Raw genomic sequence first — 72,089 nt, 5'->3', positions numbered from 1 at the left:
GAGAGGTAGAATAAAAACAAGACAGGCATCTTGGGGTCAAGACAAGGGAATTATATGGGAATACGGGCAGCGATTTGGGGCTGTACTGGGGTGCGGACTTAAGCATCAGCGGTGCCGGGAAGCTAAGTGGGTAAGGATGCTGTACCTATGTCAGAAGGTTGTTGGTACAAGTCCCGGGGTCGGCAGAGTAATTTTGCCTTTGGGCCCTTGAGGAAGGCCCCTTAAATCCCCAATTATTCCAGGGTGTTCTACGTTCACAAAAAAATGCACAGCGCTTTGGATAAATGTGTTAAGTTCAGGGCCGTAGAGAAAAAAACAGGAAACTCTAATTTGTGTACATAATCATCAGGAACCAGCAAACCTCTCAAGCCAGTCAGACAGGAAAAGGCTAACAGTTCATTTCAGCAGAGGGGAGCAATTCAGGTCCAGAGAATAAAAGTCCAGGCCGAAATTTCTTTCCCACCAACCAGTGGAGCATATAGAGTCACAGTCACAGAGTACTCAGCTGGTTGGTTGAAACAAAATCTTGGTCCGGACTTTTACTCTCTGGACCTGAACTCTCCACCTCTGCATATCAGCATCTCGGAGTCTCATGGTCCCCTATCTCCTAGCTGCAGGAGTGAAGAGAGCATGTCCTCTCTCTCTCCACTCGCCGTCCGTCCACAGTAACAGTCCCCTCCATCCTCTCCTCTTCTGCTTTGCACCCTTAACCGAAAATGAGCCAGAATGCCACCTGTCCTAATGCAGGTCACCCTTGTAAATCCCGGTAACGCTGCCACGATGACAGAGAGACGGACATACCCGAAACTCAGCGTTCCTGCTCAGAAGGCCCAAGTTTTAGTGCCACCTCAGTGAGGTCTGCTTCTGGTCCCTAGTCTGCGTCAAGGTCACCTAGATGAAGGAGCAACTGTCGGCTACAACGCTGACTCTACTCTGTGGGGCACAGCTGCAGGCTAGAAACGGGGAAATAAGTACAGAGTGAAACACAGAAGCTCATCTCCAGTAGTGATGTGTCGGTCACGAACGAAACGGCTCTCGGAGCCGGCTCTTTGAAGTGAGCGATCGGAGCCGGCTCCCGCCTGTGAGCCGGAGTCAGAGCCGCTTTTTTATTTCTCTATTTTTTTTTCAAGCCGCACGGATTGGTCAACCACATGATGCGCGTCTGCTCTGAGCAGGACGGGGAGGGGCGGTGACACAGGGTGCATTCGACTTGGGCTTTAAGTCTTAAGTCGTCTTGCTCTCCTGAGGTTTTTCTAACATGTGACATGGTTACGGGTGGTGAAGTTGTGCAGCGCCGGCTGAAGTCGGACAAAAAAAATCTAACCGTGATGCATAGTGTTGGGACCAGAATGCATTGCTTTAAGCCAGCGCTGGAAACGGCTGCGTGAAGTCGAACGCACCCATATGCAAATACAGGAAACGCAGTAAAATTTGGATACATTTCAATTACATTGATAATACAAAGGCAGAGTGTAGAGCGTGCAGGGGTTAAAATCTCATATCGAACAGGCTCTACAAATAACCTGCATCGGCACATAAGAACTGTACATCCATCAGTGCAGTGGGAAGAAAAAAGGCAAGCAAATGAACCTGCTACTAATGAAAGAGACAGTTTGTCTACTGCATCTGTTGAAAGTGCCAGTTTGTCAGTGTCTACACCGTCATCCAGTACAGCACCACAACCACCTAGACCTACAACCTAGAGCTCTATGAGACAGTCAATGTCTACACCGTCATCCAGTACAGCACCACAACCACCTAGACCTACAACCTAGAGCTCTATGAGACAGTCAATGTCTACACCGTCATCCAGTACAGCACCATAACCACCTAGACCTACAACCTAGAGCTCTATGAGACAGTCAATGTCTATACCGTCATCCAGTACAGCACCATAACCACCTAGACCTACAACCTAGAGCTCTATGAGACAGTCAATGTCTACACCGTCATCCAGTACAGCACCACAACCACCTAGACCTACAACCTAGAGCTCTATGAGACAGTCAATGTCTACACCGTCATCCAGTACAGCACCACAACCACCTAGACCTACAACCTAGAGCTCTATGAGACCGTTTGTGCAAAAAGCTGTGACTCCAGTAAAACAGAAAACAACTGATGAGGAATTGGATAAAATGATTGCACGTGATTTCCAACCATAGTAATTCATTTCACTAACAATTTTACATTATTTTTGGTAATAAATTCATTTAAGCACCAAAAAAATCTGAAGAGCCACTTGAGAGTCGAAAGAGCCAGAATTCCCATCACTAACCTCCATTGTGCCTGCGTCCCTATTCAGTCCGGCGACACCCGTCACACTCAGAGTGGCTGTCCTCACATCCCTTTGCGAGAGGTGACATTAGCAATCCTAAGTATAAATAATTGCAAACTCCTGAAAACCAAAATAAACACGCATGACAACTGGGCCACAGCCCACAATGCTGCTTAATTCAGTCTGATTACCCACAATGCATTTTAACAACATCTGAGACTCATCCCAGCTGACAGACATCAATGGCCACAGAGCCAGATGTGTGTTTAGGGTAAGGCAGAGCTGAGCGTGAACATGGTAAGAAAGGGCAGCTGGGAAGACAGGAAATGGGATTTAATAACAATGGGATTCAAACCTCCAACCCTGGAGGTGTGAGGCTAGGGTGCTGACCAAGGCGCAGTGCATAGTGATGTTACCTCAATGAATATCCTTTCCGGGTTACAAATGAGAGCTTGAAAACGGAAATCACGGAAAAGCAGGCAGAAGATTATCCGGCTGCAATTACAAAGACCTGACCGCAGAGGGCACTGTGAGACCATAAAGAGGGCTGACTATTTGACTAGAACATTGGCCAAAGGATGTACGTGCTGCCTGCAATGTGGTGTCAGTAAGGCTTGGGAGATTACGGGGATGTGGATCCCGTGCAGAAGGTATGAATCTGATGTATCAGTGTCCGCATCAGCACAGACATGGCCGTGTTAAGCGCTCCCAGTCCCTGTCCAGTACTCTCAGGGTTAAAAATTACTGGGGCACCACAACCAGCAGTGTGACTATAATTTCTTAGCGCTATAAAGTTCATACACCTCCTAAAGCTGACATCCTACAGCCAGGTATGTTTTATGTGCTCACTTGTGTGTAAACATGTGCGCGTATCAGTTTGCATCTCTCCCTTATGAACACTGATCCCAGTAGTAATAAGGTCCTCTGGAGTATTTTCAAGCTTTTAAATGATTGGTCCAGGCTTCTACTCCCAGAGTTTGATTGGCTGGAGACGCAGATGGAGTCACATGACTGTGAAAATGAGAGAGTGAAGGCTTGGGTTCGGATATGGCCTGATTCCTTCCTTTTGGCCAGAATCTGTTTTGTAACTAAGGCAGAGTAAGACCGACAAAATCAGACCTAAAGACGGCATGCGTGGCTCTGCTGAGGTTGCTTGTTTTGGCAGATGGGTCCATGTTTGTGCTTGGAGGCTTCTCTTTCATGGAAAGACAAACACTGTAACTAGGCTTGGTTTTTCCCCTCAGAAACAGTAGAGTGAGCATTATAAAGTGTCTCTACATGACTGACTTGGGGAATATGTCCAAGAGATGCTTACCTGCTGCGGCACAGCGTTACATCACCAAGTTCCTCAGTGACAGCGACATTTCCCGTAAGATCAGTGAGCACTTCTTTGGGTCGATGGCAGCAGTAATCTGGTAGCAGAATGGTCAGACTGTGTGTGATGCTCTAGCAGATCAATGGCTCTTGTGGGGCTCTTGGCATAAATGTTCTTTCTTATGGGGGGGGGGGGGGGGGTGGGGCTTATGGGATTGGGGTCCTTGGCCACCCAGTCATCCATAATTTCCACACAGCAAGAACAATTCCAGTCTTTGCGAAGGAAAAAGTGCACTGCTGTCTATTTATTAACTGCACATATACCGCCTCTCGTTGGAAGTCTCCTGATCGTGCCATTCCTTCTGTCTGGAAGTCCACCTTTCTTGATCTGCTTCTGCTGGAACTCTCTGCAGCCCGGATTAACAACTCGTCTGGTTCTACAATCCAGAGCTGGGTCCATGACGTGCAGCTGGTCAAAGATTGGTTGCAGGTCATGTCCTGAGGCCATATTCCTTGTTTTTTGTTTTGATTTTACTTTCCTAATTCTAACATTTTTCAGTGGTATAAGTGTGTTATTTCTTTTATCCTCAATTTTTATCTGTGCTCTCCGTGGCTGAGTGTGCCGGTGACCTTTATTGGTTTTTTGTTTCTTTATATTTGAACTGCTGTCTCAGGGTGTATTGGGGGTGGGGTGGGGGTGGAGTATGTTCTGTTTTGTTCCATTTTGTTCTTTGTTATAAAAATCTCTAATAAAAATTTGGTCACAAAAAAAAAAACTGCACATATACCATTTGCTAATGTTATAATATATAATATCATAATATTCTGTTTTTCCAGATTCTGCTTGTCCACTGTGCACTTTTTAATTACTTTGCACTACATTTACCCATTTGCACCACGTGTACCATCCTTGCCTGTTTCGTATTACATGGATACTCCTCTGTACTCTGCATTCAGCGATGCTGCACTTGCAAGAATGTTATTTTGCGATCGGTGAAGGTCATCTAATCTGCTCTTATCGAAATCTCCATTTGGACTATCCATGTGCCCTAAACCGTGGTGTGTGAGTAAGGTCAGCCACTGTGACTCGACATTAAACGCCTTAAGCTGAGCACACTGGGAATGGCGCTATATAAAAATAAATTGAATTTTCCATCTTTCCCCTCTTCCCAGAAGGTGGAAGCATCTTCACCGAGGCAGCAGGATACGTAGGATGTGTGGCCAAAGGTCCCCTTGGTTCACACCCTTTGCCCAGCAAATGTAAAGGCAGCAGGTCATGTGTAAGGAGGTCAAAGGTCACCGGTCCGGCCTAATAGCCTGTTTTCCGGCAATTGCTGTCCTCACTCTGCTGTAGCTCACCTGCTTCCTCGCTGGGCATGTTTGTATCAAGGTGACAGCCCACTAACCTCCCTGAATGGGCAGCAGATGGGCTGCGAATGTCTGGAACCAGTCTGGAGAGGCCAAGTCACGCGCCGAGGGCCTGGGCCGTGAGTGGTTACTGGGCTGCGGGTGAGGGCCCCGGCCGGGAACCTCCGAGAATGGGGGGCAGGGGGGAGGGGCTTTGCTGTCTCGTGAGACCTTAATGGGGTTAATGAAGGAGGAGAGAAGTGACTCCATTTTAGCCCCCACACACAGGCACAGAAACACACACAGACACACACAAGGAGGCATTCCCTGTTACATCCACACTCCCCAACACACACACACACACACACACACACACACACACGCACCCAGTCGTCCTCACCCCCGATGTCCTGCACGTTTGAAAAGGCACACTTATGTGTGTGCCTGCTCGTGCCAAACGTTGCGACATCCTGCTTAATTAACAGCAGCATCTGCCACGTCTCAGTACAGTGGCAGCACACGGAGAGGGTGAGCATCTGGATTCCGACTGCAGGAGTAACTGTCCTAAGGGGTGAGTCACACGCACACACAGACACGCGCGTGTGTACAGAGATGAGTCTATTTCTGGCTGTGTGTCAGCAAACCGGCCCAAACTGCCCAGTGCTAGTTATCACGCATCGCCACGGTCCAGAACAGACACTCTGTCCTGCCCCCCCCCCCCCCCACCCCCCACAGCTGACCCAGTCCACTTTCCGGGAGAGCCATCACAGGAGAATGACCCTGCGATTTTCATGGACACTTTTCATTGACCTCCTTCCAAATCTGGACTCTAACTCTACCCCAACAAACCTTGAAAACAGATAGAACTTGGTAAGTAAGGAACAATTCTGCCCTATTCAGCACTTACAGCTCTCTAGCAATGGAGAAAGCTTGGGGAAAGGATCTACACACGTGTATGGGATGGATTTTCCTGTAGGTCTGACAAAAGCCTGATCAAACTTAATAATGCCTGAATATGGAGCATCTTCATGACTACTTACTTCAGAAGTCAATGTCCTCACAGGGAAGAGGCGCCTGCCAAAAGCTGTCCTCAGAGAGAAGACTGAAGACTCTAAACCATGGCCGGCAGCCAATGAGTGCTCAGCAGGTCTGTGTCCAGTGTCCAGGACACTACATGATTGGCCATCCCTGCTCTGTACATACACCACTACACAGTGTCCACAGAGAGTCTTAGGAGGCAGCTGAATTCTGTAACGAAGTTGCTAATTTACTGGTTTCATAACAAAAGCCCATTAAAAAGCAATGTGTAACATATTTGAAAAGATCGTTCACACAGACATTTTCATCATTTTTGTGACTGTCTCACAAGTCATTGGCTCCCAAAGTGATCCTAAACACAAATGCTTGGTGTTTAATGTCACTGCAAAGGTGTTTCTAATTAAAAAGCACCCAATTAGACCACTTGGCGATGACCTTTTAAACTTAGAGCAGTTCTTTCACAACTATAATTTGGGTTTCAGTTAATACTATTTGAAATTAATGTTTTACTTAAAACTTCTGGTTTCTAATGTGATATATTTTTTGCAAACAAATGAATAAAGAATTCATTTTTTTGTTATAAAACCAATAAATTTGCAATATTTTTACTGAATTTAGCAGGCTTGCTAAGACTTTCTGTGAGGACTATACATGCTCACAGTGGAACCTGTCAGTTATGATACTTTCCAGCTAGAAGGAGGCCATGTTTAAACACAATAACCAACTCAACAAATAATGGTCAATTCCCCCAGTGACCGACAACTTTGAAAATAATAGCAAACTCTACAAATGATAGCCAACTCTACAAATGATAGCCAACTCTACAAATGCTACACATCTCCTCAAATGACAGTGAACTCTACACATGCTACACATCACCTCAATAGGTGGCCAACTCTACAAACGCTACACATTTCCTCAAATGGTATCCGGCTCTACAAATGCTACACATCTCCTGAAATGGTAGCCAGCTCTACAAACGCTACACATCTCCTCAAATGGTATCCGGCTCTACAAATGCTACACATCTCCTCAAGTGGTATTCGGCGCTACAAATGCTACACATTTCCTCAAATGGTATTCGGCTCTACAAACGCTATACATCTCCTCAAATGGTATCCGGCCCTACAAATACTACACTTCTCCTCAAGTGGTATTCGGCGCTACAAATGCTACACATCTACTCAAATGGTAGCCAGCTCTACAAATGCTACACATCTCCTCAAATGGTATCCGGCTCTACAAATGCTACACATCTCCTCAAATGGTAGCCAGCTCCACAAATGATTAACAACAACTCATAAGTCGGCTTCAAAAAAACTAGCTAACTCTACAAATGCCAGCTAGCACCTCCATTGCCCTTTGGAGTTGTGCAGTCTTGTCTCCTACATTTGAGAGAATTACCACGAGCTCCAGATCCAGTCCATGTGGACACTGAAAACCCTGAGGCTGATCTTAACCTGGGTGGCCATAGTGACTATGAGGTGTGCTGAGTTGTCACATGTCAGGTTGTCTTGGCCTGACATCCTGTGAAGCCCCATCAGACCTTCTATACGATACCATTGCCTCCAGGCCTCTGGCCATCAGCTGCTGGAAGAGCATCTGGGCTATTAGCCATCAAGAGGCTATTTAACAACCTCCAGAAATATGGTCGATTATGGAGAAATACACCTTTGATAAACAGCCCCATCACTAGAAATGACTGCAGCATCTACTGACCTCAGAATATCAATTGTTAGTTTAGTCTCGGGGACAAAACACCGCTAATTCATATTTTATAGCGTTATGACTCAGTTTTATCTTGTGACAAAATATCTTTCTTTAAAAGAAAACTGTATCACATATGGGTGGATGGTCTTTTTCTCAGTGTCAGTCTCAGTGTTCTGCAGTGTACACGTTTCTGATTTTGCACAGGAGGGGTTTTCAGTGCATGCACTGTACAGTGCCAGTCAAGGGTTTGCGCACACCTATCCATAGAAAGGTTTATTTGAACAATTCTGTGGGTTGGGATTCAGAATGTTGCTAGTTCAAGTCCCGTGGTGGGGAGAATTATCCCACCATTGGACCATTGAGTAAGGATTTTAACCCCAACTGCCCTGGGGACTGGCTGACCCCACTGTCTCCTCTACGCCAGGTTCATGAAGTGGCCTCCTGGGATGTTTTTCCTGCTGTCCGGAAGGAGGTCCCACAGACACGCTGAGCCCTCATTGGCTGCTTTGCCTTCACTCTCTGCTCAAACAACTCTAGAAGTATTTCTGCTGAGTTTAGGTCAGGTGGCCAGGTCATGTGATGCGACACTATCCATCTCCTTTGCAGGCTGCTTGGTGTGTCCAAACTTTTCGCTGGTGCTGTAGATAACTGTGGTTTAACATATACTTTTATGCCAAATAGTTTTTAATCAGTGATTCGGCAAGATGTAGAGTATACTGGAGTAATACTGCAGGGTTTCTACAGCCTGCAGGTTACCCCCCTTGACCTTAATTACCATGGCACCCGGTAAACATACATATGAATGCGGTGTGAATACACGGCCATGTCTATGGTATGTATTTATAGATGTGCATGCGTATATGTGTGTGACCCCAGTAAATGGCTTCCGTAGCGAGGTCTTTGGGTCCGTGTCCGACAGCTCTGAGGCTCTTCGCCTAACCAAACTCGATAACCTCTGCTGCACGGCAGGCAGTCTGTCATGTGCACCGGGGACAGCGGGGTCAGGTTAACCCCAAGAGACCGATACGGCGTAACCCTTGGAAACAGACAGACGATGGGTTCCCAGAACCCTTACAGGGGGCCATACTTTGTAGAGGGGAGTCATCTGTGAGCTGGAGGTAATGTGCAACGTTAAAAGAAGCTCGAAAATTATCCTAAAATCAGGTACTATTATTATTATCTGGAAAACAAGTCTAGGTTCTTAGATAAAATATTCTGATGCAGAAAAGAAAACTCCGCGCATGATTTTTATGTGTTTCGGAACGTCGGCATCACTTCAGAAGTACTTAACTGGACGATAAAGGCCTCAGGATAATGATTTTACTTCCAAAGATTTAAGCTGTGTGAGAGATGAAAGGAATCCACACTCCGCCCCCCAGCAGTGTAACTAAGTCCACTGTAAGAAACAGCGGGTGTGGGAGCAGGTCTCCGGGTCTCTGCTGTCTGCTGGCCCCGATCTCCTGGTCGTCCGCTGCAGGATCCATCGACAATGACGATCAGACATCCAATCTCGCCGTCTGCCTGGGAAAATCTATACCATCAAGGCGGGCTGGAGGTCTCCTCCACCAAGTTTGCTATAAGTTACGCTTCGCCCCTCTTGCAGATTCATCAGTCATGCGCCTCGTGCTTTCAGACTCTTACACTCACGCAAGAAATCTATATTATTCGGTTATAAACCTAAAATTTGCTATATCAAAAGCTTTGGGGTAGCTTTTGACAAAACGTAGGTTTGCGAAACGTACAGAGTATTTACAAGGTAACGAAACTGCTGCATACAAGTAAATGCGTGTGCAGGCTGGTCTTGAACGAGTTCAGATGGTCCCAGCAAGCCATAAGCATATATCTCAGTATTTCTTACTTTTTTGACTCCTTTTCACAACCTTGGAAGCTCTGGATCGACAGGCGCTGCCGGGAACATGGAGACCACCAGCCTGGAAACATATCTGACTGCAGAGGGAATCGACATGACGCTTCACACTGGGGAGACTGAGTGACAAAAATAACTCAGTGACAGACAGGTTTTGGGTGCCGAGGCCAGCAAAGACACCGGGAGCCTCGGAGCGGATCTTGCATTGAGATGATACACGGGGTTCAGCTTTCGGGTTGTTGTTTTATAAAACATATTTTTAAAACCGTTCTTGTAATTCCTTAAACGCATTTTTAAAGTTCTTAGTAGTCGATTAGTAGGGTGGAGGGGTTGTTGGAGACGTGTGAGGTGAACAGGATGAACAGGTGAACATGATCATGCATGAGAAATAGGTTAGAACTAATATTTAAGTAGAATTCCACACTCGAGAATAAAAATTGACCCAGCGGTACGCTCTGCTCTGTAATTCCTAATCGCTCTGCTCTGTAATTCTTAATCGCTCCGCTCTGTGATTCCTAATCGCTCCGCTCTGTGATTCCTAATTGCTCTGCTCTGTAATTCCTAATCGCTCTGCTCTGTAATTCTTAATCGCTCTGCTCAGTGATTCCTAATCGCTCCGCTCTGTGATTCCTAATCGCTCCGCTCTGTGATTCCTAATTGCTCTGCTCTGTGATTCCTAATCGCTCCGCTCAGTGATTCCTAATCGCTCTGCTCTGTGATTCCCCAAATTTTTTAGTTGTAGTTTTGTTGCAACCTCATTGAATGAAATAATTTGATTTGATATTTTGCATGTGTGTGCGCGCGTGCATGCGTGTGTGTGTGTTTGTATGTGTGCGCGCGCGTGCATGTATGTGAGCATACGTGTGAATGCGCGTGCGTGCGCTTGGGTTGATTACATAACCATTAGACTTTTTGATGTTCGTTCCCCAGTGATGCCCAACAGCCATGTCCTCTTCTCTTCTGTATCCTGGCCACTCTGTTTACTGCTCTACCCTGTTTTACTCTCTTTCGTCTTTGGTTGTTACACAGGTTGCAGGCCACCAACAGTATGCTTCCTTATTGAAACAGAGCACTACAGCTCTGATCCTGTATGTACATTTAAGTGCTATCTCTTAAAGCATAGAAGGTCTATTTTTAGGGAGTATTGTTAGTTATTGCTTATTGTTAGTGATGAACCTGCTTATACAGTATTTTCCTATCCCATTTAATTGAATTCTGTAGCATAAGATAGTGAAGTAACTGTCATGCATGTATATCATTGTAGGAATAGGGAATAGCGTCCCTGTGCTACATGTGATCTACAGGACAGTACAGGCCCACAGCCAGAAATAAAACTCAGAGTGAGTCTGGTAAACCTCTTGATGGGTCCCTCTCAGTGAAATTTGCCAGTGGGCTCCACCTTGGTAGATTTTCTGGTAACACTTTACTTGAGGCCATGTTTTTAATAATTTATAAATGCATTCATAAAGCATTATAAACATTTATAAAAAGACGTAACACATTATAACCTGTTTATTATGCATTATAAATGCTTTATGAACCTCTCATCTATAATACACTATAAGGGGGGTGGGTGGGGGGCAGGGCGGAAATCTTAGGGTAGGGTAATGCTCCCTTTAGCCTTGCATAGCCCAGCCTAGCCTAGCATAGCCCAGCCAAGCCTAGCATAGTCCAGCCTAGCCTAGTAGCCTAACTTAGCCCAGCCTAGCCTAGCCTAGCATAGCTCAGCCTAACCTAGCCTAGCATAGCCCAGCCTAGCCTAGTAACCTAGCATAGCCCAGCCAAGCCTAGCATAGCCCAGCCTAGCCTAGCATAGCTCAGCCTAACCTAGCATAGCCCAGTCTAACCTAGCCAAGCCTAGCATAGCCCAGCCTAGCCTAGCATAGCCCAGCCTAGCCTAGTAGCCTAACATAGCCCAGCCTAGCCTAGCCTAGCATAGCTCGGCCTAACCTAGCCTAACCTAGCATAGCCCAGTCTAACCTAGCCTAGCCTAGCATAGCCTAGCCTAACCCAGTAGCCTAACCCAGCCCAGTCAGAAGGGCTCGACTCTTGAGCCTACACAACATTCCATGTATTCCTGAAGGCTTCATGCACCAAGTGAGGGTCCCAAAGCCCCATCGTCCGGGTGAATGACACAGCGGCTTGATGGACGCCATGCACTCAGCTGAGCGGCTTTGGGTCCCCTCATCATGCATAGCCCCCCCCCATCCCCAAAAGCGGATGCAGATGGCTTCAGGACGCTGGAGCCTCAGTTAGTTGACGAGCCCGCAAGCTGAGCTCCTGAGCCCCTTTCCAAACGGCGGCAGTGGGAGAGGAAGAGTGGATTGGCCATTACATAACTGGCAAGTCAGCATTACATAACTAATGGCTCACGTAAGACAAAAGTGCGGGGAGCAGCAATGAGGACCAGGAGAGGGTGGGAGAGCCAAGCGGCCGAGGCTGGGGTGACGTAGCTGGCGTGGAGAGAGGGAAGAGAAAAGCAGGAAAATTCACTTCCAGGATAACAGTAACTACTGCATGCAACCCGGGGTTACTGCCTATGTGAGGTCGCCGAACATGATGGGGCTATTATCCATGAAAAAGGAGAAACAGTCTAACCCCAGCCCCGGCAGCAGAGCATGATGGGAAAGCATGATTCCTCAGCTCCCTGGTGTGTCATGGATGGCGGTCCATCTGCTGTTATTTCCCCCTGAGCCTCACATTAATGGCATCGATACCAGCCAAACTTTCACACATATCCCAGCACACACACCCTTACTTGCACATTTCCACTGACCTCCATCATTAAATGCACATCTGTCTTCAACCATATTTTCACCCAAAACTCCATTTTCTCCTAACTCACCATCTTCTAATGTATGCCTACGAACATTAGATGGATGGATGGATGGATGGATAGGTAGAGCGCACCTGTTTATCTCCATGTTGCATCCCCTTTCCCTATATGATCTAGATCTTTCCTTATTCCCTCAGTGGCACCTCAAGGGTTAACGCTCCACCCAAAGTGGTAATCAGGCCAAAAGCCGACCATACTCACCTTCCACTCTTTTGTGCACCCCACCGATGGCAAAACAGCACACTCCAATTTCAGTCGCGGTGTTTGTGTCGCTTCCAAATGGGGGAATTAGATATTTAATCAAATTATTCATGAAGAAAAGGTCTATGTGCTGAACTGCCTGTTTTAATCTATCAAATGCATTTGTTCCTGTTAAAATACTATTTCCATCCCTATACAGACTCAGATGAAACACAAAATATACAAAAAAATCTTCCTTTTTACCACAACCCTTAACCTTCTGGTCACTTTCCCTCCCCATCCACTGAACCGCTGTGTTAAATTACACAAAAATGACGGAAGCATTTCTTTTGACATTTCTGCTCTTGCTGCCTTTCCAGCCGTACAATTTCCACACATTCTGATACCGTCTGCTTCGAATACCATCTGCAGAGCTTAATTTCGTGAAATTACACTGTAATGATAATGTCTGAGTTTTTGCCTTCTTGGTCTGTATTCCAATCTAAGTATACTTTCAAAGAATTTAAGACTAAATAAAATTAGCAGCAAAATGAAAGGAGACAACGCCCAGAGGCAGACTTAATGATTCAAGGAGAGCAAGGTCTACATCCATGGGCATGCAAGATGTGGATTCTGGGAAGTCTTGAGATGTCAATTAAAAATAAAGGCTTGAATAGAGGAAAGAGAGGCGGGCAAAAGATGTGTCCTTTTTTTAGACAGCAGACATCAAAGGTGTAAATCACTCAGGGAAGCCATTTTTTGATGAACGTTTCCCAGAAATTCTGATTGCAGAAGATGTAGTTTAGTTGCCACAGGAAATGATGTCATCAGAAAAACACGACGTGAAAAGGCAAGATATTCTATCACTGACGGGCAGGTTAGGCGAGGCAGTGCGAGGTGGGACATTAATGGGTGGGAGCGGCAGAGTTAGGGTAGGTGGGGGGGCAGCACTGGTTTCAAAAGGCCAGGTCTTAAAATTCTTTTTAAATATGGGCTGATACATTAACCCACCATCTAAGAGGCTGAATCAATAAATCTATCGGGCTCTTTAGCTCATCAGCAAATTAGTGACTGTTTGGCCCTCCTGTTAAGAGTAAAAAGCCCCCGTGTTTGAGCCTAAAGTAAACACTGAAAAATGTAGTCCGAACATCATAGGCAACACCAAGGGAAAAAAATAAAACCCTGGACCGATGATGCATTTTCGGTACGTAATAATTCAAAGTATCATCTCTCCTAGAAAACGATGACGACCGTAAGTGTAACAAGGCCTTTGAGAGGCAACGGGGACGTAAGAGTCAGCCAAAAAATATATGAATTAATGAATCTAATGAATTATGAAGGGGTGTGCTGGCTGTTTGTCAGTCTGCGGTGCAGCCCGCTGGTGAGGACAGCAGTCCGTGCTCTTCTGCATGAACCTGTTACATGTGTAGCATCCCATAGGTGACCTGAGAAACTCCATGGATGCACGCAGTGTGTGGGGGCACTGGGGTTGAGTGTGGGGGGCGGGGGGGGGGAGGGGGAATTCATGAATAAAAGCAGTGGAACCATGCAGGTTTCAACACGCAGACATTTAGGGATAGATTTCCTGTCGCAGAGAATGGCCTTTGCCAATGAGCTGAGCCTATCGATGTCGCAATCGCTCCAATAGCAATGCCCCTGTGCTTAGTATAATGGATAATGCTGTGTGCTCATGACCTAAACACTGCTGGCTTAAGGGCGGCTGTCTGCTGCAGTTAAATATTCAGTCGTCTCAATGGGTGCAAATATAGGCTGCCCAGGGTAAATGTAAAGCCGGCCACCAGGTCCCATGATCATTGTGAGTCCATAGGGATAAGACTGCAGATTGAAATCCCGGGCTGTGGTTTAAACAAAAGAAAAGCCAGGTCAGTAAAAGTTAATCACAAACTGCCCACAAAATCCCCGCTGAATTTAACACAAAAGGAGCCCTACGTGGAACGACATGTGTACGGGGTTGTGAGCCACCCAGGGGCCACAGGGGTACGGCTGTGACTCCGAGGGGAACTCGAGGCTCAAATGGCGCACATCTGTTTTAGGAAAGTCCCAGGCTGTCAGGCCCGGAGGCCAACTCTGCGGTAGCCGGGAGCCTGGGGTGCAAATTGGCAGCCAACCATGGTGAGCAGCAGCTCCAGCCGACCCCAGGATCCTCTGGGGGGGGGGGGTGTTTGGGTGTTAAACGTTCAAAAGCTTTGTTTTAAAAAACGACTTGCCTTCTCTTGTTTACAGTAATTAAAACGAAAATAATCTGCGATTGGTTGGCATTTGCCCAAGATCTCTGCTGAGAGGATACTGGACTGGTCTGCATATGTTGCCAGGTGTTAATAGTGCCTTGGAGGGTGCAGGTGGACTGCTCTCATCCCCCCCCCCCTCCAGCTCATTTCAGCTTGTGCATCACTGCTACTGAGTGCTAATCTAAAGATCAGTGAGTTCATTATGCTGATTCCCAGGCCAGATTGCCAGTCCATCCATTTAGCAAGATTTTCCAGACCAGTCCCCTCAAAATTAAGGAAGGTATCATCAGGTCACTGCCCCACATTAGCACCATTATGGAAAAAATACCGTCTTTAACATCTTTGATATAGTTGGAGAGGAGAGGGGGGGATCTCAGGACACGTCTGGCAACCGTGAAGCTCAGCACTGTGTCAGAGGGAGGGGGAATCTCATAACATTTCTGGCAGCCCTGCGGTTTAGCACTGTGTCAGAGGGATCTTTAAGTTGATACAATTGAACTAAACGATTGTTGCTGTGGGACTCTCCTTATTTCTAAATATTGCATCATACTCTGCCATCAACCTGCCTCTCTACTGATTCAACAGAGGAGGGAAGCAAACATAGAAATCATATAGAACTACAATGGCCATCTTAATAGCCATTAACAGGCAAATCTTCTGTACTAGAACTGTCACCCTCTAAATACTCAAGGAAAGTTTATAGAGGAAGGCCAGCACAATTACAAAACTGTGAATCCCAGATTTTGTTGAGATCACATTTATCATGTCTTACTTTGCTCAGAAGATTGTGATTGGCTGATTGAACTGTTGCCCAGAAACGTAATTAATGTGTCCCACCCCCCTGGGGGCCATGGGTCGCAAACGGAGCGGCACCCAGCTGAGTCATTTGAAAGGCTGGATATTATACAGTTTTGTGACCTGTGACTTGTTTCCTTAATTGCTTATTTCCTCGGCACGCACTGCAGAGACCTGCACGCGGTCTGCCGTGTGTAGCCAGGATGGCGTATGTTCTACCTCGGGTCAGGAAATGATAAATGACTGAAAGTGTCACCTGTTTGAACCCCAAATGTCAGTCAGAAGGTTTACAGCAGAGGACGGTTATAGCAACTCCACAACCTTGCAGTTATAGGCATATATATCCACAGAAACTCTAAGTCTACTTTCCTCCAACCATAGATGCTGTACATATCCATTATTCATAGCACACCATGTACGCCATGTATACTATTGTATAGATGTACATTTTCAATTTGTCTCGCAAATACAGCACTCACAGAAAGTCTTGGGTTGCTTGCTTAATTCAGTAATAATGTTGCAAATCTATTGGCTTTATAGCAAAATCATAGCTTTATTCTTTTATTTACAAAAAAATATACATCACAATAGAAGAGCTATTCTTAGTCAAAAAGGTCACTGACAAGCAATCTCATTGGGTGGCTTTTAATTAGTAACACCTTTGCAATAACATAAAACACCAAACATTTGTGTTTAGTTTCCCTTTGGGAGCCAGTGACTACAACTGCGATAAACAGCGAAATGGCAAGAGCAGAACTGAATGAGTCAGTCAAAAAATATAACACTTAATAAAAGAAAATGTTTGTGTGAGAGTTATATACAGATACATTAAACGTTGCTTGTCAATGGACTGTTGTTATGAAATCAATAAATTTCTGACGCTACAGAACTACGCGAGCATCCCAAGACTTTCTTAGAGCGCTTTTGCGCTATTTTGCGCTTTCGGATTAGATGCCAAACTGCATTTTGCTGTCTGGGTACTTATACTTTGTGTAATGACAATAAAGTTGAATTTAATCTAGCTAATCTAATTACAGACACAGCTGCGGACCTCAAGTGCTGGAACAGAGATGCATCACAAAATGTCTCAGAGAGGGGTGCCATGGCTGCTGTTGGGTTCACGGTCGTAACCCTAACCCTAACCCTAACCCTAACCCCCACGGACTGCTGGGCCTTCTGGAAGGCTGAGAAATAGCTCCATTGTGGACGGTTCCAGCTCTGATGGACAAAGCATACCTGAGACAGGCCCTGACCCCAAAAGCGTCACTCACAGGCTGGTCTACGTAATAACACACCGCAGGGTGACAGAAGTGGATAGAGCGAGTGGCTCCAACAGCAGATCTGATCAGCAGGGTGTGTTTTCACTTCTCCCATCTGAGCTCCGTCCCCTGGTGTGTCAACACACAGGCCTGGGATTATGTAGCATTGACCAAGCCCCTCGTAGCTGATTAAATTAACCTTTACTGCTACAAACTGGGGGACAGAACACTGATCCAGCTGTTATTTGGAGCCGCATAATATGAAAGTGATCGGTTAAATTTCATTTAGGATTATTAAACTGTTTTCCATTTTGCAAGAGACAAGTATGAACCAGCAGTGATGGTCAGTAGATCCACTAGCCGTCTTGCATGGGATACTCACCCATTTACAAGCAGTGTATTTATCTGCAAATCAAAGATATGAATACATGGACTGTATGACTATTGTTAGAGAAAGCGCCAAAGCTTTACACTCCAACTCTGCACACACTATTACGAGACAACACACTCTGAAGTTTTACTTGCGCTAGGGTAACCACACTCTCTGCAGGATGCGCTACAAAGGAATGTGTTACAAAGGGTGGTTCCCCCTGGCACCTTTATTTATAGTCAATGGGGGGCAGGGGTCTTGGAGTGAGAACAAAGAAAGGACTGTGAGAGTAAGAAGAAGTTCTGGTTTTCCTCAGGTGGACAACTATTTAAACACGTGCTCAGGATACGTGTAAACTAATATAATCTAAAGTATGAAGGTAAAGTAAAACAAAATAATGTATATACATATTTACACTCATTGCTGATTATATAGAAATGATAACAAATGATTACTAACAGTTTCTTCAACCTAACTACTACGATCGATCAAAGATGAGGTACTCCCAGTATTCCGAAGCCGTTGTGTCCTGAGTCACATGCCCTGTATCAGACGCCCTCTAATGTTAGAGCTCACATTAGACAAAAAAGAAGCTGAAACTGCATTCAAGCCTCTTCTTAGAAAACCTTCGGTAAAAAAACTTAAAACTGTTTTTCAAAGTGTCTTCTTTTATAAATTAACACTCTGCAGAACTGCACTTTTAAGCATTGCATGTTTACTGCTTGAATCTCAATGATTTTATCAATTATTTAATTAGGGTTAGTAACCCTAAACCTAACCCTAACCCTAACTCATTCTTTAGTATTTGATATTACCCACATATTCCCTAATAAATGTATCCAGTGCAGGGTCTTGATGAGCCAGGCAGCACAGGGCACCATGCAGACATACACCCTGGATGGGATGCCTGTCCATCACAGAGCATTCTCTCCTATACAATCACTCAGCCTCTAAACTGTGCATAGTGTTGAACTTTATATTAATTGATACTATCAATACCAGTGGATGTAGATTTTCATATTAATGTGGCTGAAAAATGTAGAGTTCATTCTCCTTCTGAAAAACTTCATAAATTGTGAGTGCATAAGAATGGCTGGGGGGGGGGTGTATGTTTTGTGTTTTGGTTGGTCACGCGGACACCATAAGAGGGTCAGTTTGCTCTCTGATTCACTTAAACTGGCAGATGTTGTGGGGCAGTGTGACTAAACACGGAGCGCCATGCTGAATGTTCATCTGCCCCCAAAAAATGATTTATTGGCAGAAAATAGACAAAGAGGCTCTTATACAGTGCTCGTTGGAGCAGGATGACATGAGGAGATAAGAGGGGAGCAGCTGAGAGCTGCAGACGTCGGGGCCAGGTGCGAGGGTAGCCAAGCGAGCAAACTCGGCGCTCGGGACATGGCGGACCACCTCCCACACGCTGCCACCGGCCCCGCAAGCTGCCAGGCTCATTCTCCGAAAAAAATCCACAAACATTCATGACATATTTCCCCCCTTCACAGGGCATCCGAATACCCCCTGTCCTACACACCCCCTTATCATGTGACACCCATGAGGAGTTCGCTTTCTACACCATTCCCTGCCTTAGGGGCCTGTGTGTGAAGGGTGGGGTTCAGGGGGTGGGAATAACAACATCATTACACGTGTTGCTCATATCTGTAGTGTCTCTCTCTGGGGGGCTGGAGTGCTTTCCAAGACAGACAGGTGGGAGGCACGCTATGGGTATTAGCAAACACACAGGGCTTTTTCTGCTTCCTTCCGCGCAACTGGCTTTTTTGTCAGTGTTTCAGGAGGCCCTGTGTTTTCATACATCCAGCGTGATTCCCCCCCCCCCCCTTCACACCCCCCTTGTTATTCTCCCTGGCCCCTTGCTGTTGTTGTCTTCCAGCGGCATGGAACAAACATCATCCTGAACTCTGTGTCTGACCAGCAGGGTTAGACTGAGATTAATAATCAGCCCAGGAGCAGACTGGAACATCTCAAAAGCTACTTTGTTTTATGTTGTTTTGTGAAGGTGCCTCGTTGTGGGATGAAATAGCTTCTGCCGAAATGCTTTAGATGTCAAATGTAATTCTCCTACTCCACACTCCCACGCCAGTGTTAGCATTTCCTGGAGCATAACAATGGTTTAGAAGTTCTAAGATTTCGCCACAATCCTATAGGAACGATGCATTAAACCTACCATGCTATATGAGCTATTTCCATGGTAGCGCTTCCGCTACATCGCAATGCTATTGATATCTGACTCGTGAACGAATCATACTTTTGAGCCGGTTATTTTCAGTGAATCGTTGAAATCGGTTTCCAAATCTAAAAGTGCCGATCCCAGCAGCGTTTGTTGTGGCTTTGGTGTTCTTGTTTTTTTTAAACGTTGAATTAAAGCATTGCAAATTCCTGAAGGTATCAAGATTTTATCAAGCTTTTGAAGGCTGACTGTAGTTTTTATTTAAACGCTAAAGCCTGACTACGTGACTGTTTTTCATCTGAATTAGACCCGAGGCGATCAATATACCTTCACAAGACTCAGAGATGATCAGTGTTTTAATGAAAATAATATTTTAATAAACATGAAGGTTTATTAAAAGTAGAGTGTTGAGCCGAATACAAGACGGGTCTTTTTTCTCAGAATACATCTGAAAAAGTGGTGTGTTTTTATATTTGGGGTCTAGAGGGGGAAAAGGGAATAGATGGCGACAAATAGGAGTGTTTTGACTTACAGTAATATAGATTTGGCCCAGAGAGTCTGAAAGTGTGAGTGTCGTGCCAGATGTGTGAGAGCTGGCAGCCCTGGTAACGCGTGGCTCCACTGTCCGTGCCGCTGCTAGTATTAAACCCATTCATCCATCTATCCATCCATCCATCCATCCATCCATCCATTTTCCAAACCGCTTATCCTACTGGGTCGCGGGCGGTCCAGAGCCTATCCCAGAAGCAATGGGCACGAGGCAGGGAACAACCCAGGATGGGGGGCCAGCCCATCGCAGGGCACACTCACACACCATTCACTCTCACATGCACACCTATTGGCAATTTAGCAACTCCAATTAGCCTCAGCATGTTTTTGGACTGTGGGGAGAAACCGGAGTTAGTATTAAACCGATAGTGGCAATTAATGAAGACAGTAACTTAGATTAGATTAGATAGAACACTGTGATCCCACAGTGGGGAAATTTGTGTGTTATCACAGCTCCAGACAGATAGCAAGAAGAGTTTCAAGAGTAGAGAATATAAAAAATACAGAAAAGAGTACAAAGTAAAAATAATATCAAATAAGATAAGACACTAATACAATAGTAGTGCCTATGTACACCCATACATAGTATGAAATATGGATAGTGGATTGTGGAAGAGTGCAAGTAATAATAAATATCAGCTACTATAGCTACAATTTACTATTCAGATAGTGCTGAGTAATTGGCATGTACATACATATATACCCCCGTGCAATGCACATACATACATCCATACATACATACATCCATCCATACATTATCATATAGATATACCACATTCACATATAACATTCATTTTTAAAGAGCTGTCATATCATTTATTAATATGACTCAACCTTTCTCCGCAATATGTTTTTTTTTTTTACTCTCTTCAGGTTGGTCTGCTACATCGAAACAATTCTGCGCCCTTAAGGGCTATTAAATTTGTAATATTCATGATATCCCCCTCATAATACATTTCTGTTAAATGTTTGCTGTTTAATACAATTATTGTAATACGATTACGTGTGGTTACTTTTAAAGCTATGGTTGCTGGTTAAGTTGGTATATGTTTTTGTCATTCAAAAAACCTTTTTTCTAAAAATAGTTCCCAAAAAGTGCGTGTAGGGGGTCGTGTTATATTCAGGCCAATACGGTAATTGAACAAAGTGCCCCCCCCCTTTCGATTCGATTTTGTAAATCGAATCGAACTTCCGGGGGCGGCATGGTGGTGCAGTGGTTAGCACTGTTGCCTCACACCTCTGGGACTCGAACCGGTCTCCGCCTGGGTCACATATGTGTGGAGTTTGCATGTTCTCCCCATGTCGTCTCCGGGATATTGCCACATCATAATGCTACAGGAACGGTAGCATTTCCACTAATAGCTTGCAAAGAGCCAATGAGCAGCTCGCATAACAAGGTGAAGTAGTTTGTGTATCAAATGTGAAGTTCTGCATAAATGTGTTGAGGGACTTTTATTTCAGGTTCGTTCTAGGCTATGGAAAATGCATTGTGGGTAGTCCGCAGGCGGAAGAGTGACTACTGCCGCGGACAGGTTGGGCAAACGGCGAGTCCGCAGTAAAAGTTGTCAAAATTGTATTATATTATCACATCTTATGCTCTATAAATCGCGTACTGTAACTAATATGTACAAAGTGCAGTAGGAGTAGTATATTTCTGATCATTTAGACTTTATTTAAAATTTTATTGATGTCTTTTCGTTTGGTCGTGGCCTTGAAGCATTGCCATGCCGAAAATCTTATTATGAAGTAAATGTATTTAATTTAGGCGGACCGGATCATTTTCTGTCCATCTAAAGTTATCGTTGTATAATAACCCTTTTTTTCTAGTAAACAGTATTGTTCACTTATATTGTATCTTTACAAATACTCAATAAGGATGACTATAGGGCTTTCGCAAAAAGCGGGACAAGTGCAGGGCTGCGTTCGGAAAACCATTATTTGAAGTAGGCCGCGCCATAGCCGTTTGTCGCGCGCTACTCGGTGAGCTCACGCCCGCAGAGGTCAAAGTTCAACCCACTGCATGCGGTGACGAATATACGAATGCCCACGTGGCCAATGAAAACGAGCCATGTTGCTCTGCAGTTTGCACCCAGCGGCCAGTGCAGCGCATCGCATGCCGCGTTGTGTGTGCAACCCCCGTAAGCGGTGCTCTGCGCTGCCGTGCTCCGTGTTCAACTATTTAGCGATAATGTTATTGAAAACGAACGGAGCACAATTGCTCTTTACACGCTGGGTATTTATTTCATTAAATGTTGATATGTTCACATATGGGATTTACGTCACGTATACGATAACAACGTAAGAACTTGTTCGGGTACAGAATGCATAGAATTTACCCCACACACTTCATTTTATTATCCTGGAAATTTACACGCTGGTTATTGTAGTTCCAATTGTACTAATGCAGTAATCTAAACTGTAAGAATTTTAGTAATTGCAGTAACTTGCATTATAAGGTACCTCACAGCATTACTGCTGAGGGCAGGCTGGATTAGAAAATTCCGTGTTATTATGTGTGCTGCCAGAAGACAGACCCAGTAAGGATCTTAGACAGCAGGCACTTAATTTTATATTTTTTGTGTGTGTGTTTTGCATATACACGTGCTGCTGTCTAGCACGATGTCATGGCATGCTGTAGAGTGGACGTGAATGGAGAATTAATTTAACCTTCACCATCCATTTGCAGAATATAATCTTGTATCAGACACAAAGCTCCCAAGATTTTCTCTTTATACCAGTAGCTCTCATGAGTATATAAAACTTGAGACCCCTGGAGCACTATAGTAGCGTGTTGTCTACAGGAGCATGCCAAAGCATGTCTAACACGTCGTGCATTGGTGGTTCAGTGGTAGAATTCTCGCCTGCCACGCGGGAGGCCCGGGTTCGATTCCCGGCCAATGCAACTTTCTTTATTGCATATATTTACAACCAAGAGTATAGCTAGAATTTTTTAAAATTTAAATAAAAATCAATGAGAATTCACTGAACTAATTAGTATTCATTTATGGAGGGGGGTAAAGCCCATGTGACACAGCTGCCTACAACAGTGGTACAGGCATTCCACAGTATTTCCTCTACATGCCAGTGATATACAAGCGCTAACATTTCCAATGCATTGCTGTCCTTTGCAGCATTATCATTATCATCTTGTGCTGTACACATTGGCTGGCAAAAATTCTGGAGTATGACATGATTAGTCAGCTTTCATGAAGAAGTAACGCTGTGCTTCTGTTAAGGAAGGCAAAAGGAAAAAGCCCTTCATTTAGGCGTTATTTAGTCGGCCATGGAACACTGGATAAATTCATAGCTGACTATATTTACAGTGGCTTTGGCTGCATTTTGCACAAGGTTAAGTTCAGTAGAGCAGTTCAGCAGCCTGTAGTCAGACGTTCGGTTTGGTGAAGGAGCTGTGACCTTTTACGTTAATACCTTAGGGAGCTTTAAAATCCAGTAATAGTGGATAGGAGAGAGCAGGTACCCTATCTGAGAATATGAGCCAAAATCGACTTTTTCGCCACTAAACAGATGAGGTTACAACAAAATCATTAAAAGAAAATGTAGACCATTAAACTGATCTGTCTTACAGTTTGAGGTAACTAACAGGTATGAATTGAAAAAAAACTGCATGCATGCTTATGTAATTAACAGCACGTTATCGCTGTGTGTGTGACATCATTCGAAGTCAGACTGCTCTGGATCCTTATTTAATGGAGTCTCTGGTCTCATGAGCTCAGGGACCTGAGTTTACAAATTAAACACTATTTTTACATACCCTTCCGTGCATCCGCATAATGCTGCCATTCAGTGTCATTTATTTCTGTTTAGCGCCTTTGGCAACATAACACATTTAACTAAAAATCAAACATTATGGTCGTTAACTAACATGAAATACCCTAGGAAGAGAAAATGTGAAAAGTGACCCAAAACTCCATGGGTTAGTTTCTGGAAAAATCCCCTGGGTGACCATGATCAGCTGGCTGCCTGCCCCAAAGAGCAGAGTGTGTTTTGTGATGCCGTCGTCTCCTTCATGCCTGCAGGGACCATCATTCCGGCGGCTCCTGCAGACTCCCCTTGCCTCAGACCTGCGCGTCCGCTCAGCTGATGTCTGTTCTGTGTATCTCGGCCAGTAGAGTGACACAGCAGCCTTATTTGTGGTAGGTCTGCAGTCTGGATCTGAGTGTCGAGGCTGAAGGGGTGTCTCATATATGCTGGAAGACGCTTCCATAGACTAGGATCTGTGTGGCTGAAAATGTTGCTGCAGTTTGCAGATATAAAAATATTGCACAGGGATGACGTGGTGGTGTTTTCTTAGGGAGCTCCGGTCCCCCCCCCTCCCCCCCCCCCCCCCCCCTCGCAGTCCATGAAGAGGCTAATTTACAGAGTTACCAGATTGCCCATAGGGGTGCGTGTGTGCGTGTGCCCTGCAATGGCTTGGTGTCCCATCCTGGCTTGTTCCCTGCCTTGTGCCCATAGACTCTGGACCCCCCCTCAGCCCTGAAGAGGACAAGCAGGTAAAGTGGATGGATGGATGGATGGATGACTAATTAGTGGACATTTAAAGTGACACGTTTGCTGTGGGATCCATGCATGCATATCGACGCTCCTTGTATGAGACAGAATGTGCTTGTGCAGGTATGTACGTCAGGCTGTCTGTATTTATATGTGCTTGTTTGCACCAGGGCTGGGGCCAGCTTCTGTTTTATGATGCTGTGATTAGCACCTTGCTGATAGCGGCACAATCAGCCCCCCCCCCCTGCCGTAAGTATGACGCCACTATTGCTCCCCCCAGGCAGCAGGTGCACATGCACGTGACCCCCCCCCCCCCCCTCTAGAAACCCCAGCCTGCTCGTGCTGCTCTGCCTGGCTGATGACACTTGCACATAGGTGTGGCTAGGGGTGGGGGGCGGCTTGACTGAATGAGACGTGCTTATTTCCTGCCAGAGGTACGCGAGCTTGAAGACAGGCCAGGTATAAGCTTTCTCTAAAAATGTCCTGAATTCAGATTGAAGGGCTGCCAGGCACATCTGTGGAGTGACTCTGCAGCTGACTTTGCTGCTCACTTGGAAATTCAAATAGAATGCATTTAGGCTAAATTACATCTCCACATTGCCTATGTGCCCTGGGATAAAGTGCCCCCCCAATTAGGGTGCACCCAGGCCTTGTGCCATGTGCTGCTTGGGATGGGGGTCTAGAAGATGGATGGATTAAATTTAGCTTTTGAAGAAAATTCAATGAAAAGCGGTATAGTTGCGCACTCCAGACTGCGAAAGGCTACCCCTTCTGGTTATATTTCCGAAGAGGGGAGACAGGAACTGGTGTTCAGGGGGATCCAGACAGATATGGCTGCCACCGGCTGGCCTGGTCTGCTCAGCGATCCCCATGTCTCAGGCGACCTCCTGCCAGCAAGCGCCTGCTGCAGACGTCGATTCTTGCCGTTGGCTACCGTGACTGCGAACCCACCCTGTGAGCGAGGATCACAGCCTCTTAATTTCTGTCTCTATTTACAGGACTCTGCCTGCACCTTCCTGTTCTAGCCTTGCCTTTCGTGGTTATGAATCAAGTTAACCAATGGCGGCTGATAGTAATAATACAAATCTATTTGCTATGTGGCTCTCCATAGCTTGGAGGTCACAGCACAGGGTCGCCCAGCACCCATGGAGCTGGGGGTTAAGCGTCTTGCTCAAGGTCCCCTCCCAGACATGTGACTGCTGCAGAGGCTGGGGCTTGAACCAATGACCTAATGAGCTCAGGCACAGAGACTTGGCCCACTCACCACCTAAACGGGTCATAGAGATATTATCTTAAGGAGACATAATCGCTCAAGTTATTTCATAGCCATTAAAAAGAGTCTGGGAGACTTGTTCTGTTCTGAATGGCAGCAGAGATAAGCCTTCCTTTAGTACTGTAATACCAAAGCTGTAAAAAGTACTCTAAAATGAACTAATTTAACACCTCAGTCTCAATCATATTCCCCTCCAAGTAACCCAGAAAGAAATGGCTTCAGCTGAGATGAATGGATTTTCCAGGAAAACGGTTTTTAATATCCAACACAAAATCTACATCTGGCTGAATTCAATGGCCTAACCAGCCTGTGGGTTAATGTCACTGGCAGGTGCTGTTAGTTATGTGGATTTGTAATGGTAATGACTGGCAGGCTTTCCCTAGCTGGGTGTGTGGACTGTTAGGGGTGGCATAGGGATCCTGCAGTGTTAAAGCCTCTTTCAGACATGGGGGGATGGGAAACGTCTTTAATGCGGCCTTGGAGACATGTTTTTAAAAAAAAAAAGAATCATGTTTTAAAAAATGTGTAAATGCTCACATGGAAAACACCGGAAAGACAAGAAGGCCAGGCATAATCAGGATTCGACATTTTATCCGTCTGAGTGCAGTTATATTGGCAGAACTCGCAGGGAAATATGCAGATAACTGGCTCCTGATGAGGTGCAAGAGAATTTCGATAAATAAAGGTTGAATTAACTTTAAATGCAATAAAAATGCCTAAATAGAAGGTAAATAATAATAATAAAAAAAAAAATATATATATATATATATATATATATATATATATATATATATATATATATATATATATATATATATATATATATATATATATATATAAAAAAGACCAGCTGATGCATTCCAGCTGAACTCAGAAGCTGGAAACTCTACTGAACCCCCCCCCCTCCCCCGAAGTCATAATTCCGACTGGCGGAGTCAGAGAAACCTATGCAACCCCAACCTCAGAATTCAAGATGGCCGCTTTATCAGCAGGCGTGAAAGCTGTAGTTTTATACTGTCTATTAGCACTTATGTCTTATTTGAGACTCATTAAATCGGGCGTAGACTCCTCACTGTCCAGCCGCTATCCAGCTGTGCTGCTGCAATGTATGTGCAAAATGCCATGAATTGTCATAATGTCATTATCAACTGATATTGTTAACAATGAACTGGGCTGGAACTTGGGCCTGTTTCAGAAAGCATTATTTCTTGCTTAGCTGGATAATTAGTCAGATTTAAGGTAGTCTATAAATGTAAGTGAATGAAGATAATGGCCTTTTAAACTGGGCTACCTTAAATCTGACAAGTTATTTGGCTAAGCAAGAAATGCTGATTTTTGAAACAGGTCCCTGACATTGCTAAATGACTTTCCAAACTAGTCTGGAAGTGGAATGCGGTTAACTGGGCCGTGCTGTCATTCCCAGCTCCAACTTCCGCCCTCGGAGGTAAATGGAACGCAGCATGTGTGAGCTGTGCTGAGTTCAGAAGGCCTACAGCAGGGGTGAGGTGCCCCTCAACCAGCCAGCTCCCTGGGGATGGACAGTGTATCTCACGTGATTTTTGCTGTGACATTGGCAGGAGCTGCACCCATCCCCAATTTGAGGACAGTCACGCCTTCAGACTGGGAAGCTGAAGAGTAAAGTAACACACACATATGGGACAGAGCAATCCTTACCTTGGGCCATCTCTACTGAGGGCCATCACTACTGAGGGCCATCACTACTGAGGGCCATCACTACTGAGGGCCATCACTACTGAGGGCCATCACTACTGAGGGCCATCTCTACTGAGGGCCATCTCTACTGAGGGCCATCTCTACTGAGGGCCATCTCTACTGAGGGCCATCTCTACTGAGGGCCACCTCTGACTAGCTGAACCTGGGCCACCATTTTGTTAAACCTGTCTTCACCCTCCCCTGATCATGTGGTTCCATTCTCCGTCCCTCCTGGAAGCATAATAAATTAATTTGAAAAAGTGTTTTTCTCTTTTCAGTTTATTTAACGGGGCCATGTACAGAACAAATCCTGTACCAGTGTTAGCAATGCAGCTAATTTACATCCTGGGTCTCTGGGCAGGAGACTGAAAACATCATTCTAAAACAACACAACATCTAACAGATACATTTAATAATCACAACATCGTCTCACTTAACATTATAAACAATAACACACAAAGACACTACTGTCAATACATATATAACAGCATATAAAAACAGTGATTAATGAGTTTAATGAGAGATAATTGAGAGATTAATGAGCACATCTTTGGTTAGCTTTCAGCCATGTCTTCAAAGATATTTTAAACTGGCTGGAACTTGTACAGTCTCTAATTTGAACTGGAATTGAGTTCCATTTTTCAGCCACACTAATAGAGTGAGCTGACTGGCCAGAAGAGGTTTTCCTGAAACTAACATGACAATCACCTCTCATAGAGGACCTAGACCTTTATGCTGTGATGGACCACTGGATGTCCCAAAAATATCAAACGCCCTCCATGCCAAGAAAACGCACTGCAGTGACCACCTATTAAGCCTGGGAAGCAGTGGCGATTGTAGGATTTTTTAAGGGGGGGAGGGAGCATAAGAGGGGCCATAATTCGAACAGAGATGCCAACCATGTGATTAGCTAATAATATGATATAATGGGTGAGTGACAGGGGAGCGGCCACTCTGCAGGCCAATCAGCTCTCAGCTGGGGCCTGTGCCCTGTTAGGCCCGCCCCTGCATACGCCTTGCTTCAGGCATAGCCCAAACTGAGGAGGACACTTGCACACAAAGAACAGTCAAGTCATCGATTCACTTGAATGTCATAGAAATACACAGCAGACAGAGCTGAATTTGCACCTGGCTGAGGAGGCAACTCTAGGATCAAAGATGAATGTTTCAGCATGTAAATGTCTGGAGGTTCCTGAAACCATGTAAAGATCAGCTGACATCTGTTGCAGAGATTACTGCTATAAGGGAAAGAAGACAGGATATCTTAGTCTCGTCATTGTATTCTACTATTTTACTCTTATTTATGGTCACACTAATTCATATTTACGATGGAGGGCTTCAGGCTCCAGGGTCAAGTGGCCACAGAAGGGCTTAGGAAGACCAGGCTGTCCTTGGATATTTAATCTTACAAAGGTAATGTGCCCTCAAAAACATGATTATCCAATATTTCGAAAAACATTTTATGTCCTCGTTCTTCATGTGTACACACATCACAGGGCTCTTCTCTGTTAATATGGTTGTTTACATGGGGGTAGCAACATGTGACATGTTTCAGCAACTTCTCATAAACCCGCAGGGTTTTAAAAAAAATGAACAGCTGAGTGTTTTTGTTGTTTCTGATGCTGTAAGGAACCAAGGCGGGTCAAGGTTGTGCTGGCGATGCTGATTCGAGGCAGATTCCCTGGGGAGCACAAAGTTGCTTGTTTACACAAACCCGAGTCTCGCTGCCTGTGCTTCTTAAGGCGCAATATGACATGAAGATGCCGTGTTATGTTAGTCCTCCTGCTGTCCGTGTCATGAATTTCTGATTCTACAACATCGTAGGTGGCATGGTGGCTGGAAAGGTAACTCGAAAGGTGATGATACACAGGGCAACTTTTTGAGCAACGTTTCCAGGCAATCACCGAGCAGGTGGGATAACGGGCACCTCATGTGGATCTCGATGATCACGAAGTCTTGCTCACTGCCAATTAAAGTTTTTCATATAGAAATATATGGTCCACTATCAATGGGAAAGTGCTCAAGCAACATTGCCCAAAAAGTTGCTCTTTGAGCTGTGATCCTAAGCTTCAGGGAGAGATTGCCCAACTAGCCCCTTCTCTATATATAAATGGATTTCCTAACCGATTCTTAAGCAGGGTTGTCAAATCTCACACATCTGGCTCATGCATTATGGCTCTCATGCAAGAAATCTTATGGCAAAGATATTATTCCATTATAAACCTAAAATTAGCTACATCAAATGTGTTGGGGTAGCTTGCAAACCGTTTACAAGGTAGTAAATCTATCACATACATGTAAGAGCGTGTACATGTGTGTGCAGACTTGTCTCGAGCTGAAAACCTCACACCAGCCAGCTGACCAAAGCCCTGCTTAAGACACACCGCAGATCAATGGCTCACTCTCATTTGTTCCTAGGATAGTTATTTTGTTCATGTATTGATGGTCTGGTGGCTCTCTTGTGGCTTAGCTCAAGACTACCACACCAAGGTCAGTAATCTTAAACGAGGCACCCGGAGGCTAATTCCTGAACTGCTTAGGTCTGTTAGAAATGCAGTATGCAACTAATGTAGTCAGTCAAGGAGCACAGAACAGTCATGGACCAGCAGCTCTTTAGTCGGCATGTCTGTTCCTTATCCACTATGTTGCTTGCATGCGTGAATGTGAGGGTTCATGTCACGTGACAGAAGCATTATGGTCAGGTGATCGTACGAGACAGCACGCTCCTAGCAGCACTGCCCTCCAGCATTAGACCTAAATAACGCGCTGTATTAGCCGTACGTGCCAGGTGCGCGGCGCTGAGTCACAGATGAAAGCTAACCTCCATGCGGCGGACGCTGCAGCCCATTTGCGATTCAAGAGCGTGTTTTCTTCATTTGAAATATAGTCATGTTATGACAATGGCTGGCTTTGCCTCCCCTTGTTTTCCACCTCTTTTGCTAGGTACTTAACTTGCTTTTAATGCTGAACCCCTGCTGCTCCGAACGTCTTGTGAAGTGATTAAAATGATTCCTTACGTAGGCTATAATTTATCATAAATAATCTGTACTTTATATATAAACATTAAATATAATATTTATTGGACCCATACATTATATATTTATAATATGAAATATGCAATATGATTACTAAATATGTATGTTAAATACGCTTTTTCGTTTGTGTACTTCTACTGGATGATTTGTTCTTGGGAATGGGAAATTTCTTCAAAATTATGAAACGTCTATAAAATAATGTCTTGTATTATGATAGACTCGACATTTTCATGGTAAAAATAATGCTTTTTAATTACACGTGAGTATTTTTAACACGCTGTCGCGAACCCGAACGCTACCTGAAGATGAGGGGAAACTACATTACCCACAATTCAACACTATCCAGCAGCAAAGGGTGGAAGGTCACGACCGAGGCACTCTGAGATTGGACTCGGTGTAGGAAAATGAGTAGATCAAGTTTCTATAGTAATGAATTGTAGACTGAATTGCGCGTCAGTTTTGGTGCGTTTCATAAGGTATATGTAGCTGGTTATAATTCGTAGATGAACGGTGCTTCTGCGTCATTGAAAAAGCATCAGTTGGATTGCTGTGGCGGTCTAAATAACGTGGATTACACTCAGGTACAAGTTTAATTTGTCGTACGGTGTTCACGCAGTTCCACCTTTGGACTGTAATATCGATCGCCAGAGTGTTTCATTGCTCTTGTCGCATCTGTCATGCATCGCTGTCGCCGATGGTATCTTTAATGTTATTATACTGGATTGCCCCCATTTTGAAAATCATCTTAAAAGCTGAATGAGGAATGAATAAGCTGGCAAACGCAAAAAACCTCGCAGCATCAGTAACCCAATGCCTCGTCGCGGGGGCGTTCTGCTGCTGCGCAGGCGTATTGCCTCTCTGATCAGCATGCTGTCAGTGTTACGTGCGCACTCTTCGTCTCCCCGTGTTTGCAATAGTGACGTTCAGTACAGTATTATCCGTGTTTAACTGTTAAATGCCGGTAAAAGAGAATCTGTTGGAGGAATAAGAGTGGTTGAATCCATGCCACGGAGAAGCTCATGCCCGTGGGTTTAACAATTAGCGAGATTAACTGTGGAATGCGATTTGTGCCACGTGAACAGAGGTGTGACTAACTTACAGAAGCAGGCAAGCATTTAAATAAAAAAGGCCAATAAAGACGACCCCGACAGATACTGCATGAACATTATTTCAGAAAGAGGTCGTTGAAAGTTGGTGGATAATGGGATTCATACTGTTTGGTGTCAGTGGACTGTGAAATTTGACATTTTATTATGATGCATTATGCAATTTGAGTAGCTGGCGGCTGCCATTCATATTGTGCAAGCAAATTCAGCAATTTACACACACCTACGCTTTACTTCCTCTCAGTTTTTAACCATGTTTTGCCATGAGGATAACTGCGATGCCTGGATATCTATGCAAGCCTTTTTGAAACCTGTGGCTGGGGATCTCCTGAGCTTTTTGAAAATGCAGAGAGAATATTTAAGGACTTAAATGTTGAAACTTTTGAAGGAAGTCTGATTCTAGAGCCCGAAACCATGGCAACAGTAATGAAAGGGTAGCCAGTCTGTTTGCAGCTGGCATCTCGCACGTCGTGTGGACAGGTAATGCAGACTAAAGGGTTACCTAGTGAGGCTGAGACTGGGAACTGCTCAAGTTGTTGGTTAGTCAAGTGTAGCTCAAAACAAGACACTTGAGAAAACGAAGACTGCAGTTATATATGAGGGATTTACAATTTCCCTGCAGGTTTTGTTTGCTAATGACCTCTCCTGTCCCCCCAGAGCCATGTACACACTTGGACCCACTCTGGCACTTTATAAACAGTGTCCAGGCTGTGAGACTTTGAAAGCAAGCCTTGATTCTGAGCTGTGTTGTAGGTGTGGATGCGTCACTGCGATCTGTTATGTAACCACCATGAAACAGCAGCGGTTTGAAAATGCGATGGGAAGCTAAAATGCAGAAATGAGCGGCGTAGCCCCTGTCCCTTTGGCGAGGTTCGCGGTGTTGGGGCCGAGTAATTATCTTGGTGTTTTAGCACTCAGACTGAGAGCGTAGGGCAGCCAGCAGCCTGAAGTTAACACTAGGTGGCGTTACAGGGGGGAAATGGACAGAAAGGTTGCAGGTTCGAAGCTGAAGGTTATGGAACGGCATTTCTTTTGTCCGCTGTGTTGCCCTCTGCACTTCTGCGTATTTGCTCTCTCTCTCTCTCTCTCTCTACATACTTGTCACATGTCACCCTTTGGCCCCTGAGTAAGGCCCTTAACCATGAGAACTCCAGGGACTGGCTGATCCTGTTTTCTCAGTTGTGTGTCACATAGGATATATATGTAATATATTGTAAATGTGCCCCTCTCTCTCTCTCAGATTGACATCTCAGCAATGCTACACGTGCTCCAACTCGTGGACCTCTCAGACAGCCGGTTCTGGGGTGCAGTCCTCCTCATCATTTTCAACCCTCTGTTCTGGAATGTGGTGAGTGGCATGGTATCCTGGAGGAGGGGTGGGGGGTGCCTGGGCCCGTTTGGGGAGCTCCGGACGTGCGAGCGACGGCTCGTCGACGCGTACGCGCTGCTCATTTGTGGCGTTCCTGTCTGCAGGGTGAGGAACACGCATCACATGCATCACACGGCAGGCCTGGGTGTGGGGGAATGCAGGCCTGTTTAGTGGTAGGAGGCCCAACAGTTCATGTGCTTCCCTGTGGGTGGCGCTGTCTTCCCTAAGCAGTGCTACTCCTTAGTGCCAATGCATCATACTTGCATAGATCATCAAATTCATGCTCCAGACCTCAGACTGTCTATCTACATCAAAGCAACTGCTGGGGTGGGGGGGGGTAGGTTGTCCCCCCCCCCCCTGCCCCCCAGCTAAGCTCCCATTTTACAACAGACAGCGTCCCTGAGCGAAAACAAGCAGCTGAGGCCTGCTCTTATTGCACCCCTCAGTCTCGGCTAACGATGCTTCTCCCTGTCCTTAGTACGTGATACTCGTGCAGCAGAAGTGCATGGTCCGAAGCCCGCATGCTTCCTGCGAGGTGTGGCTTTTAGTTACTTTTATCAGAAGTATTTTCGAGGAGAGCTCGGCTGGTGCTGTGAATGGCAAGGACCCGTTTTCAAGCACCACTCTAGCCGGCTCTGCTCCGTGAGCCCTGGAGTTGCTCCTTGTAACACTAACAGTCCTTGCATGTCCTGCTCTAACCCTAACGATCTTCAAAGGCCTTGACCAATAGCATTCTGTAACCCTGATGGTCCTCAAAGGCCCTGACCAATAGCATTCTGTAACCCTGATGGTCCTCAACGCTCCTGACCAATGACATCTCACCTTTGGAGGCTGTGCCAACTACCAAGCAAAGGTACTTTCTGCTACCTGATTTTTGCCCGCAAAGTTGTGACAGATCTGGCGTACCTAGAGCTGAGAGAAAGCCACTGAAGTTCTTTAGAGTTTGACTTGACGTATCATCCTTGGAGTTACCCGTCACCCCATGAGTGTGGGTCATCATTGTTGTTTTTAGCGTTTATATCTGTCAATCAGTCAGTTTTCTCATCTTCAGCTGAATGGGGCTGGACGTCCAGTGGATGATTGTGCTGTCCCCTGTTCGGCGTGTCCCTCAGCAGGGGCGTCATGGCGCTGTTACGTCAGCAGTGAGTAAACGGCGTGATTTTCTCTCTCTGCGTATCCGGAGGACGGTGTGTTCCCACGGAGGGCGACTCGCAGCAGTGTGTACCGTCTCGCGATGGTCTGACCTTTAAAACACTCAAGGTCCTTTCTCAGCGTTACCTGTTCCAGAAAAACAGATCACAGGGGGGTTTGCCTTTAATTAAGGACGACGTGTGATATTCTTAGCCGTGGATGTTGCAGAGGGTTGCAGATCACGACCCCTCCTCGTATCTGGTGACCCCCTCTGACCCCAGGCTTGCCCTGTTTAGTCGTACACTTCGTACTTTCGCTCTCGTGAGCCTCTCAGAATCGAACTTGTGAGGCGGTAACGTCTGTGTGTCAGTGTTTGTGTCGTCTTTCTGTCGATTTTTCTGTTTACCTTGGTAACCCCTGCGGGTTTCACATTATTTGTGGTGAACGGCGTGTCCCCAAAGGCCAGATAAGTGATGCCATTCGGGCCTTACAGCAGGTTTACGGTGATGGGACGATGGCCTTTGCTTATCGGGGAAACGCACTGCTATGTGCGATCGCTCTCTCCTCCACCATTCCTCTCCTCCCTAAACCGTGAGCCGATAACTTGCCTCAGAGGTAGATAAAACAGCATCAACTAGTTTAATGTTCTCTCACTTTCTGTTCGTCCTTCGCACTGTTATCCATCTGGGTCTCCGGAGTCCCATATGCTCTTCCGTTAAACGTTTGTTTTGCCATTTCCTGTCTTCATTCCAGTGGGACTCAGGATCTCCAGCGAGTCTGTTTAATTGCAGTGAGCGCTCTGCCAGAATTTCCCACTAGGGGGCAGCCCTTGCCGGCACTGCCCATATGTTGCTGGTCTGGTATACTTGAAGTCATTGCGCATCTAGAGAAACAAATTGCAGGTGGTGCCGTTCTCCCGTTGCCTCTCTTTGGGGGTCATTATGAAGTGATATGAAAAATACAGCCCCCTGGCCCCCCATCACCACTGCCCCATCTTCCATGTAACTCTTGCTTATCTTCAATAAAGTCACAAGACGGCGCCCCCTGAGGGTTGGAGGCTAAATGCACTACAGAAAGACACCGATCCATTACCCATGACTAACTGTAAAACAAGCAGCCTCCTTGTGCTACAGAGCGACACGTTGTTGCGTAACCAGAGACTGGCGCTGGGTTCCACGTGCAGTACGAGAGAGATGTGCTACTGACCCTGCCCAGTGTCCCGCCTGGCGTCACGCGGGGCTTTGATATTAAAGCTGCAAGTTGGTAATGAAGAGTTGATGGTGTCAGTGTAGGATTATTGACAGGGAGTGAGAACTATAAACATGTGCATTTGCGCTTCTATGACAAGAAAATTCCTTGCATTTTAACTTGTATACGGCAAATGAATCAGTTAGCATATAAAGATTAATATGCATTGTATTTTGTACGCATTTGCACTGTTACCACAATCAATTGCCGCATGTATCGTTTTTAAAGGTGAATGTGTACTTGCGTACCAGTTGTGTCCATCCCTGATTATTAAGTTGCTATAACAAAGGTAGTTTAAACGAGTTAATACTTGTTACACAAATCCTATTGATAGGGGTGTAAGTTGCTCTGTGGGGTCACGACTCTTAATCCATGATCAGGAGGTTGTGGGTTCAAATCCTGTTGCTGACAAAATGATCTAGCCGTTGGGTCCTTGAGCAAGGCACCTCACCCCAGTCGCTCCTTGGATGCCATCTGACCCTGCTCTTGGGTCCCCACCTGTAGGGACTCCTGGCTGCTGTTTTTGTAAGCTGTATGTTGGCAGAAGGAAACTCCAGGTAATATGAGCTTATTCCGTGCAGAGTCAGCTGTGGTTTCGGTAACCAAAGCCGAGTTCAGAGGTTCCGCCAGGTGAGGCTGACCAGCAGGTGGGCCAGACCCTGCAGGGAGCTGTTTGATCACCCTGGGGGGCCTGCGAGGGGCTCAGCTGGCCGCGGTGGAGTTAATGCTTTCTGTGTAATTGCTCTGCAGGCTCGGTGGTTCAGAAGATGCTGCCGTCCCCAGGTGGCAGAGATTTAACTCTAATCCACTACAGCGAGGTCCTGATTAGGCTGGTTCCGTGTGTCTGTCTGTCTGTGTCTGTCTGTGTCTCTCTCTCTGTTCGTCTTTGTCTGTGTGTCTGTGTGTTTCTGTCTGTGTGTGTTTGTGTCTCTCTCTGTCTGTTTTTCTGTGCCTTTGTCTGCTTCTGTGTGTGTGTGTGTGTGTGTGTGTGTGTGTGTGTATGTGTGTGTGTGTGTGTGTGTGTGTGTGTGTGTGTGTACCCATGTGATATCTCTGCAGGCTTTACCAGGGCAGGTGTTCCTCTCTGGTTCCCTCTATGGCCTCCAAGTGCTTCCTACCTCAGTGCTGTTGACACCATAGAAACACTGAAGATCCGATTTGTCTGTCCCGGTGAACGGAACCCTGTGGCAGTTCTTGGTTAAAGATGGCAGAGAACAAGAAGAGTCGTCCCGTTAAATCAGCACAGAATTCATTGTTTTAGCTTGCAGGGGGGCTGAAAACATCTCAGAGCCCCCAGCAGTGACCTGGGTCTCCAGCCTGGTGTGGGGTTAATGTCAAAAGTGAGATGAAAGGAGTAAAGTGAAACTTTAACGTCCAGAATGGCAACCCCCCCCCCCCCCCCCCCCCCCGGACCTTATTCTCACAGAAATAGACCCGAAAATAAGAAAAATCAACCCTCATAATCAGATTTGCCAGGAGTGAGATTCCGAGGCTGAGAGTAACTGCTAAATGATGAAAGATGGATCTATATGGCCTGGAAGGATAATCCTGATCATTCCTCTCTGCCTGATTGCCTTTGTTTCCTCTTTGATTGTTGTATGAATCAGCCTAAGTACAGAAAGGAGCTCTTTAGCTACTGATTCAGCTTCATGTTCTGAGGGTGATTTTTCATTTTTAGTTCTGTGAAAGTTCAGGTTTTTTTTCCCTTTTAAGTTTCTTTAATTCCTCCGGAGCCACTGACTGGAAATGGCGTCGTCGTGGTGATGGGAAGAGCACCTGCGCCACTGCACAGTGCCTCGCTCGTCCAGCTGCCATCCCTGAGGTTCACTGGGTGTTTTCCGATGTCTGCGGACCAGAAGGCTCCATTCTGGCGATGCCCGGACTGGCGAGGGGGGGGATGGGAGCTGGATGTCCCAGACATGCCACGATTTCCCTACCTCCCCGTTCACCCTGGGTGAACAGATTCTAGTTATGGTTTGTACTGTCCATCACAGCCTGCTTTACCATAATCAGACCCGGTGAAGCAATGTTTCTCAGGACCCCAGATAGTCCATTTTTGTTCCCTCCCAGTTCTCAGTTAGCTGGGAGCGGGAAGGGGGCCAAAATGTGGAGTGTCTGGGCAGGAGTGGAGGACGGGTGTCACAGCAGGGGGAGCAGAGAGAGCTGGGGGCCCCCTTGGTGAGATCTGCCCACCTGGAGAGGGACTGGTCATTGGTGAATTGTTTCGAATTTTGCGTGATCATCTGTTATCCAAGGGACTCTCTGTAAAATTTTCTAGCGGTGGTTCCCTTGGCACATTTTGCAGTGGGGCCCTTGCCGCCTCTGCTACCATGTCTGGGGTCCCCCAGGACTAGCAAGAGAGACACTGAGGTAAAGTTACTGATGGGCACCAGTTAGTGACTGGCAGTACAGAATAAGAGTGATGTTGCAGCCACACCAACTGCAGTTCAGACTAGCTAATCCATCTGAAGTTAAGCAGGTTTGGGCCTGGCTAGAGACGAGCTAGGGAAGCTGGGCTGCTGCTGGACGAGGTGTTAGTGTGGCCAGTAGGGGAGCCCATCCTGTGGTCTGTGTGGATCCCAATGCCCCAGTGCCCCAGTGCAGTGACAGGGACACTGTGGCCAGCAGGGGAGCCCATCCTGTGGTCTGTGTGGATCCCAATGCCCCAGTGCAGTGACAGGAACACTGTTCTTCGGATGAGACATAAAACCGAGGTTCTGACGCTCAGGTCATGAAAGATCCCTCGGCATCTTTCGAAGCAGCAGGGGTCGTATCCTGATGTCCTGGCTGAAATTGTCCCCTGTGACCATATCAGGTCTGGCTTCTCTGTATCTAACTGGTAAAACCCCTTCACCACCTTCGTCACTCCCTGGAACTCAGTGAACAAGAAATGGTTTCACTCATAACGTAGGTTACGGAGCGGTAATCAAGTGCTTATTTACTTTAGAATAAAATATATTTTGCCAAAAAAAAAATTGGTATGTAATCGTTATCAGGACCAACTTTTATAACTAGTAGTTTGAACATTTATTGTAGTTTACCACTAAATCTAATATCTCGACCTCAATCATCTGGTTAGCATAGAACGTTTTTTTTTGTTTCTGTCTACTAAAGTTTGTTGCATTTGCTTCTCTGGATGGCCGTGAGCTCACAGCTGTCCCTGAAAAATAGACAGTAGGGAGGCTTAAGGGGGAAGGACGCTGCTGTGTTCCCACTGGCAAACATTTGTGGCATATCTGCTCTCCCTGTATCTACGCACAGGCCAGCATCAAAACCCGGTGCTGTCCTCCCTCTGCTCTCGTATGACTCAGTGAAAGAGGCAGTATTCCACTGATGTTCGAATTGAGCAAACTCATGTTCAGAAATCTACGTGTGAGCAGAATTTAGAGTTGTGCATCTTGTTTGGGTGAAGTGGTTGTCGTTTCATTTTTATGTGTCCAACTCCGATGTTTCACTAACCGAGGTTTCAGTGATGGGCGTGAACACGGTGGGTCGTCCGATTAGAATGAGAGAGAGTCCAGGTAACTAGATGCTTCCCGAAACTGAAGCTGTGTCATAGAAATTGAGTGAGTGTTAGAGCTGCCGCGAACAGGCGACGTAATCGATGACGTCTAAGCTGAAAATGCCTCAACATCAATATTTTAAATCCATGCATCGTTTTCAGAATTACTTTAATGAAATTACCTCTTTTGTTTATAATTGTCATAATTGTTTGTAATTTTTCTTGAATAAGTGTTTGAGAAAATGTTTAGGCTAAAATCTGGACTTATTCTGCGTTGACTGACGGTGCCGGTGTGTGTGTGTGTGTGTGTTGGTGTGTGTTGGGCTTGTTGTGACCGGTGTTGTTATCGTAAACTGAAACTAAATCAAAAACAGTTGCTAAATAAACAAACGTAATATGTGAATTGAAATAAAAATGAAAACTATATTTCCCCAAAGTGCTCCATTAACCAAATTTAATAAGCTTGAGGAAACGCCGCATTCATACAGATGAATAACTTTTGGACATTATGGTATAACCTCGCATTAATATTTTAAGTATTTTACTGTTCTGCTTATCGAATTGTGGGTTTGGGTAACGTCCTTATAGTGCCAAAAAGCTGGTGTCCGTTATCTAAAGCCCAGCAATAACATACAGTTTTACAGTTTGTAAGTTGTTACATGGAGTAAAATTAATCATTTAGATTAAACAGCTAATCTGTAAAAGAGTTTATAGATCAATCGATAGAGAAATAGCTATTAGTGGCAGCCGTAGAGTATTAACATTTGTGTTTTAGTGTCCGTTAATGTGTGTGGGGCTTGGTTTGCCGGACACACGCTGACACAAATTCTGCAGATTATTCACTAAATCTGAAATGAAAACTAAGTTTGATGTTTTTTGTCATATGACACAGAATAATGTGCTGCTTATATCCATGAGTTTGTCAGACCGCAGCTGGCAGAAGGTCCTGCTCGTTCCTCGTTTGGACCTCGAGCTTCTCCTCGGATGTCTCCCACTTACCAGGTGTGCCCAGAAATGTGATGTAATCAGATCGTCCCGAAATGTCAGGGTAGCTGTAATCGCTCACGTAAGTGGTCTCATGTGTCCTCGCTGAGAAGCAGCCGCTTTCCTGAAATGGCTTCTCTCCATTATGGGCTTTTTAAAATACATGTAGAATTTCCTTTTTCTTTCCTTTTGAAACCTGTTATTGGATTCTGTACTCTGATAGGCTGAAAGTACTCGCCACTGGCTCCTCTGTAAAACGCTATCTATTCGTGTAGTTCTGAGCTGTGTTTTATCTTTATATTGGCAGAAAAAAAGCAGAAGGGAGACGTACATATTTTTATTTTTACCTGCAGTATTTTCCATTAAAAGGATTTCAAAGTCTTATTCTGTTATTCAGTGTTTTATAGAATTATATGTATTTTTTCCTGTTAAAATTTCACTGAATTGGAACAGATTCCTGTGCAATATTTTCTATGGAAAAAAAAACATATAAAATGTTCCTCACTTATCCTGGTGGGGGGCTTTTTTTGTGAGGTCTGTGTGAAATGTGGCGCCGAGCGGCTGGAAACATATTATTTAATATATTGAATTATATTTTCCAATATATTGCCATGTATTTTTGTTTCATAAGGGGAAGACTTCAGTTTTACTGTGTGGGTGTGTGTGTGTGAGTGAGAGAGAGAGACAGATTGAGTGAGTGTGTGAGAGTGAATGTGTTTGAGTATGAGAATTTGTGTGCGTGTGTCTGTATGGATGTTTTATTTGCTCTCTGCATTGATTGGTAGCCAGTGTCCAGTATAACCCTATTGGTCTCAATGTAAAGAATGCAAACGCTTTAGGAAAAACGACGCTGCCAGGTGGGGTCTGAAGGGGCTGTGGGCTTTTGGAACCCGGGAGGTAGCAGAAGGAGACACTATGGGATGTCAGCAAGGGGGAAGTGTGGGTACCGCTGGAGGAGAGCGTGGTGAAGTTACTGGACTGGTCTGGGAGGTAGTGACTCATGGGGGGCTGTCCCACAGGGTTGGCTGAACTTTAGCGGTGAGCTCATTCGTTCAGTTTCTCTGGTTCATATTCCGATTCGTTTTATAAAGCAGAGTTTGATTCCTCTCGCACCCGGACCCTGATGCCCCACCTGGGGCGCTGCCACATCACCCAATGCTTTTGTCAACATCCATCTGCCATCATGTCACATGGTCTGGCCGGCCAAGCAGAGTGAGCCTCGTACCCGGGTGACTGTAGGACCGGGCAGTGTAGCACACCCGGTGACTCGCCTTAGTCAGCCAGCGTTTCGAGAACCTGCGCAGGGCAGTTTCAGCTCAGATTCCTGTTTTCTTTCTGTGCAATAGTGTTTTTGAAACTGTGATTCTGTAGTAAATTAGTCAGCAGGTCTAGAGATTCTTGCCAGTCCTCATACAACTGCCTCTGGGGACCAGGAACCATCTCCGTCGTTCCCGGCAGATCACAAAGAAATCTGCAACATCCTTTTTCGTAGTGAGCGCTCACCGATCTGCTGTCTTCTTCCAGCACGACATCCTTCAATTCTGCATGGTTACAAATATGTCCAAGTATCTAGTTTGCTTATTTTCTGTGTCATCACGGTGCTGTGATGCAAACGCTGGGGAGGCAGCTATGTAAAATGTCTAAAATATCGCCTAAAATATCACTCAAGATCGGTTAATATTACGTGAAGATCTCAACTGCCAAATGTCTGCCCACTCTGTAATGTTCATTAGTTCCTCTTGGTACCAGAGTCTGCTGTGGGTTACACCTAATAGTACCATCTGTGGATTGAACCGGTTTGTGAAACATGTAGAGATGAAAATGAGCAGTGGTCCCAGTACAGAACCTTGTGGTCACCCTGTAATTGTTCATTTGGCACCTTTACATTGAATATCTCATTGCTATATTTACCTATGAAGCACCTACTTCACTACTTTTTCTCTTCTTCCCTCTTTTCTTTTCTTTGTATTCAGCTTTACTGATGGTTAAAGCAAAATATTTTGTGCCCACTGGCCACACATTCCCCCCCCCCCCCCCCCCCCAGTCTGGGGAGGTTTTTTGAGTTGATTTTAGTAATGTTGTTCTCCCCCCTTTCTTCTTCTGTCTCATCTCTGGTTTCCACAATTTGATGACCCCATGTTGTATGATCTTGACCCTTTTAAATAAATAAATACACACATGACCTTGTGATACTCCTCTGATCAGTGACCCTGCTGGACATTGTGCCCGTGAAGTTTGAAGAGCCTGTTTGCTATGCAGGGTTTCCACCTTGGACACCAACTGCCTCTATTTTCAATTGCTTATTTGGAGGTCTGTCAAATACCCTTTTCACATGCTAAAAAAACACGGAGCCTATGCCTTAACAGCAGACTTTGTTCCATGCTCCTGGAAGTACGTTAGGTAAGATCGGCCCGGTTCCGGTGTCCCTGGGGTCCCCGGTTCCGGAATCCAGCCCCTCTATCTAACAAAGACGCTGCCATCTTGGCCATCGTAACTTCAGCTCTTTACAGCCTGTGGTGAATAAGTAGGTATTGAGACTGGAATGATGGGTAACTGCTGTGTAAGTAAAGCTCTTTGGGGGAAATTCTGATAATGGTCAGATGAAAAAGAACCAAAAATGACAGCTATTGGAGATCAATCTTCTGTGATGTCTTCTGAAGTAGAACTCAGGGAGAGAATCGGCCTGGGACCTGGAATCTGATTGGATTTTTTTTCGATATGTGAGAGAGGCACATGTTTGCAGGCGTGACTTCCTGGACTGGAGGCAGGGCCATGACGGAAACAGGAAGCGAGTGATTTGTGAATGCAAAGGCCATGCGACGTGCTGCAGACACCCCTGCATGCGTTTGCACCGGGCCTGACGCATGGGCAGAGTAGCATACACATATACACACACACACACACACACACACACACACACACACACACACAGTTTGGCACCCTTGCCGTGATCACATTCAACTTTGTTCCACAGAGGCACATGATGGACAGTAAGATGTGAGATACTAGGACTTAGAATCATCACGCAGTCATGCACAGAGATACAGAAAGACTTCACAGAGAGTGAATCAAACGTCACACACACACACACACGCAGGCTCCAATTAACTGCTCATGAGTCACTCCTCTGTGGACTGGACTGCCTGCAAGCCAAATCCATCCATGTTTCCATCTCTAACATTCAAAGAAGACTTTATAACAGTCACATTTTTGGCCATTAATGGGCAGTACAGAGGTGACAGGGAGGTGACCCCGTGTGCTGGGAGAGGCGTTCATTTGAACGCGTCCGGGAATGAGCTGAGCCTTAATAGTTCCATCCCGAAAAGCTGAGATCTCCCCACCTGCTGTGCTTCTACATTTTTCTTTTAGCAGAAGCTTTTATCAGGGCAGCGGGACAGTCGGTCCCTGGGCCTTCTGGGTCCTGCTTAGGGACCCAGCAGTGACATCGCTCTGCTGACTGGGATTTTTAAACTTAGTCGGTTAAATTTAGAGACTCAGCAGTGCACAAGTTATGCTTTGTCTTCTGTTTGTTTATGTATTATGCATATATTGTTTATTTTTAGCCAGAAATATCAGGTGAATAGGTTGTTTTTTTTTTTGCCTGGAAGTGTTTTAATGGGGAAAGTAAGCTTTAACTTTTAAGGGCAGCAGAAAAGATTCCCGGTACTGTTGAGCTTCCCCGAAGATCCTCTCTGATGGGATGCTGACGGGGTGGGGTGGGGGGGGGGGGCACAGTGTACCAGTCAGTAGTCTCAGTCCTGCTGGTGAAAAGCCCCAGAGTCTCACACGCTATTGCATGATCATGTGATCGTGGTCATGCATGCGGCATGTGCCAAGCTTATTTACATTTTTGTCCCCCTGCTGCAGAGCTGGACAGTGGAGGATTGGTAAAACATTGCCTGGTCTTCAGTTTTCTTCTTAAACAACATGAAAGCGTGGATGCATCCTGCCTTGTATCCTCACTTCAGCCGGGCCTGATATCATGGTGTGGGGGGATATTTTCTTGGCACATTCTGGGCCCTTTAGTGCCAGTTGATCGTTGTGCAGATGCCACAGCCCACCTGGGTACTGCTGCTGACCACATCCATTCCATTCCTTTATGACCACAGTGTACCCAGTTTCTAATGGCTACTTCCAGCAGGATGGTTACAAAGCTCATATCTCAGACTGGTTCCTTGAACATGACGATGAGTTCATCGTCCTCAGATGGCCTCCACAGTCAACGGAGATGTGCAGCCAACAAATCCGCAGCAACCTCATGATGTTTTCATGCCAACATGGACCAAAGTCTCTGAGGAATGTTTCAAGCACCTTGTTGAATCTATGCCACAACGTTTTAAGGCAGCTCTGAAGTATAATTCGGTACTACCAAGGTGTACCTAATAAAGTGGCCAGTGAGTGTAATACACAAACGCATCCACACAGTGCCGTGCGAAAGACTCAGGCAGTCAAAGAAAATGACTTTTAACAACATTTCATTTTGCTACTATGATACTAAATACCGCAGTGTTATATTGCGGTTGTTAGTTTATCCATTTCAGATCCTTTCCGAAGGTCACTGCAGCATCTGCTGTAATTGTCCCCAGACAGTACCTATCTGTTTGCTGACACCGGCTTGGTTGGCTGGTCAGTGCCTAATACAATTATTCAACTAATTCAGTTAATTTATGAGGTGAACTGGCAGTGAATTTTTTTAAAAATCCATAGAGTGGCTGGGGTGCCCATGAGGAGAGGAAGCGGAGCTGTTCTGGTCATCCAACGAGATACCAGTAAGGCTGTGGGGAATAGGGGAAATTCTAATTATCGTTCTTGTGTTACTGATCATTTGCAGAAATGTTAAATTGTGTGTGTTCTGTGTAAATTTACACTCACTACCCAGAGAAAGAAACACACACACACACATATAATATATATATTATTATTTGATTCTGGCTGTGAGTCGGAGGGCCACACATTTCCTCCGCAATGGTCTCCGTCCTCCACCAGAAGCAGGTTTATCTTGCCGATTTGCATCACGACGAGTGAAGCCTTTTCCCAGAAGCTTTATGGAGATTCAGCCTCTAGCCTCTGAAATACACAGCAGTCTGTCATTTCTTTCTCAGTGGTGGTTCAGACTGCCCACCCCCCCCCCCCCACCCCCAACCCCATCTACAATGTCGCCCGCTAATAGAATGTAATATGAAAGCCTCGTGCGTTTTGTTTGTGTTTCAGGTAGTCGTGCTCCGCTGAGTTTTTGCATTTAGCTGCTGTCTTTGGCCTAATTGCTGGGCATGTGACTCGACCTGCCTCGTGAGTCCATGTCTGGTTCTGTCCATCCTATGCCAAATAATATGTGGGCTGTTTACCCTCTGCGGTGCCTGGCCACACGTGGGTATCCTAGGTGGGCTCGCATGCCTGTCCGGGCGCGCTAGCTGGCCGCGTTAGCGTGTCTGGCCACGCCCACTCGCATGCCTGTCCGGGCGCGCTAGCTGGCCGTGTTAGCGTGTCTGGCCACGCCCACTCTCATGCCTGTCCGGGCGCGCTAGCTGGCCGCGTTAGCGTGTCTGGCCACGCCCACTCTCATGCCTGTCCGGGTGCGCTAGCTGGCCGCGTTAGCGTGCCTGGCCACGCCCACTCGCGTGCCAGGGTGGCCACCTCGTCTGGCTTCGCGTGAGTGCGAGTGCGTCGCTCCCGTTGTTTATCCCGGCTCCCGTGCCCCACGCTGACGACTCGAGACGGGGGTGTGAAGACGGCCCAGCCGCAGACCGCGGCGTTGCAGTGATGACAGCCTCCAGGCCGATATGCTGCTGACAGGCCTGTGTTTGCCCAGCTGGGCCTGCTGGACCTCTGCCCGCCCCTTTTTTAAGCCCCCCCCGCCCCCCCCCGTCTGGCTGTGTATACGGGATGCACTGTTTATAACACAAAGCTGATCTGACCGCAGCTGGCAGGCACTCAGCAGGTTGTGCATTTACTCAATGGACCTCATCTGCATAATCGCATTAATAAGCAGAAGACTAATTGCCTGCTAACGGGAGAAGAGAAAGTCATTCCCAGACCCATCAATAAGGAATGTGATTGAGCAAGATAAATAAATAAAAAAATAAGGGGTTATACATTTCTGAATGTACAAATTACAGGCCTTGTTTAGGGCTTACAAACAGCAGACAAGGGCAGCTGCTCACTGGAGAGGCTTACTGGCCGTTGGGGTGGGATGAGCTATTGATGAAGGCAGAAGCTGTCACTGAAATGAGGTGACTGTCCTTTAATTCAGTTTTCGAAAGAGAATGAGGCCAAACCGGTCCACCTAACCCCCCCACTACCGGTTTAGAGGTAAATAGTCACCGTTACTTTACTGTGAGACTTATGGAGCTGTGCGAGTCGTCTGTAACATTTACATTTAGGGGACACTTTTGCCCAAATCGACGTAGTGAGACAGTTGGCACATTAGCAGCATGTAGCAGTCGGGGAATTGACTAGGCTTCAGTGTAGCTGAGCTTCCAGTGAACGCCCAGGTACATGTGTGAGCAGTATGGAAGCAGCAGCTACACAACTTACAATAAAGCAAGAGCCTAATGAGACAATTATTCAAATCACTAATGCATCATTATCGAAGCATGGAGCGTTATTGGGCTAGTAGAGGTGTTCCTGCAATAGATGGATCTTGATTTCCTGAAGGTGGAGAATGAGTCTGATGGCCAGATGTGGTTCAGTAGCAGTATTGGGACTAACTATGCTATGGTCTCCAGGCCCCGGCCCCCCAAGCTCTGACCCTGGCTGCTGTCTCCCGCAGGTGGCCCGCTGGGAACACTGGACCCGGGGGCTGTCCAGACTCTTCGGGGGTCCCTATGTGGCATTATACTTCCTGGCCTCCCTCATCATCCTGCTCAACGTGTTTCGTAGCCACAGGTGAGCCGGCACACTTTTCGTTACACAAGGCAGACACGCCACAGAAAGAGCCCAGTCCCTGAGCATCGGGGTTTGGGGTAGGGGGGCCGTAATCTCTGGGTAAATCACATAATATTTGTCAAGAAGCTGAACCTCCACCTTGGTGGAGTAAAGTAAGGGCACATTGCCGTAGGGACAGCGGTATGCTTAAGTCTGGACCAGCTTTGTCTGTTCTACCCATAATCCTCCAGCCCAATCTCAGCCCTTCAGTGGCCATAGAAACACCTCATGTTTGTGTCTTAGCTGAAATACATTCCAGTCACTGAACCTGTGACAAAATGTGGCTCTTATTCCGTTGTTTTAGAGTCTCCCTCATCCTTCATTCAGTCGTCGTGCAAGCTTTTAGAAAATAATTTCTTTTAATGGAAATGTTCACCTTACAGCCAGGCACCCTAGACTGGGCAGTGAGCCGAATCAATCTGCTGAGGCTGGGGGCGGGCTAGGCCCACCCCCCGGACGGACTCGCGGTCCCCCTAGCATGCGTGCTGCCATGTGCGGCCGAGCCGGACCTCAGCTGGGGCGCGGCGCCGTCCGTAATTGGGGTCAGCGAACTTCTGCCGATCTCCATCTGCACCTCGGTGGGGACGCGGCCTGTGCTGTTTGGAGTCGTTTTTATTGATATGTGGGCGAGGGTCCTTATTTCACACTTACCCTGCCGGCACGTCACCGCCGTTAGCCTCCCCTCCCTCATGCGATCGGATCCATTTGGCCTCTCCCGTTGCCATGGCATTAACGCTGCTTCTACGTCGGAGCTGCTCGTTTGTGCTTTGAGCCCCGAAAGCTGAATCCTTTTATCTGCAGCTCGGTGGCTGTGGTGGGGGGGTCATTTGTCTAGGTCTCTTAACGGAGGTTTTTACCGACATTCACCTGTGTAGCGTCTACGCTAGCGGTTCCCGGACACGCCCCAGCTTTCTCGGTGTCCGTGTTTGTGTCCCGTTGTCCAAGGGCCGGCTACATCGTTAAAAGTCATTGTCTGTAGGATGAGAGCTGAAATGTAGTTGGTTAAAAAGTAAAACCACGCCCACAGTTCTGACCCGCATTTTGGGGCATTGATCGCCAACGGACCCAACTTCTTAATCAGTCTCCACTGGGCTGGGATTTGCTCATATAATCTGTAATAATTTATGTAATACATCTTTCCCTCCATCCCCCCCCATCTTCCAACCTCTTACCTCGAGTAGGGTCGTTCGGTAAAATACTTTGTGTGCTAATATGCTAATACTAATTTCTGTGTTTTAGATATTATGTATTCTTCCTGCAGCCTTTAAAGATTATGATAATGTATTAAACACTGTCTGAGAAGATGTTCTCAGTGAAGAATGTTGAAGGTGACAGCAGGGATTCGCTGAAATGTGAAGCAGATTGACCCAATAAAAGGGGGGTGATTAAATATGTTTGTCAGTTTAATGGTGCAGGAAACTTGCAGGGAGTAATGTCTGTATTTCTGATTGTCTCACTGTCGTGCGGGTTTCCTGGTGCGTGCCTCTCGCTGCGCAGCCAACAGTTTTACTCGTTTCCGATTGAGTTTCTCTGCCATCTGTTCTGCTCTTTTTTTTAATAGCACCAAAGGTTCATGGGAAAACAGAAACGTAAGCTGTGATGCTGTGTGTCAGCGCAGTGAACACATCCGATGGCTGAAGCCAGTTGGGAACAAACGTGGCATTTGCTGACATTCAGATCCGTTGGGTTTAATGGGTGAATTTCCCCAAAACTTTTCTGTTCTAGTTGCATGTCGTTCAGATTCTGGATACAAAGGAAGTTTGTTGGAAGAATGAGTAGCACAGAGCGAACTTAGAGTAGCACTGTTCTGAACGAGAGGGCATGATTAGCCCAACTCCTAATTAGAAGTTCCCAGGTCAGCTACATGATGGGATCAATAAAATCTCACCAGGGCTCGATGTACTGCATCCCGAGGACCTCCTGAAGTGTTGGCATCTAGACTACAGACATTGGATGGATGCTGAGTGATTATGTAATCTGTGTGCTAAGACTGGTATAGGTCTCTTGAATGACCTAACACAGTGTACTAAGACTGTTATAGGTCTCCTGAATGACCTGACACAGTGTTCTACGACTGGTATAGGTCTCCTGACTGACCTGACACAGTGTTCTAGGACTGGTATAGGTCTCCTGAATCACCCAACACAGTTCTAGGATTGGTATAGGTCTCCTGAATCACCCAACACAGTTCTAGGACTGGTATAGGTCTCCTGAATCACCCAACACAGTTCTAGGACTGGTATAGGTCTCCTGAATCACCCAACACAGTTCTAGGACTGGTATAGGTCTCCTGAATCACCCAACACAGTTCTAAGACTGGTATAGGTCTCCTGAATAACCTAATACAGTGTTTCTCAAACCGGTTCTTGGGGACTATCAAACAGTCCACTTTTTTGCTCGCTTGGGGTCCTTGAGGACCAGGTGGAGAAACACTGACCTCTCCGACCTTGGGGATGTTTTCAATGTTCCTTTTTAATTTCTACACGTCCTTTGAGATTTTCAGACACACCACAACTGGGTTTGTGACTTCAAGCAACAACTTGGCAGAAAAACGTCACAGAGCTAACGATGCAAATAAATTTAAATGTGTTCTCCTCACCTTCAGGAACGCGCCTGAATTAAGCCAAAGCTGGAGGCAGTGGCGACATCGCTATGCACGAAAATAGCTGTGTTAATAGTAGTAACGTGCAAGTCTAGCACATAAATAAATTGTGAACCGGCCTTTTGTCTAACTAGACTGAAGTCGTCACTTCAGCATCTAAAACTGCTATGTTTAAATTTATACGAGAGCTGCCTCAAGTTGCGTGTGTCTTATGATTTTTTTTTTCTTCATTATGTCCTTCTGCCGCCTATCCTGGTATTGTGCTGGAGGTAGAAGGTGTGGAGTTCTGATACTGCACAGCCAGGGGGCGTAGTAGCTACAGTGAACGTCCATGACATCAGCTCGCTGCCTGACCGCTGCAGACTCTTTAGCCCCAGCTCGTTAGCCGCGAGGCCCAGCTTCAGAAGAGGCGGTACAGGAAGCCAGCTGCAGATCATTTCCACTGACCGTCGCTAACCCGATATCCAGCAGCAGGGACAGGCCGCCCTGAGCTCCGCGGCATGCATGCGCTGTGCCTTCAGCTGCCGGTGTTACCTAAGAGACCTCCAGGCCGGCCTGTTTTTCCTTCCCTTACGTCCGTTTTACGCAAGTCGATAATTACTGTTGCGGTTCCACTGAACTGCCTGGCGCAGGGCTGCAATGCCTCCTGGGATTCCAGTCTGCTATCTTCTGGTATGTGCCTCATTTATATGACCCTGCCCCCCCCCCCCAACGTGCTGATGGACGTCCATAAGTGCAGAAGAAAGCCCCCCCACCTGCACTTCAGTTTGTGTTTGTTTTCACAAAAGTGCCGAGTTAAAGAAGAATAATAAAAAAAATAGATGGGCAGTGTTTTCATCTTGTTTTCTTATTTATTTTAACTTTATTTAAAAAAACGTAATTTTTGTAGTTTATTTTTGCAGGATGATGATGTTTTCAGCTGAACTGGCATGTTCAGAACATGCATGAGTGATTCCCAGTTCTGTGGTGTCAGACCTTAATCTTGCAGCCCCCCCACAGACAGAAACACTCGGGCTTGTATTCATATCTATTTGGACACCATCCAAAATTTCTGTTGACGAATCTCTAATTCCAACATGATGACCCTGACCCCCACCCAGCCCTAACCCTGACCCCCACCCAGCCCTAACCCTGACCCCCACCCAGCCCTAACATTAACCCCCACCCAGCCCTAACCCTGACCCCCACCCAGCCCTAACCCTGACCCCCACCCAGCCCTAACCCTGACCCCCACCCAGCCCTAACCCTGACCCCCACCCAGCCCTAACCCTGACCCCCACCCAACCTTAACCTCACGTGACCAAACAAAATATGAGACTTTAGGCATTTTTAGCTTTTTGATTACAGTCACAGATTTGTTTTTATAAAATTGCGTTTCTCCATGTGGGAACCGGAAAAAGGCCCAAACACCGTCAAAATATGAGATTTTTATGACACTGTGGGAATGTTTGGTCTCCACAGTATAATATATACACAATTCCCCCCCTCCCCCACATACACTTTCTGTGTTTCAGTTTGCAGTAACTTACAGTGACCAATCAGATGGTCATTTTTTGGTTGCTGGGGTTGATGTGGTTTCTGTGAACTTCTGAATCATTCATCTATCTCTCATTTGCTGCAATTTGCACATGGAAAAGGCAATAATCTCGAGCAGCTTTTTATATCCCTGAATGGCTGGAGACTAAAAGCAGATATCGATACATTTAAAAACTGGCTCCTTTTTTGCCAGAGTTTAACAGCTGAAAACAGCGTGATCCAAAGCACAGCTCATCTCGCATTCACCGAAACTCCAGAATCCCATTCAGAGAAAAGAAGCATCTTTCATTCTTAAATCTTCCTCCTGGATTTGGCTGGTCTGGATTCTAAAGCCCTTCAGTTTACGTCATGCCCCCTCCCACATTTCTAGATGCACCGGGGCTCTCGTTCCTGTGAAACATTGGGGGCTTGTGGAGAGTTAAACATGGCTTTCTCCTGGACGCCTAGGAGGTGGGATGCCACTTACGGCCCACGTGGCTGTTTAAAGGCCTTCAGCTTCACGCACGAGGCACCAGCCATCAATAAAAAAATCACAGTTAGAGAGAGCTGTACACAGACAGTGCTCCACTCGTTTATCGGCAAAGAGGGAGGGGACTGCAGAGGGAGGGAGGGAGAGAGAGAGGTTCCATGGGAGAAGAAGAGGAGGGGATAGCGATGGATACAAGGAGTGAAAGAAAGAGAGAGCGGGAGGGAGAGGGCATGTTTTTTTTTTTTAAGTCCATGGTCAGACAGAAAGTTGCATCACTTGCCATTGAGATGGCAGTGAGTGGCGTGGGGGGGGGGGGGGGCATGAAAGGTGAAAACAGCACCAAGGCCAGGGAGCGAGAGAGAAGCCAGCCTACGTTCTGAGAGGCTCGCATCCACCAGCAGGTCCAGATGACCATCTAACATCATCTGATGATCTGACTGATGCAGATACAGATCTGGGTCTGTTTAATGATGGTAGCCGAATATAACCAGATATAACCCCGAACTAGCAAGATCACAAGTACCTAGTGGCCAGCTTACCTCTACAAAAGCCACCTGCCAGCATGTAGTTACACACTGACCCAGTTACCCAGAATCCTATGCTGATGGCTCAGTGAGCAAGTTCCAGTGACCCCTTGGCTTGTTCAAAAATTGGTTCAGGTTATTAAAGTGGGCATCGTCTCAAGGGCGACAAGCAGGTACGTGGCACGATGGTGGGGGGGGGGGGGTTCAAGGGTTGGGGCTGCTATGCTGTGAACAGATTCATCCCAGTCTTTACCACCTACGTCGCCATTCCAGATGCGACCCAGGTGAACTGAGCAGTGGTCAAAAGTGCAAGAGCTACAAAGCAGGGATAATCGGGGGGGGGGGGCATGCTGCTTTTGTGGCGGTGGGATGGAGTCACAGCTTGAGGCTCGAACACCTGCGAGAAATAGAAAAAAGATCTATATCGCAAGTGCGGATATGGGAGAAGTAGGTTAGAAGACTACTGTTGTGTTTACATGTTGCTTGCGCTGATGTAGAGCTTAATGTTTAGTCGGAGAGCCACGGCGGGGGTAGGTCGATGTGGCCTGGTCAGACCAGAGTAAGGTGTGTCTCCCTTACTCCACACATACTGCACTAACTCTTACATGGTAAGGTGTGTCTCCCTTACTCCACACATACTGCACTAACTCTTACATGGTAAGGTGTGTCTCCCTTACTCCACACATACTGCAGTAACTCTTACATGGTAAGGTGTGTCTCCCTTACTCCACACATACTGCAGTAACTCTTACATGGTAAGGTGTGTCTCCCTTACTCCACACATACTGCACTAACTCTTACATGGTAAGGTGTGTCTCCCTTACTCCACACATACTGCACTAACTCTTACATGGTAAGGTGTGTCTCCCTTACTCCACACATACTGCACTAACTCTTACATGGTAAGGTGTGTCTCCCTTACTCCACACATACTGCACTAACTCTTACATGGTAAGGTGTCTCCCTTACTCCACACATACTCCAGTAACTCTTACTTGGTAAGGTGTGTCTCCCTTACTCCACACATACTGCAGTAACTCTTACTTGGTAAGGTGTGTCTCCCTTACTCCACACATACTCCAGTAACTCTTACTTGGTAAGGTGTGTCTCCCTTACTCCACACATACTGCACTAACTCTTACTTGGTAAGGTGTGTCTCCCTTACTCCACACATACTGCACTAACTCTTACGTGGTAAGGTGTGTCTCCTGTCCCTCCTTACGTCATGTCCTCTTACTGCGTCCCCCTGACTGCTCAGGCGAGACCTCACCTCGACCTTCATGCAGAACGTTCTCTCCCCCCCGCAGCTTCTTGGCGGGAGTCATGGGCCCCGGACACAGTGCGCCGACTTTGTTCGCATTTTGTTTTTGCTTCTTCAGGAAGCACAGCGTGAACCCAAACATTACAGTGTCCCTCAGGCAGCCGGCTCCTGTGGGCCTTTTGGTTGTTGCCATCCCAGTGTTGCCGTTGTGACCTTCTGCAAGCTTTGGTTCACCCCCTGTCAGCAGGCTGTTCTTGATGAGCTTCTCTGTAGCGTGGTAAGTTTGCTGGTGACGTGATGCTGCTCCGGTTTCCGCCTACTGCAGCATTACAGAGGCCATGAAGGTCCAGCCCAAGTGGGAACTGCTGGACTGCCCGGTGGTCTTCTGCACTGGATTGGTCCTGATGGGTTTGGGCTCCATCTTCGTCCTGAGCAGCTTCTACAGCCTGGGCTTCACTGGGACCTTCCTCGGTAAGAATTTCTAGTTCTGTTCTAGTTTTTTGTGAGGATTCTCACCTTCTTTCCAGGTCAAGAATCCCAGATTGGCGTGACCACCTGCTCTGGTCCTGTTCTTCGAAGTCTTTCACATGCATCCCTCGCTGCGCTAATTGACCGCTCATGTTTTTTTATAACCATGATTTATTTTCTCAATTTAAATGAACGTGTGAAAATGCCATATGCAAGCGGACAGCCTGCGAATGGCACGGCGATGAGCTACATGTCCGTTTTGTCTGCAGGAACCAAACAGCACTTATTTCTGCACCGTTACTGACAATAAGATATGCGGAACGGGCCAGTTCAGGGAGCCGCTCTCTGGGACGACCCGATTCTCTAAGAGACACATACATACATGGTCCACAGCCGGTACACTGTCCTCTTCCACAGTCTCTGTGATGTACGGAACCAGTCAAAAGTTTGGACACACCTACCCATAGAAAGCCATATTTGTACTATTCTGTGTATTTTAGAATAATTATAAAGACATAAAACCTATAAATTATAACATATATGGAATTATGCACTGACCAAAAAAAGTATTAAACAAAGAATATATATTTGTTGGGGACAAATATATATGAGGGATTCAGAATGTTGTTGGTTCAAGTCCCGTGGTGGGGAGAATGATCCCACCATTGGGCCCTTGAGCAAGGCCCTTAACCCCAACTGCCCCGGGGACTGGCTGACCCCACTGTCTCCTCTACGCCAGGTTCATGAGGTGGCCTCCTGGGATGCTTTATCAGCTGTCCGGTAGGAGGTCCCACAGACACGCTGAGCTCTCATTGGCTGATTTGCCTTCACACTCTGGTCAGACTCCTCTAAAACCATTTTTGCTATGTTTAAGTCAGGTGACCAGGTCATGCGACGCACCATTGTCACTCTCCTTTGTAGGCGGCTTGGCGTGTCCAGACTTTTGACTGTTACTGTATATGTGGCAAGTGTGTGTCTGTCAAGGGCTTTTGTGAAGTGTCATTTTGGTGTCCAACCATCTTCACAACATTACAGTGACGGGCCAGTTCTCGAGGATCTTGTTTAGCAAAATGTGACTTGGTCTTCAGCTCTTTTGCGGCCACGACAGGGAGCCAATCAGAATGAGATCAGGGGAGCACGTGACTTACAGCCAGGCAGCTGAACACTGTACAGGTCCGAGAGCTCAGGCAGCACGAGCAGGATGTCTGACCAAAAGGGATCTGTCTTGGGGGAAGTCAGCTAGCCAGACCCTGGGTCAGAGGTCGTGGGGTGTGTGCTGCTGTTTTGTCCATCACGTTCCAAAGCTGCTGGGCTTAGGACATCCGCACTGAGTCCCAGTTTCTGCCTGTCCACCGAGGGAAGCAGATTCCAACATTCCCACTAACTCCTTCCAATTTCTGGGCATGAATTTAAAGCAGGCGTGAGTGCAGTACTGATGTGGCTTAACAATCTTTCTCCCACAATTTGTTGAACTTGGTGGAAACGGGATTGCAGAGATTGGATTGTCCAGGTGGGAGGAGAAGCTCACCAGGTAGAGATTCTGTAATTAATGAAAATGCTACTGGCAGAATGATTCAGAAATGCAGATGTTTTCCAAGTGGGGAGGAGACACGTCGGCAGAATGGTGCAGTTTGAAGTACCTCTGTATTTCAGCTCTGAACTGTCCGTGCAGGATTCCACGGTAATGATTTCAGTGAGACTTTAGTGTCGTTACATTTGGGTGAAATACGTATATGTAACATCTTCTTCTTTTTTAGATGTATTTTTGGTTGTATTGCAGAGGCGTGTTTGAAGGTAGGCTGTGAGTCTGATGTGCGCTGTGTTGGTATGGGGTCTCTGTTAAAGATGACTGATGTGTCCCTCGGCCTTGATGCCGCCGTGACCTCTGGTTTTCAAGCCATCGCTGCCCTAAATTAGTCCCCCCCCCCCACACACTGTCTAGCTGTCCTCACATAATTGGCCATTACCAAGAAACTAGCCACTGTCCCCAGTTAGGTTAGTGGAGTGATCCCCCACTTTTATTCAAGTTGTTCTCACAATTCCATCCTCACTGTCGTGCAGCAGTGGTTCAGTGTGTGTGTCTGTGTGTGTGTGTGTGTGTGTGTGTGTGTGTGTGTGTGTGTGTGTGTGTGTGTGTCTGTCTGGGTGTGTCTGTCTGTCTGTCTTTGTGTGTGTGTCTGTGTGTGTCTGTTTGTCTCTGTGTGTCTGTCTCTTTGTCTGTGTCTGTCTGTCTTTGTGTGTGTGTGTGTGTGTGTGTGTGCCCTGCGATTGGCATCCGATCCAGGATGGGCCCACAATTACCAGACCTTCTTGCAACCCTAACTAGGAAAAAGAGATTAGTGTATGGATGGATGGATGGATGGGTGGACGGACTGACAGATGGATATAATAGTCTGGAAAAGCCACTGAAAGAAGCAGTATTATTAGGGTTATTATAAACAGGTCCACTATAACACAGTAAGTAATTCCGTCCCTATGGCCTCATCGGGGTCCCTGTTACTGACAGGTGGGTCATTAAACGAAATAACTTTTTTTTTGAGATGCTCGCTTTTTGTGAAAGGTTGATTTCCAGCTGTCTGCTGCTGAAGGCCCCCCCCCCCCCCCCAAACCCCCCCCCCCCCACTGCCTTCCCACGCAGGTGTGTCGTGTTTAGTTTGGATATATGGAAATGTTTTTCCACTTTGATGACGGAGCCCTGGTTATATAACGGCAGAGATTACCCCTCTGTCCTCCTGCTTTCCCCGCTGCGCTCAATTGACAATCCCCCATCTTCCCCAGGTGTGATACCTGCATTGTTCTCATGGAAAATGGGCCAGTGGGGATGAATTTGAAATGACTGGGTTTGTCTAGGCTGAGGGAAGCTGCTTGACAATGACAGGCACCGTGAGAGTTGAATAAAAAGTTGTTATTGGAGCAGGTGGTGCAGATTTGCTTTGGTTTCATTTGACGCTATAGTTACGGGGGGAAATCCCGCCCCTGGCCCGCATTCGAGGGTCCTGCCATTGGCTTTCACAGATGTCACTCAGGCTGAATGCCGGCTAATCAGGGCCTAGCTGAAGGCAGATATCTGTTTTAATGTGTATTGCAGATTCTCAGATTCTGAAGAATCAGTCAGTTGCATGACTTTGCATTATCATATCCTGAGCACTGAATATGGCAAAGAGCCAGAATAGAGGCCATTGAAAAGACATAAAATCTGAAATATTCTGTATCTTTGATGAATGTGCGTCTGCTCGTGGGTGGAGGCACCGTGCGTGAGTGTCTGTGTTCGGCACACTGACCCCGGCACACTTACCCCGGCTTCTCGAAAGGACGTTGACGAACGTAGCCAGTCCTCGTCTCCCAGGTGCTGAGGCCTCTGTTACAGAGCCACTGCCACACCTGCCTGCTCTTCCCTGACGTTTCCTTACCTTCCAGGCGACCACTTCGGCATCCTGATGGAGCACAGGATCACGGGCTTCCCCTTCAACGTGATGGACAACCCTATGTACTGGGGCAGCACTGCCAACTACCTGGGTCTGGCGCTGATGTGAGTATGGGCAGAGATCCGCTTCGCGTGAGGAGGGCCCCATGCGTCTTTGCGTGTTTGAACGCGTGCAGAGTTTTTAATCCTGGTGGGTGGGGTGGAGATCGAGGAGTCCATCGGCGAAAATACACAACACGCAATAATGAACGTTGCTGTTTTCGGCCAATCGTGTGTGGACCTTGACGGTCACATGACCCGAGAGGGCAGGAGATCAACTTTTTAACCAGTTATCCTTCAGTGTCATCATTTGCTGGAGTGCTGGCCAAACAAACAAATAATACAAATGCATTAACTTTTTTCTGACAAAAGACAAATATTTACATGCTTCTTCAGAGACTTTGAGGAAAACGGTACAAGCAATCAAAACAAAATACATTTTGTAATAAAATAACGAGTGTTTTATGGTAGATTATTTAGTTATAGTTTGTATTGGGGCTTTTTTCTGCCGGATGTCTTCTGAGGAAGCAGGTGTTTGTTTTGTATCTGGGTCTGTTTGTAGGATCTGAATTTTCTTTGATTTTTTTTTCCCGTCTGGTGCTTAAGTGAGAAAAGCTGAACAGTCTGTATTTCCACCGAAGAGCCGCGTGACTCACTGCAAAGCGGTCCGGATCGGGCTGAAAATACGGCTAATGACAGCCCCTCTCAAGAGTCTCCAGTTACTTTTCGCCAGGGGGGGGCAACTTTGCGCTCGGTGCCCCATCTCCATGGCGATGGTGACTGAGCAGCAGCTGACTGCCATGTGCCGTTGCTAAGCAAAACGGACGGCCATTACCGCGGAGTTTGAGCCCCTCCTCAGAGGCCTCCTCATCCATCACCAGCATTCTTAGTCTTTTAGCCCTGGATCAGAACCAGATCGTCCATCTGCCCCCTCTGCCTGCTCCGTAATGCCCCCTGGCAAGGGTCTGCTGACCCTACTAAAAGGAACATAAGGTGATGGGAGGAGCACATGGTTCTGGGGGTTTGGGTCCCGTGTTGCTCTTTCTAAACTATGCATGTGCCCAATCCGGACCCCTGGGCCTGTTTCACACGTGTAACATCCTAGCGTACTGATAGACTTATTGAGCTTATAGTGCACATAGGTCTGATGTGATGTACCTCGAGGCAACACTGTTGTGGAAGGCGCTATATAAAAATGAATTGAATTAAATTAAATTATAGATCATAGTCATTCATTGTTATCACCCACTGCAAGGTTGCAGTTAGCCTGGAACCCATGAAGATGACGTAGCAGGCCAGCAGAGAGGGCGAGTCACCAGACTGTCATCCCTGTCCTCTCGGGCTTCTCCCTGAAGATAAGGAGCTCTGCGCAGGTTATTTGTTTGAGGCGTAATCTTGTTGCGTGAAGGTCGACCAGGCGTGTTCTGTTTCTGCGACCTCTGGCAGCGGCTGACTGAATCGCCGTGTCAGGAACCGGCGGGAGGACCAGCTCCGTGGTTCCCAGCCTACCGGCATATTCACATTTATTTGAGCGGCCCTGCAAGATGTCCAGCTGTGGGAGGTCATACAGCCGTGATGGAGCCCCGCTTTGGTCTGCTGCAGCCGATGGACCACAGATGAGCGCGAGGTGGTCTCTCTGTATTTCATCTTTCACTTTCTCGGTACCCCAGGTCTGGTGACAGAATCAGCATAATTAGCTCATTAGCTTAATTCTGACCATTACCTCGCAGACCTTCACAGCTTCAGTGGACCCAGAAATCTCAGTGGATTGTGGGAGTTTGTTGTGTATATATATAGTTTTCCATTTTTTCTGAATGAGCCCGTTTTCAGCGCTCTGGCTTGCGAGCGACATCGCTCACTCCGGCCCCGCCCACAGCGTCACATGACCGGCCGTCTGCAGGCTCCCTCCACTTTAACGAGACGGATGTCACGCCTCATCGGCTTTCAGGCCATGGCTGCATTACGACCCTAATTCTTGGTTATAACTATTACTCGTTTATCCAGAAGCTGTGTAGGAATCAAGCCAATTTTGGGGGATGAATCTTTTCAGTTTTAGTCTTGATCTGGGGGCTTCATCAAGGCTAAAGGCTGAATGCCTAGTCTGAGCCCCTAATTCCCCTGGACTCCCATCACAGGAAGTGGGATCCAGGTACATGGAACATTGTGGAACGTCTTCTTCTCCTGCAGTCCCTCGAACTTCTGCCTTCTGCTAACTGACACCTTTCTCCTTGTACCATCATGGGAGTTAATCATTCAAATAACAGGTAAATGTAACTCCACACCCCAGCCCCCCACCTTCATGTATTTAGTATCAATGCTTAGTTGCTGGTCCATATTTCTGCAGCAGCATCTAAGTCAGGTCATCTTGGACATTTGTCTCTGTATAGTTGCCTATAAAATGCTCCCCCCCCCCCCCCCCCCCCCCCCGTTTTTCCCTGCTCTCATATTTTGATGGCATGTGTGACATCACAGCCTAATTGCTGTTTGGTTTCCATGGAAACTGCATTTATGAATTAAAAAGACCTGCAGTCGCTACAGCCGTGAGTCTGAAAAACAAACAGCCGGCGCAGCGGGGATCGAGGACGGCCTGATCGGATCTGGCCCTGCAGAAAGCGGCTCGCTAATCAGCCCCTGTGGTGCTTTGCAGATTAATTAACAGGTGGAAGGAGTTTATAGTCGAAAAGTTTCGAGTGCAGCTGTGGTGAAATATGGTGCCGCAAAGCAAAGCAGAAGCTCATTGGTTTGTTTCTGAATTATAAAAGGGGACAAACAGCCGGATCCTTGGATGTCAAAGAGCCTCCTGAGATGCTGAGCTGTCGTTCTCTCTATGTCTATGTTCTTGAGCTGACACCTTCAGCTGGAGCTTCGTTCCCCTTCCAGCAGTACATTTACAGTAATATGTGTTCATCAGTGATGTACATGTTCTGTTCACTGAAGCCGACTGAAGACCTTCCCGGATTTCAGTTAAATTTTATATAGCGTCTCGCCACAGTCAGCTGTTACATTGGGTGTGGGGAACCTGATCCATGGAGAGCCGGTGCGGGTTTTTGGCAAGAAGCCCCAGTCAGCCAATAATAAAGCAGCAATTCTCAACTCCAGTCCTTGGAATCCACTGTTATTGGCTGATTGAGAGGCCATCCCAAAAACCCACACCGGCTCTCCATGGATCAGGTCCCCCACCCCTGCATTACATCATGTGTAGTAAGTGGTGTGAAAAGTAGGGAGAAAAAAAACTAATGGAGGTCCAAGGTCAACATGCTGCCCAACCCCCCCCTCGAGACTTGCTGATATTATGGAATACAGGGAAAGTCAGTCAGCAAGATGCGAGTGGATAGTCGGGCTGGTGTCACAGCAGCAGCAGAGCAGAGGTGGCCGGTGCACAGTGTCGTTCCTGTATCGGCTGTCAGCATGACATCGAAATTCGTATCACAACCTACGGGTGATGTTTTCAGTTTGCGGGCGTCAGGCTGAGGCAGACGCAGGACAGACGTCAGACTCGGCCGCCCCATCCTCCGCTTATCACCCTGACGCCTAGATTCCCCCCCTGCATGAATCCTATCCCAGCATGCTGTCATCTCGGAGCTGCTTCTTACCCAACGGTCAGCATTTTAAGTTCCTCCTCAAATTGACATCATAATAGTCCAATAGTGATATTTCACTGACCCTCGTGGAAAATGGGCTTTTCTCCTACCCCACATTGCTCTCCATGATACAGATAGATGAGGGTAAGTTTGGGGGTGGGGGGAGGGTCACAGTGCAGGGCCAGCCAGCATGCAGCAGCCCTGGAGCTGGAGGGTAAGGGCCTCGCTCAGGGGCCCCATGGTAGTAATAATGTGCCAGGATTTGATCCCGCAACCTTCTGATCCCAGGCATTGTGTTTTGACCTGCTGAGCCATACGCCAGTCCCCGTAAGCTGTGACCCCCGCAACGGTGCAAGATGAGGGAACATTGCTGAAGGTTCCTGAGCACCTCAGACCATGTAAACGGCCGATTACCGCAAATGTCTTCTCGCTCACTGTCGGACGATCCTTTCTAAGACTCTTGAACCAGCTGTTTTATTTTCTCTTTCTTTCTTCCCCCTCTCCATCCCTCCCGCCCCCTGAAAACCGCCGCGACGCGCATTTGCGCTCCGCCTTGGCTGCATGGTCCATTTCCCCTCCGCGCGGCATTCTGGCCGCTGGACTCCACAAACGGGCCGCGTGACATTAACCAAGTTTCCTCCCGTCTGCAGAAAGGGCATCTGTCGGCCGTTTGAAGGAGCGAATATGTTGCAGCACTAACTACAGCGACCCCCAGATTTACTGTCTCTTGCATCAGCGTTTCTATACATTAATTTCTCCTTGTGGCCCCCCGTCAGTGAGATTGACCCACTTACCGTGGGGTGAAGGCTTCCATTTGCTTTACAGTACATGGCCCCCTACCAGTGTGTTTTTATTAGCTGTCGTAACACTCTCAGCACACCCCTTCCTGCTGCGTAATCGTTACTGGGGGGGGCATGTGGAGATGCGGGCAGGAAGCGATGGTCTAAGCTGTGGATGGCATGAGAACCCTGCTTATTTGGTGGGGGGGGGGGTGTAGCTGGTCACTCCCAGCGGGACCCTGATCCCACCATCCCGTTAGGGCTGACGAGGGTCAGCAGTCGCTTAGCAGCTGCTGACGACACAGCGCACTGATGTCAGCGACCCCGAGGCGCATGGCTGGGCGGGGGGGGGTGACGCCTGAACTGCTGGGCCTGAAAATCAGCCTTTGCGTCCTTCAGATTGTTCCCAAGGCCCTGATTGGACGCAGGCAATGGGTGTGGCTTAGTGCTGTGGTCTGTACAAACACACGGCCTTGAATGTCTGTGTGAGATAGGGAAGGGTGAGTGCTCACCCTACGGTCACCCTACACGCGTTCACTCTCGCTTTGCTGGGGGAGGGGGTGTAACGGTGATGACTCCTCTGGAATTGTTCAGTTCATTCGGGGTAGCCATCTTTCTTTCTTTCTCCTATTTCTGTATTATTCTGACCTCAACACACCCATGTAAATTGCCTTGAGGCAACACTGTTGTGAAAGGCGCTATATAAAAATGAATTGAATTAAATTGAATTGAACTGAACTGAATTTGTACAGCACAAAACAAAGTCACTCGTGCGTCAGAGTAGACAAATGGTTAGGAAGTATAAATGAATATATGAAATAAATATAAAATTTAAAAAATGGCTAAAAGACAAAATATGCAGGGTGCAGTGTGTGAAGTATCACCCTGTCCAGAACAGTGTGCTGAGCGTCTATGGCCTTATTATATGTCTGACTACAGAGCTGCAGGAGCTGCCCTTGGCCCTCATGTCATGGCTTGGGGGGGGGGGGCCCTGTCAGGTCACATAACCACATTTCGTCTGTCAGTGAACCTCTGCTGAGACGTGGCTTGACATTTCTAAGTTCCTGATTCCAAAAGGGTTTTAAGGGTAGCATTCCTCATTGTTTCAAGTGCTGGAACAGTCACGTTCATGAATTATTGATTAACTGCTTAAGATGGAATACTTAATATCTGCTTAATTTGTGCACTTGAGGGAAAGTGCAATTTAATTGTCATTAGTGTGGAATTGGGGGGGGTTTGTTCTACATAGAAATAAACTGCTGAGTACAAAAGTAGGAGGAGCCTTAGCACGTACGGACTGTGCCAGTAGTTCAGTGACAGTGCGTACAGGCTGTGCAAGCAGCGCAGTGACAGCACTTACGCCGTGTACAGACTGTGCCAGTAGCGCAATGACGGTGCGTACAGACTGCACGCAGCATAGTGACAACGCATACGCTGTGTACAGACTGTGCCAGTAGTGTGATGATGGTGCGTACAGACTGCAAGCAGCGCAGTGACAGCGCATACGCTGTGTACAGACAGTGCCAGTAGCGCGGTGACAGTGTGTACAGACTGCAAGCAGCGCAGTGACAGAGCATACGCTGTGTACAGACTGTGCCAGTAGTGTGATGACGGTGCATACAGACTGCAAGCAGCGCAGTGACAGCGCATACACTGTGTACAGACTGTGCCAGTACTGTGATGACGGTGCATACAGACTGCAAGCAGCGCAGTGACAGCGCATACACTGTGTACAGACTGTGCCAGTAGCGCTGTGACAGTGCGTACAGACTGCAAGCAGCGCAGTGACAGCGCATACGCTGTGTACAGACTGTGCCAGTAGTGTGATGACGGTGCATACAGACTGCAAGCAGCGCAGTGACAGCGCATATGCTGCGTACAGACTGTGCTAGTAGTGTGATGACGGTGCGTACAGACTGCAAGCAGCGCAGTGACAGCGCATACGCCGCTGCCGGTGTTCCACAGTGCACCCTGTGTCCAGTAGGGTGAACAGTTGTTAATGCACCGTGTTCTTGGAGCATTTGTTGCTTAACAGCCTGTTTGTCTACTTATGATTATCTTTGCCCTTCTTCCTCAGTTCCTGCATGCATGGACCTGTACACATCTCTGGTCTGCTACATAAATGCTGAGAATTTTTGCAGCGTGGTAAATTACCCTTCTGTATTACAGTGTCGTGCCTCTTGTACAGTTTTCAGAATGTAGACTACAGCTGTATCCCAACTTTGTTGCAGTCCACACACACACACTTGTAGGAAGTTTTGACTCCAGTTATGTGACTTAGACGCATAAGCTACAGCCAGTCCAAACACCATTCATTCATTCAAGTGGTGTCTGTCTTTCTGTGTGTTCAAAAAAAGGCAGTGTGTGGCTCAGTGGGTTAGGACCCTATGTACATGATGTACGGATGGTCGCTGGTTTAAATCCCAGGATGGCAGAGTGATGTCACCATTGGGCCCAGAGACTGCCTGACCCTGCTTTGGATAAAATAAATAAATAAATAAATACAGGATAAAATGGGTTGTCAAGGCTGGCTTTGAATGTTACTCCAAAGAGGATTTGTCTGTTCAGAGTAAGAGCCATGATTACAGGCAGCATCAGGCTAGGCTCAGCTAACAGCTGGGGGGATGACGTCACCATGGCGATGACCATTACCGGCTACCTTGTTTACGGATGCAGTGGCTTTTTGTGGCTCAGCTCGGCTGCCGTTTGCGCTGGACTGCTGTTGGGCTTTCTGTGATTGACTGTGGTGTGAGTAAACGGGCCTCGATCAATCCGTATCCCCCTCCGGAATGTGGTCTGATGGCTCTTTGGGGAAAGACGTGTGTCTTCAGTGCTTACAACGCTGTCGTTTTTGTGTTTATTTATTACAGTTATTTCTCAAGTAATTTTTTATATATGCCTCTAGGGTTGTGGGTTCCAATCCCGCTCTGTGGGCACTAAATTGCCAATGCCGTGTGATGGTGTGCGTGTGAGTTTTGAGCCTGTGATCGACTGCCCCCCGCCCCCGCCTTGTGCCCCGTGCCTCATAAACCTTCACGATTCCTTCTGAATCCTACTCGGGGATTTTTCACCACCGAAAGAGACTGGGCTTCTGGAATCATCTAAACAAGCAGCTTCATTTTGAATTTACTGAATAGTCCTGGGTGCGAGAATTACTGGGAGTGTGAAATAAGCTGGACAAAGTACAGGTACAGCACAGTCCACTGGTCAGCTAGACTGGTCATAGACCTCAGAAAATCAGGAAAACCCAAAAATAACAAATTTGCCAGCTCAGAGGGAAAAAAACTCTGGTTAGCAAAGTGCGGAGCAGCAACGCGTTGTTGATGATGATGATGATGATGATGACGAAGATGGTGATGATTATGACGATAATGATGATGACGATGACCGTAATGATGATGACGACAATGTTGATGATGATAATGATGATGACAACGACGATGATGATGATAATGACGACGATGATGACGACGATGATAATAATGACGATTACGAAGACGATGATGATGACGGCGATGACCATAATAATGATGATGACGATGATGATAATGATGTTGAAGACGACGACGATGATGATGATGATGTCAGTGACGACGATGATGCTGATGATGACTATGATGATGTTGATGATGTCAGTGACGACGATGATGCTGATGATGACGATGATGATGTTCTTGTTGGTCTCTCTTGCCGTCTGGTCCGATCGTCTCCAGCCTGAAATCCCAGACAGTGAAGCTTACAAACAGCTTATTTACACTCGCTATTTACAGCCTGGCCCCTCCCAGTCTAAGTCTGTTAAATGGACTAACAACTCCGGAATCATAACTCTGAAACTAAAGTCTGTTCTATCTATTTATCCAATCTCTTCATTCAGTTTCATGGCAAATTTGCGCAATGTTTCCCCAACAGTCACATGGTTAACTATCTTTTTCGTCTATGGTTTAATGCCAGTCTGTCATGCTTGCATGTTTAACCGTTTATTTATTACGTTTTATTTGCACTATGACCAACACGAATGATACTCCGTCTTGGTGTGTGACCCTATGCATCATGCATCAGACACTGACAGTAACAAACTCTTTGACTGTGACCCGTGAGGTCCTGGTGTTTCTTACATTATTCCTGAGTATGTCTGCGTGCTGACATTCAGACCCCTGTTTTTATACCTCTGATGGGCAGGTACTCGATCGATATGGTGTATTATTAGAGGAAGGAGGTCAGAGCGGGGAATGGGAATCGATCACTCGCATCTCCATGGCGATCAGTCGTCAGCCACTGTGCCGCCGGGCGGATGAGGTAACGAGGCTCGGCGGAGCCTGATTAGTGGCCAGGCTGATGGGCTTTAAATGTGAGCGTGGCATGTGCCTTCAGGAATCGGTGCTTATTCTGGGTGTTTGTCCCTTATTCAATGGGCCTGGGTCTCATTTCGAGGCGATAAATCCGTCTGTGTTGCCTGCTGCCTCGTCGGGGCCCTTTGGCCTGCGATGGGCCGTGATAAATGATATTGGAAAAACGTCACGTGTGGCTGGTTTCCGTTCGATGATATTGAATACAGCCATCTTTCTGCACTTTGCCGTTTGTCCTATGATGGCGCTATTCGCCTTTAATTATGCGGGGCTGTAATGCGGAGTGCAGTCGCTCCACTCCGTCTGTGGTCGCTGTGCTTGTGGTTTGCATGGTAGTGTTTGGCATAAGTGACGTCTGTGGTGGGTGTGGTCATGCGGGCAGATTATGATTGGTCCACACTGGCATGTGCAAACGTGACATTTACCTTAATTTATTTAGCAGGACAGACTGCACATTACAACCAGATACAGCTAGGCTGGGCATCTAATGAGGAAGCACTAGGACCACTGCAAGGTAGCGAGTGTCCGTTCGCGTTGGGGCCAGGGCTGTATGGTACCTAACATAGCACTGTGGGAATGCAGTGGACCCACCCCTTGGTGGAGGCTGACTCATTTGTTTGAACTTCATTTCACTTCTAGCTGCTTGTCCTGATCAGGGTCCCAGGGGGGCCCACCCTGTAGGTGGCCCGGAACCCACCCTGTAGGTGGCCTGTTTCCATGTCCTACTGTGATTAATACATAATATAAGAACCTAATAAGTTAAGTTCCCGGTGGCTCAGTGAGTAGCAGTTTGTGCCTCCAACCTCGTGGGTTGGCAGGGAGTGTGCAGTTCGCATGTTCTCCGTGCCTCTGCTCTGTGAGTGTGCAGTTCGCATGTTCTCCGTGCCTCTGCTCTGTGAGTGTGCAGTTCGCATGTTCTCCGTGCCTCTGCTCTGTGAGTGTGCAGTTCGCACGTACTCCCTGTGTCCTCCACTTTGCTGCTGCCATGCAAATGCACATAGTTGCGCTAATCTCTATCTCTAAGTCGCCCTGTGATAGACTGGCACCTTGAACAGCTTTTACCAGGGTCTCTGCTGCCTGGGATGGGTTCCGGGCCTCCTGCCACCTGGGATGGGTTCCGGGCCCCCTATCGCCTGGGATGGGTTCTGGGGCCCCCTGTCGCCTGGGATGGGTTTCGGGCATCATGCCGCCTGGGATGGGTTCTGAGCCCCCTGCCTTCTGGGATGGGTTTCAGGCACCGTGCCGCCTGGGATGGGTTCCAGGCCCCCTGGAACTTTGATCAAGACGAGCAGCTACAAGTGAAATGAATTTCAAACAAATGAATCAGCCTCCATAAATAATCAAGGTTGTGTCAGATGAGTATGTGAGAAATAAGTAAATAAACTTCCATTATCTGCTACCATAAGTCTGGGGATTTTTAATGAGCCATCATCCCATTTAGCACATATTCCCGTCGTATATAAAAAGATTTCTAATGATCAAAAATGAGTCAGAAGCAGTCAGTGCCCTTTAATTGCACATCCTCAGTACAAGAATCAGGTCAAGAGCAGTTATGAAACAGGAACGCGGAAGAAAGTTTCCTCGGTGGCCTTTCTGGGTGAATGTAAGGCCTGCTTTTTCCTTCCCTCAGTGGGATCTGGACCAGCCGTCTTATTCATCCACCGGAAAAGCTGCTCTTATGTGACACGTCTGACATACATGCAGCTTCTCTGTAATGCTGATTAATTTTAACCAGCTCCATCCAGTTACCTGTCTTCTGCTGGAAAAACGTGACCATGGCCATGTGACCCTTCTGTGACCATGTGACCCATCTGTGACCACGTGACCCTTCTTCCCCCTACAGCCATGCCAGTCCGGTAGGCCTGATCCTGACCGTGGTTGTGGGAGTCTGCTACAAGGTGGCACTCGTGTTCGAAGGGTAACTCTTTGTTTCTTGGCTCACCTCCTTCCCTCTCCCTTCCACCTTCGACTGTCAGTGCAGAGTGGACTGTGAGTCTGGGCGAATGTAGGAGTGCGTTTGATAGCTGCTCATCCTGACCCTTCACTTCCCGCTTGCCGTCTGTCGTATCGTTCATCGTTTCTGCTACCCCATTCAAAAAGTCACGTCAGGGCCCTCCCCTGTGCAGTGAGTGTTAGTTGCCCTTGATAGCCCCCTCACAGTTTGAGTGGTGAACAGTGCCGCTACACGCTCCTCGTTCTCCTCTATGACGCGCCTAAGATTGCCGTCGTTGCTGTGGTTCCACGGACCCACCGCTGCCCCCCCAAGAGCCGCTTTCAGATTTGCTTTGATGCCATGAGTATGTGCAGGTTTAGCCCTAAAACAGGCGTGTGGTTCTGCAGGTTAGGATGCAGAAGGTTGTCGGTTCGAAACCTATGGCAGGAAGAGTGAGTGAAGCCCTTCTTCCTGAAAACTACCCCTGGGGTCCCAGACAAAGGGTGACCTGGCACTCTGTTAGTAACCTCGGCCACACCTGTCATGCTTCACAACATTACCTTTTTTTCTCTTTTAATTAAATTAAAAAACTTCAGGTATAATTCTTTACCTATAGCGATGCAGTAGGTGACCCTGTACAATTTTAGTTTGACACATAGAGATGTGTATGTATACAAAGAGGTGTGTTTGCGGAGAGATTAATGGAAACGCCAAATGACAAAGGACTGAAAGCACAATGAAAGCCGCAGCTGCAGACGTGAGTCATATTCCTTTGAAAGCCGGTCACTGGTACGCGACAGACGTAAGAGAGGCCTCCCAGTCACAGTCACAATATAGTGGGTTTCAAGAAACTTTCAAGGATCCTGGCGGCTGCGAAGGGGTCCCATGCTGAGATCGCAGGGACCCCAGTCACAAAATCTGCCAATTGCTGCATCATAGCGACGACCTGGACGATCAGGACGACGTTGCAGATCTCTGAGCACAGGGCCGGGATGTACAGGAATGTGGGCATGGGGCAGATTCTCCGCTGCTTCATCTTCCAACGCACTGGAGGCTGTTCTGCTTGGAGAACGGACCAGTATCCCCACAGGCACAGATCAGAGCCATACTCCAGGATAGGCTGGCTCTTCTGAGGACAAGCACTGCCCTACTCTTCATCAGATCTGTAATATTAGTATGTCTCTGAGAAGTGGCACATGATATACTGTACATATACACAATCAGATACTTTAAGTGCAGTATCTACACACCTCTTGCAGGTACTCGTGCCAGGTCTTCTGCCACTATGGCAGACATGACCCGCAGTGACCCGGCGGTTTCCAGAGTAACCTGGCCCCGCGACGTGTCGATCCCCTTTCCCGCTGACCTACTTCGGTACGCACATTGTGCACGAAGAACTGAAGATGACTCAACCGTGAGGGGGGAGTTAGGGTTTATATTGGGCTCATTGCCCCCCCCAGGCCACGTCAGCCAGAGCACTGTGCCAAAGAGTAGTAAATAACACCCCCCCTCTGGCGCCCCCTAGGGAGACTGCAGGGAATAGCGTGCTTGTTCTCGTCGTCGTTTTCCTCCCTTTATAATTTAAATATACATTAACAGCTCCCCTCTTTCGCTTCCTTGATGGTGTTAACAGGAAGCTGAAGTGTGTAAGTGTGATATGATTGGGTCGCACGTCACGGGCTGAAACGTAAACACGGCTCGTGTATCGGTGATCGCCTAGTTAGGCCTGAGGATGCCGTAGTAATGTCTGCACACGATTTCGATAATCATGGGACCATGCGCCAGCTTTTCTGCTTGCTGCATGGATTTCCTCGGGTGAGAGATAACGTCGGAACGCAAACATGCCCACATTCGCCGGAGATAGAGATACTGCAGTGTTCCGGCCCGTGACCACTGGGCCGTGAGCCAGACAGCACCGCTGTCGGGCACACGATCGATGATGTCTGCGCCCCCCACCCTCCCACCTGTTTGGTCTCTGCCCGTGCCTGGTACGGGGTGGCACAGTGACAGCGGGGGCCACCAGGAGCTCATGGTTTATGGTTGCCTGTGTTTGCAGACCATTCACCGAGGCAATCTACCGGGAGAAAGCCTACCACTGCAAGAGCCAGTGATGGAGGTGGACATCCGAAAGAACCCCCCCTCGTACCGCGACCGGCTCGCCTGGCCCAGCCCCAATAGACGACTCCATCTGCCACGATCTTCAGCTGTTTATTTCCAGGAGCGCACAATCTCAAAGTGGGCGTGGCCTGACACGACGGCCATCCAATCATTTTTGGGACAGCTGGCAGGGAACCTATTGATGCAGAAGGTGTTTCAGCAGGGGGAGGGGTTGTAATTCCAGTGACAATGTACGCTCCCTCCATTCTGCCGCCGTTTACCATCTGAGGCCTGTTTCATGAATTCGTTCCTTCGAATGTAAAATGTTCCCAGATTGGTTAATGGCCGACCGTCTGCCGAGACCCCAAGCTCTGCTGTCGCCTGTCTCACACACATGGGGGTGTGAAAACCAAATAATTCCTATGTACTCATACAAATGGCAAATAAAGCATCATTTTTATTGCAGCTGAATACATGTATGTATGTATGTATGTATGTATTTGTACTGATTTCACTCACTGCTTTGCTGGTCCTTAAACAGCATCTAGTTGGCTGCTGGCGTCAGCTCTTTTGGGGGTGGGGGTACAATAATCAGTGAGCGCCCCCCTCCCCACCTGCGTAGCTCAGTAAACGGGACAACTTTCGGGTAGTAATGCAAGTCCTTCAGCCCCGCCTGCGAACCCTACTGGGCACGTGCAGTGAGCTTCCTGGCTGGCAGCCACTGTGCTCCGGTGCTTAGCTCGTCATTGTCATGCCGCTTAGATGTGCCCGACATACAGTATGATGACTAAATGGGTTCTCCCGTCTGAGGAGTATAAAGTGCCGGTCAAGGAGAGCCGTATGGAGAACCTCGTATCCCGATTCTTAAATTCCCTGTGCGGTTGATTTCGGATTTCAGCTAAAAATAGCCCACTGCCTTGTGGACACTGCTCCAAATCTCCCAGACTGCACTTTGGCTAGTCGGTTGAAAATCAGCGATTCTTTCATTTTCGTGGGTCTTGTTCCAACCCCTCCGTCTTCTACGCTCCTTGCTGCTGTCCTTCACTCCTTATGTGTTTTCTCATGTTTTCTGTTCCTCTTCATTCGCATCCCTCGTTCATTCTGTCAGCCCTCGCCGCCTGCCCCACACCTACTCAGCCCCAGGGCTGGAAATGAGGCCGCTCACTTACTCAGGCGAGCGATTTAGACAAAGGGTAAGTACAGAAACCTGAGTGCTGGCTGGCTGGCTGATAAGCTGCATGTCAGACAGCGACAAAGAAAGCCTGTTACACCCCAGGTATGTTAATTGCTACCTGTATAAAAAATCCTCTGGGATGGTGACGTATGCAGGGTCTTTTTGGCCAATCCCAGTGTCGGATGTCTCAGTTAGCCAATCAGCTTGAAGGACCCCATGAACCGATATTCAGCATTAAACTCTTAATTTTCCAGGGCAACAAATTAGTAGAGGCTTTAGTAAGCTAGATCAAAACGAAATGGGAGACACTAACTAGATTTATTGCATCGTTTATTTCCTGAAACCTCTTTTTTGTCTTTATGCTTGGAAATTACATTGTAATAATTTTGGTATAATTGGTATAATTTTGGTTTGAACATTGGGACTGAGGTCTCCATCCACTTAGGGGGAGACATGATTATTGGGGGGGGGGTTGTATTGAACAGTTTTGATTCTTTACGCCCATGTCTTTTACTGACCATACTTTTACTTTACCATGCCTGACACCTTCCCGCCGATCGGGGGAGGGTGAATCACTGGGAGAGCTGAAGCATAAAGATGGACCAACTACAGAAAGCAGCAGGTTGTTTCCTTTTAGCTGAAGGGAAATGAGGTTATAAAGCACTTAGCGCTGATTGGCTCTTAATTGGTTTCATCAGCATCACTCAAAGCCCGAGCCTCGCAGGCCGGCCTGTGAGAGGCGTGGTGTGCCGTGTGTGCAGCCAGTGAGCTCCTCGGGCCCATATCCGGGTGTCACTCGGGGGGCCCGGGCCGGATCCGCGGGAGAGCGGTGCCGGGAAATGAGAAGAACGATTGCAGGGGAAGTCGACCGTCTGTGATGAGACTGAAGATGTGCCCCCTGGGTCGGAGGCACTTTATAGATAACAGGAGTCCAACTGCATCTAAAACCCTACCAGTGCTTTATCTGCTGTGTGGCTCAGCCGGTTATCATTCTGTGTGTCCACAAGGGTGCTGGTTTAAATCCCACAGCCAGGAGAATGGCTTCCTCATTGGGCTCTCGGTTCCAGGGACTAATGTCTGCTGAT

General features: G+C 47.1%; 1 protein-coding gene and 1 non-coding gene across 4 annotated transcripts; both read left to right on the top strand.

Annotated features, from left to right (window-relative positions):
* Positions 1 to 22,808: 22,808 nt before the first annotated feature.
* On the top strand, positions 22,809 to 22,879 carry trnag-gcc (transfer RNA glycine (anticodon GCC)). The gene has a single exon. It is a non-coding gene; the product is annotated as a tRNA-Gly (tRNA).
* Positions 22,880 to 24,018: 1,139 nt separating this feature from the next.
* pemt (phosphatidylethanolamine N-methyltransferase) lies at positions 24,019 to 70,303 on the top strand. 3 transcript variants are annotated; one of them, XM_049015260.1, is made up of 8 exons: positions 24,019 to 24,131; positions 24,451 to 24,488; positions 32,854 to 32,961; positions 46,617 to 46,732; positions 53,489 to 53,634; positions 57,049 to 57,160; positions 67,644 to 67,718; positions 69,790 to 70,303. In XM_049015260.1, the coding sequence occupies exons 3-8, from the start codon at positions 32,869 to 32,871 to the stop codon at positions 69,842 to 69,844; spliced, it is 597 nt and encodes a 198-aa protein (XP_048871217.1). In that variant the 5' UTR covers positions 24,019 to 24,131; positions 24,451 to 24,488; positions 32,854 to 32,868; the 3' UTR covers positions 69,845 to 70,303. The 3 variants fall into 3 exon arrangements, with proteins under 3 accessions (XP_048871217.1, XP_048871215.1, XP_048871216.1); XM_049015258.1 differs by lacking the exons at positions 24,019 to 24,131; positions 24,451 to 24,488 and adding an exon at positions 30,861 to 31,088; XM_049015259.1 differs by lacking the exons at positions 24,019 to 24,131; positions 24,451 to 24,488; positions 67,644 to 67,718 and adding an exon at positions 30,861 to 31,088.
* The last annotated feature ends 1,786 nt before the right edge of the window (positions 70,304 to 72,089 follow it).

This window comes from Brienomyrus brachyistius, chromosome 5 (assembly GCF_023856365.1).
Source record: "Brienomyrus brachyistius isolate T26 chromosome 5, BBRACH_0.4, whole genome shotgun sequence".
NCBI classification, from domain to species: Eukaryota; Metazoa; Chordata; class Actinopteri; order Osteoglossiformes; family Mormyridae; genus Brienomyrus; species Brienomyrus brachyistius.
Note: the sequence above shows the minus strand (reverse complement) of the source record. Positions and strands in the feature narration are given on the sequence as shown.

Excerpts from the sequence above, each read along its gene's own strand:
- pemt (XM_049015258.1), top strand. The coding sequence starts at position 31,011 with ATGAACGGTGCTTCTGCGTCATTGAAAAAGCATCAGTTGGATTGCTGT. Across the intron at positions 57,161-67,643 it reads TACCTGGGTCTGGCGCTGAT|CCATGCCAGTCCGGTAGGCC; the intron begins GTGAGTATGGGC and ends TTCCCCCTACAG. Across the intron at positions 67,719-69,789 it reads GTGGCACTCGTGTTCGAAGG|ACCATTCACCGAGGCAATCT; the intron begins GTAACTCTTTGT and ends CTGTGTTTGCAG.